This window comes from Venturia canescens, chromosome 1, assembly GCF_019457755.1.
Source record: "Venturia canescens isolate UGA chromosome 1, ASM1945775v1, whole genome shotgun sequence".
In the NCBI taxonomy this organism is placed as follows: domain Eukaryota; kingdom Metazoa; phylum Arthropoda; class Insecta; order Hymenoptera; family Ichneumonidae; genus Venturia; species Venturia canescens.
The window spans coordinates 10,535,206-10,607,294 of NC_057421.1; the positions used below are offsets into that span (position 1 = coordinate 10,535,206).

A 72,089-nucleotide genomic window follows, 5' to 3' on the forward strand; every position below is an offset into this window, starting at 1 on the left:
TCGTGGGCAACGATAGTGCGGTAATGAGCTGCAATTCATGGCATTATGGGAGAAAAATTGAATTTTCCTGTAAATTAAATAATATTTGTTGTTCCAAGTAGGAACTTTTACCGGAGGATTTAGCGGGATTTAGTAAATTTTGACGCCCTATCTGCAATATTTACTGTCATAAAACTGAAAATTCCGCAAAATCTTTGAAATTTTACAGTGCGTTACAAAAATGAATAGCTTTTCGTTAATTTGTCCCCGCAGTCGAATATAACACGGTAAATTTAACAGTGAATTTCACACAAAATGCTGCCGTTTAATTCTCTCCGTGTAAAGGGATTCGGAAAACTTATTGCGGAAATTTCGTTCAATGTTATTGATTTAGTTCAAAGTTGTTCGCGGTGGCTTGGACTTGTTATTTGGGACACTGCTGCGTTCGGGCAGTCTCGAATTTTCTATCAGGGCTCAACAGAACACAAACATTTGTTTGTTCAATAATAGTTTCTTGAGTACTTGACAAAAGTTTCTTGAAAAAAGTTCAGTAAAATGACGACCTCTGGAGGGTGCTCGAAATTTATGAGCAAAAACACTGTTTATTTTTCACAAGTCGATTTTGGTTGTTAGATCACGTTGCTTTCACTTTTATTTTGTCTTGTCCGAAACGTCATCGAATTCGGTTCGACCCCTTTTTTCAACGACCAGCGAATGATTGAAACGCGGCTGAAAGTGCAGGAAAACTTTGTTCATGCCCTTTCAATAGCCTGACTATGGCACTGTGCAGAAGAAATTCAACTATAAACTCTCTCCTTTGATCATATGCACATTTCTTCTGCACTGTATATTTTCACGATGATGCAATTGTCGTTTCATCTCAAGCTCAGATCTCTAGTTCTCTCTCATCCTCCTTTATCAACCCTTTCTCTGATGCTGGTTCTCCGGAGGGAAGGTTGAAACGATGGCGGTTTGATTTGCTGCGTGCCTGTCAGTGCTCTAACTCACTAGACGATCGAATCGATATTTTGATCATTAAAGCAAAAGTAACCTTCGATGGATCAAGAACAAAAAATCTAGACATAGAATTTTTCAAAATGAAATAAAATAATAAAATAAAATAATCATTTTCAAGATGAAATTTTTCATTTCAATATCTTTTTTTATTTTCATTGAAAAACTTTTAAAACAACGGCGTTATGATTTTTCAAAAGCTGCGTTTCGTGGAGATATAAAATACTGCAAACAGCCTCGTATACACAAGTTCTTATGTATCGTTTTTTTTTTTTTTTTTTTTCAAATGCAGATATTGATTTATCTATTGGAATTTTGTGGAGGTGATTGATCGAGCATCCACGTTAAAAATAAAGCGTGATTGGCGAGGGAGAATATCGATGCAGGCACGCAAAAGTTGCGTTTCCCCAACCGCGCGCCTGTCAAATTTCATCCGGGCTGACAGAATGGCACAGACATGAGTTTCGTCGGGTATTATTTGCATCACTCACTACACAACATGTGGGCGCTTTAGATGTACGATTTTTTAAATATTTTTTTTGTTCTTTTTTTTCTTTTATAGAATGTTGGTAGTCGACTGGACTTATAATGGGCTGACTTTTTTTGGACGAATATACGCCTCGGATCAACTCCAAAAAAATGTAAAATTATTCAGACAGAAACACCGTGAGGCGAATTCGCGAGAGCGGGTACCGGCAATAAAAGGTAATTTCATGCTGCACCAATGACTTTCGTTTTATCCAATGGTTTGGCTGCTTGATTTTCATCGGAGTTATTGAAAAGTTTTAAAACTCTTAAGGGGCTGTGGGTGGCCGAGCTCAGGGGGCTTTGATTATAGAAACATCTTTTGATGGGAGTGGTGAATTTTTTTACTTTCATTGATAAGAAAGAGCTAAATGATTTATGAGGGGTGGGGGGACGAACATTTTTGGGCAAAATTGTTAAAAGGAAAAAAGCTGCCCATTTATGGTAAAAATATTTCAAGGAATGTGAGTGAAAATCTCTGACAAAAAAGAACGAAAATTGATAGTGAAATCGATGAATCTGATGAGAAAACAAAGCTCGGTGGAGTGAAATGTTTTATTTCTATTCAATCGGGCATTCTTGAATTAGAAAAATAACGCCAGAAAAAAGACTATTCAATTTTGCCGCATGAGGCTCAAAATGCAAAATATTTGAATTGACTTTGACACAGAAAAGCATGCCTACAACGATTCACGATTCCATATTTATCCTTAGGTGAATTTTCGAGAAGCCTTTTGCTGAAAAACGTCAGACGATTTCTCCGTGTCGCGAAGCTTTTTACAATTCACGTTGAATAAATTTATGTCCATGAAATTCTGTTTGGCGCCCTTAAAATGCAGAATGCAAATGTCACGAGCACGCACATAACACAGTCGAGGTCGATGGGAAGAGCATTCCAAATATTACGGTTGTGCGAAAGCTCCGAATTTTCCAACGTTTGAGCCTTTTTGCTTTTGCGTAGTCACTTGAGAGACAAAAAAATCGGAGCATCGCGTCCAGTTACGGCCGAAAATCTCGGGGCCACGAATGCGATAACTGCGACCCGGAACACGCCGATTCTCTCCGTCACATTTGCTTTTAATGCTCATTTCCAAAGGTCCCCTTCAGCCTTACGGAAATCGTTTCCTGCTATACGTTTCGCTGAGAATCTTCCCTCCCTCTCTCTCTCTCTTTCACATATTCTCTAGCCCCCCCCCCCCCCCATATCGTAAAAATTCGCTGCACGTAACGCCAATTAGGTATAAGCGTGAGAGTCAAATCGGCGAACCTTCTGCCAAAACCTTCTCCGATAATAATCATCATAACAATCGTAATAATATTGCAAGAGAAAATGAAACGATTGAAGATAACTTCGGCCCCAAAGTGCCTTGATAAAAAACGCTCGCCCATTTTCCTCATATTTCCAAAATACTTTTCTAAATTTCTCTAAAGTCTAACGACATATGAAAAAATAATGCTCACAAATATTATTGCAGTACTTTGAACGTACAACGAAAAAAATTTATCCGGATATTGAGATGAACAGCTTCGTAGGTTTGATCGATGAATAAGTCAAATTATGTTATTGCTTGCTCCATAGGCACTGTATCCAATCGCTTGTACTTTACAATCAAATTAATCAATTTTAACATGTTTTTTGAGGGCGTAAATTCAGAATGCTAAGAAAATGATCACTTTTAGAATCTGAAAATTCAATGTTTTCACGGAGAAAACGAATTCGTTTTGTAAAGTGAGGAATATATTATTTTTCAAGAATTTTCAAAGTATTTAACCACCGATTACAAACAGCATAGTATTTTTTGAATTTTCCGATTTTTCGTCTCTTGAATTCTAAACAACTTTATGTAGATAACAAAAAGTAATGCACGTGAGAACTATATTTCGTTTTTTTTCGAGTCTTATTCATCGTGTCAGACTAGCACTTACTGATAAGTGGAAATTTATTGTAAATCACTAATTTTCACTGTCACCATAGTAAATTCTATAATAAATACACGAGTATACACCGAATACGTGCGTGACATTTTACCATACATCGTTTTTATCAGGGTTGCCCGAGCATATTTTACAATATAAACATTTGAAGTGACTGAAAACATTTTTTGCTATATTTATAGAGAAAAGACTCTTTCTTTTGAATAAAAGGTCTTTTTACTATATGGTGAATAGAACAATTCTTATTACTGGTACTTTCCTCTAGAATTTTCGGCTTCGTTTTCTCCGTGTTGTCAACATTGATGAAGATTCAAAAATGAAATTGATAATAAATTGTGTTTTTTTAAAATTGCTGTCTCCATTTTAAAATACTCGAATGAAGCACGTTTTGATGATCTGCATGTCGATGGAAAGTTCATATTCAGCGGAACCAACATCAAGAATCCACGATCTTGATTTCACTATCGTTTTTTTTAAAAAAACATTTTCTGGGGACGCAATTGGGGGGTTGTTGTTGGGGACCAACAACGATAATCCTACTGAAATAAACGTTCGAAAAATCACAGTAGCTCGAAAAGCGAGTAGGAAGATAGAGGGAAGAAGCTCAAAATCAGTAAGTAAAAGGCGAAGTAAGCGAGAAAGATGAGGAGAGAGATTAAAAAGAGGGCGTTCGAAATTCGTCCGTAATCTAACTTCGACGAGACTTTAATTACAAAACACATTTCTCCCCTCACGTTTGGAGGACTAGTTTCTCCAAGTCGTCACTGCGCGAGGATGTCTGTCAAGTAACTTCAAGGTAACACATTGCAAGACGGAGGCCTGGAAGCAAAAAGTGAGAGCAGAGCACTTTGAAGAAAAAAAATCTGAGAAGGTAACTTTGTATCCAAGCAGTAATTAGAGATGCTGGTAATGCGAAGGGTGGAATTAAAAAAAAGGTGAAAAAATGTAGGCTCACTGTCTCTTCTCCGTTGTCGGGCTCATATGGAGCGTTATTTCAACGCAAAACTGGACTAAGCGACTACGAGTGAGTATAACCTGTTGTGCGATCGATCGTACCGTAGTAAACTCACCGAAACCGTACTACTCTGCATTTGGCCATATGTAAATACCTGGCCGTTGCGTATTTACACGAAAAAGCCACATATTCCACTTCTCGTTCATAGAGCAACGTTTCCCATCGATTTATCTTCACGCTCGCACACGCACCAAGCTCCATAAATATCGATCCCTCCCGGTCTTAAGGGCGTATGAGCAACGTTCGAGAGGCGTCGATCGCCTCTTTTGTCCAGAGGCCACCCTCCTGTGCACGTGTTTTTGTCCAACGCGCGCCAGCGACACAAGCTCTATTTCCGTATATCCATACACGCCTGTGCAGATTATGTAGAAAAAAAAGAAAGCGAGAGAGAGAGAGAGCTCAGATCTGGGGTTGCATGGGTTTGTTAGTAGAAACTCCCAGCCTCTGGAAAACCCGTTAGCATGAAAATGTTCGGAGCTATTGTAGCTACTGTTGTGCGCCTATAGGACATCGGTAACTACATCATTCCATAACACATACGTTGCAACTACACGTGTCGTGGCTATATATCCACAAGTGACTGGTAGTATATAGAAGCGCATGGGAGCTGTTAGGCTCTGGCAATGCAGACCGGGATTACCCAGGATCAACCGGTCATTTAGTACGATTTTATCCGCGGTCAAGCGTAACCCTAGCACCATGAGCGTCTATATTCTCACCAGCAGCCTTTCCAGCATTCATTTTTCCCAGTTGACCTTTTCCTCCCTGCGCCCCGACAACTATACGCCTCTATAATGTCGTTTATCCTCTCGACGTGTGTGTTTCTACGCACGTTGCTCCAGGCCGGCACAGGGGGAGGGGGAGAGACAGAGGAAAGCGATAGAACGAACTTTAGGCTGGAGTTTACACATCGAATATCCGTGTATTTATCGACTTTACGACTTTCATGAACACACAGCCCGGATTAACGCTGTCTCCCGGTCAACCCTACCACTATTTCGAGTCCCATGATACCGATATAGTCATATCTTTCGAAGCTTCCACTCTACTCGCCCTATCAATGGAAATATATTAATTCGAAGCACCTCTCGTGCTCCCTGCGCATCTGTGATTTTCGAATAATCGCGGTGCTCTACAATCGCTTCAAAGCCCTCACTTTGTTGTGGTATTTGAGCCTGCTCCGAAATCGAACGTAATGGAGTACGCAATCGCGCTGGAAAAGGAATTTTCTGTACTGAAATATTTATGCGATTGATCTTTCGAAATTTTTATTTATTTTTAGGATGACATTTTTAGGATGAGAGCACTTTGCGTAATTCATTGTCGGAATTTATTCAGCTTATTCGTCGAATCAGTTACGATGGTTGTAAGCAATCTTCTGCATGGTGTTAGGGTTTGTACCCCGAAAACTCTAATTTTCCATTCGATAAACGGTGAAAAATTAGAATTGAATTACTAACTAGAAAGTTGAATGAAAAAAATTGTGTTTAGTCAATTTCAAATTCAATTTTCGAGTTCAAATTTGTTAATCCTCGGAATGGGAGCTCGGATTCGTATTGCGACGAAGATTTTATTTTGCATTCAAACACATTAACGTTGTGAAATGAGCGATACGTGAAAATCCTCCATTTGCGGGCTTTCGAATCCGAAAACAACAGTTCGACTCGAGTATCTAGTCAAAAAGGGAAAATTACGAAATAACTTTAAGGTACAAGTGGAACAACCATTTCGATGGTGAGCCAACACAAATTTTTCAGACTTCCATAGTTTCCCAAATCAGATGAAGTTCAATTATCAAAATTTATCAGATTTTACATGCCTCCGCAAGCAAAATGATTTCAATAGCTCCCATATCCGGAGTATCCGTCGAAGGTATCTGGCCAGGGCAATAAAGTGGTCGTCAATCCGCGCGGAGTTGCCTTCAACTAGTCAGACTCGTGCAGCCCATAAAAATATTCGCGAACGAGTAAATATAGACACATACGTGTTCGTGAGTTGATCGTACCTGAGGAAAAAGAGATTTTCCAGCAGATGGCGTTTATTCCCTTGGAATGGAGGCTATTGCGGTAAGCTGTGGTCATTTTGCTCCTCGACTCCGTAATAAGTTCGCGTGTTTATTCGCTGGCACGCTAAAGGTTGCAGCCGCGTCAAATTGTGTGTGGATATCTATGTGGGTAAATCAGTGACGACGGTGCATACGTGACACTGGCACAGAGCATTATCGAACCTCCTCTCATGCATCGATGCCTTTTCGCTGTGCGCTGCATTTGTACTTACAGCTTTATTTACGTAAGTGAAGGATAGAGATTGGGGATTCGAGTGCGTTTGATGCGAGGGAGTACAAATGGTCGGGGGAGCAGACGATGCACAGGTGAACCGCACCGACTCTGAGACAGTCGAGACCACATTTGCGCAGTAATAGCTGCGAAAGGGTTGATACCACGAGGGAAAGAGGAAAAGAGAGAGAGAGAAATTTGATTTATTCCGAATGAAGAGACACTTTTGGGTAACGCCAGTGGATGGTAAAAGAACAAAATATTTATGGGAGAGAATTATAAAGAAATTCGAAGACTCCGATAACAATTTACGAGCGAAAAAACTGGCATTCTCGCTAACTGCGGTCTTGTCTTCAGCTGTAAGAAGCTCGTAGAGAGTGGAGGAGAGGGCGAAAAAAGTATAGTAGTTTGGTACGTATTATCCGGACACCATTTCCAAGCCTCAGATGCTATAGTTATGAGCTCGGCCTCCGAGGGGTCGTTCGAGCTTCAATTGCTCTTGTGAAATAACAGGAAACTTCATACTCTCATTTCGGAAGCTTTTGTCTCCAATTTGATCGTTTTCTCAAACGCTTTCATTCGCTGGCCTAAGAAAAATGGAAAGATATTTTGGGATTTTCGTTTGTGTATCAGTAGCTTTTGCTTCTCGCATTATACCCAAGTTTGTTGAAAATCGATCTTTTTTCTATGACATTATTGCAAGGGTGAACATTTCCGCACTTGGAAAATCGAGCTCAATTGCCTAGCCCTAATTTTGTATCAGAAAATTTCCAATCTCGCTGAATTTCGCATTTTTCTGTACAGAAAACTTGGACATTTCGTCCAGTTTCGTTTCGCTTTTTCCAGAATATATCAGTAACTTATAAAAAATGTTATAATCGTTAATCCACGTAGGTTGTACCGATTAATTATTCATCCTGAGCAAACAAAACATGCGGTTGCATTATTTTTAAATCTTTTTATTCCACGTTGTTTTTTTTTTTCGATATTCTAAAAGAATTTGAAGCCACCTCGTTGAGGGACAAAGCGTTTTTTTTGCTTTCGTGGCATAGTTGAACGTCCTTTCATTAATCTCGTTGCACGCCGGTCCCCCACATAGACACACAAAAATACGTGCGCGCGTGCACGTACGCGTACACACTCGGATGACACACACAGCGGGATTGCACACACTTTCAAAGGTGTACGTACATGTACCTCGAAGTTGTGCCAGAGGTTGTGATGAAGTGACGAGATTGATAGTCCTGAGGTGGGAAGAGCGGGAGGTGCGAGGTTAGTTGAGGCAGAGCATGGTTTTATTGCTCGATCGTTCCCTCACGTACGTGCTCTCTCTCTCTCTCTCTCTCTCTCTCTCTCTCTCTCTCTCTCTCTCTCTCTCTCTCTCTCTCTATCTTTCTGGCTCGTTCTCTTGTTCGGTGGACCCGAAGAGCCGTCCCACCCTGGACCGAGCGTTCCAAGCGTTCGAATCCCGACGTCCCTTGGAATTCTATCCCTATCAGTTAGCACTCCACTAGCTACTCCTCCCCAAAGCCCCTCTCGCCGCCCCTTCATCATGCACTCTCATTTATTAAATCCCCTTTAGCTACACCGTCAGCTATCTCCTTAACGACGTCTCATTTTCCACACACTTTTCCTCCTTCATACATATCAAAATCGACCAAAGAAACGCTTATCCAATGGAATAAATACGGAATTTCTTTTAGCAATGAAAACACACAATGACGCATCGCGGATCAGATCAAGAGGAAGATTGCTTAATTTCGTTTATCCAGACTCTGCTTCTGCACTGAGCATGAATCGTTGATCGCGAATAGAAACAGATTTTATTCGATGGGCTTTCTCGATCACATATTTTCGGCCGGAACCAGCGATGTGCAGTCGAATTTAAAACCCGTGCACTTCCCCTTAACGGTTCACAACGCCGTGGTCCATGAATTTTATTGGCTACTGCCACATTTCGCTGCTCGAATATGCACTCTTTCTCGCTCGGTCGTAACGAATTGTAGCAATTCGCTCCGACCGTCCGTTCATCTCATTTGCACTCTCGGTTCTAATATTTCCTCGACTAAATTGAATTTATATTGAAACAGTCGACGCACGAAGTTTGTCCTACTGTTGCTACGGAAATGAAGCTAAGTTTTGACACACTCGATTTTGTTGTTTCGTTTTCACACAATAACTTATTCACTGAATCTCGTCTGAATCGAGAACTGATGAATATTATTCGAACTACTTTTCCTCGGAGGTTCCTAATTCGATGATTCGAACACGAATTTTGTGGATATTCTTTCTGCGCGCATTCATCCCTCCGTATCCAGCGATTTTAACGGAATGGCATGAGAGATTTAATCGCAGCTTAACTCTCGGCTTATCATCTCCGAGGCTCATTTTTCTCCGAGATTTTCACTTCGCCTACGATCATGTACAGAGCTACACGCGTGCTCGGCAAGTGTGAGTGCATTCGGCGCGTAGCCGTGAAGGCGCCAAGTTCACACGAGCCGGGCATTCGGCGGGTCTCCTCTCGATTCAGCGAATTCGATTCTCAGCTTACCTTTCAGCACGAATTTAATCCCTTACCCAGACACCCCACCCCGCATTTAAACTGTGGCGCTATACGCGGATGCCACTCGCGAGTGTGAATGCGAATAGGTCACGTCTTTGCAGCATTCAGTTAGCACGCTCTTCTCTCTTTCTCGCGCAATTCTATTTTACGAGAGCCGAGTCAATCCGCGGTTCAAGTGTGTATCGAGGAATAATCATTCATAAAAGTTCGAAATTTCCAGTTTCCTGACACTCGCTCATTGATCGAGAATTGTGAGCGAGAGAAACGAATCTTCGAGTTAAACTCACTTTTTACAAATTGGATAACGCAGCAAACTCGATGGACCTTAATCCGGACAAAAACTGACGTCCGAAGCGCCCAGCCGTAGACATGCTTTCCCAAAAAAACGTGCCCTAATACCGCCGTTGGAACGAAACATCGAAAAATAAAGGAAATCCAAAAAGTAAAGATTTCGAAAAATGAGATTTTCGTTGCTGAAAATCCCGGGTAGAAATCCACCGAAATTTCAACAGCATTTCCAACTGAATTGCATTCTCCGGTTTCGACCGATACTCCGGTTCCCACTAATCTGCTATATACATATGCGTATCAATATACAACTATAGTACGCTCATGTAAATGTGACGATGGCACATGGCTCATGTGCCCCAATAATACGCACTAGGCGCCCACAGTGCAATTTCCCATAGCATGGTACATAGCTAAATACTTGGCTTTGAGCTGCTGCCGCTCGGCTCTTGATAACTGAACCCTTACTTTACCGACAAAATCCAAGACTTATGTATTTACCTGTGCATTATAGCTGTACAGTGGAATATACACGTACGCTTATGTGTGAATAGTTTCGTAGAGTGTAATCTCCATGCTCTCTGTATCCGGCGTTGTGTTTGACGAGTCGTCAAGCATAAAAGTCTTTTGCCGATTAGATTTATTCATTATGTAGAAAAAAACATGGAAGGAAAATACATGAAAATGGAAAAAGAATTTGGAATTTTTGTTGCAGACAATAATAATTATGATCTCCACATTGTACGTAGCTGAGAAACTTCGACAATGAGAGCTTGCGCATAAACTATGCACAAATTAGTATTTCTCACATGAAAAAAGTGTTTTTGTACTTTTAAAATATCCTTAAAACTGTACCGAAAAGGTGTATCTTGAAAACATTCCCGAAAACAATCGATTTTTTTGACTCGCTAAAGCAGGACCCTCCTTTAAGCTTCCAATTCGCGATTTTCGCAGGAGTAAAAAAAATATTGACTCCTTCGAAATGCTCATTCGCATGCGTTCGGAGGGAAGGCAAAAACTTTTTTCCCTTCAGCACTGAATCACTGAATGAAGGCTTTTTTTATTGTGACGGGTACCTGCGATTGGGGCGTAAGAAATTTCGGAGAATTCGCGGGATCGGGAGGCTCGGAGATTTCGAAAGTTTTTCATGTTCAAATAGTCGCATCGTGGATTAAGTATTCAAGGGAGACTGGGAGATTAAAACGTAGTTATTAAAATTTCGTTTTTGTCTCGGATGACGGATATTCGTCGGGTATAAAATGGGAGCGGACACTTTGGAGTACAAGATGAAAGATCCTGGGCCGATGCACGAGAGAGCGATATCCACAGGATCTCCGGGCTCCTGCGTGCGCCAGGGATTTTCGAAAGGGCTCGTATACATGTATATGCATGGAGAAAATAGCGCACGAAACTATTTAAGCGTCGCGATAGACGTCGCTTTCGTGAAGGTTCTTAATCTCGGCTGGCCGAGATTGGCCAGTCTCCCAAGGCGATTCCTTGTACTTTAAGCAGCAATATGTATGGATGCGCGTAGCCTGAGAGCGACTCGAGCGAAAAAGAGCGGCGGGGGGACGAGGAGTTCGATTACCGACGGGTGCGCAATTACGATCGTCGACGCATCGTCGTCGCCGTCGCCCGGATGCAGTTGGCAAATGTGCGAATCCTCTCAGCAGATTTTCCCTCTTTTTTCTTGGCCCTAGAAACGAAGAAGTTTCCACCGTCGACAGTTGAAGCTTTTGATTCGTAATAAATGAAAAAAACGATGCTCTCGGAATCGTGATTCCGAAAAATTTATTTCCACTCCAATAAATATTTCGTTCCCGCCTTTCTAGGATCAGGCTTTCTTTGCGTTTTTAAAACACACTCCGTGTCTTCCGAGACAAATTCTTACAAGCATTATGGCCGACGGGAAACAACTGGATACGTGTTTGGTCGTCGTTAAAAAAGCTCTAAGGAGCTTGGATTCGAAGCGATATAACGAAATCGATTTTCTGGATTGTTTGATGTTGCTACTAGGAGAGAAAATCGTGGCTGAGGAGCGATATACAGAGCCTCGGAAAAGCTGGCGCTGTCGGAACTCTTCCGGAAGACCTTCCACTGAAACGCTATCCAATGCCAATTAAGTCATAATTAAGTTGAGATCGCGTTAATTGAAGATTAAGATACTTTATACGTTGGAAACTCGAGGGTGAAAGGGATGCGGCGAGCTAAAGGTGACTGTTGTCCAATTATATAGATATAGCCACGCCTATATATATTTCAGAAAGATTTAATACAGCGTCCCTCTTTCTTCCTCTCTCGGCATGCAATATCAACGAGGATGGTTTAAAGTCGACGAGGAAAGTGCGGCACGGATGAAGTCTCTATAATGTCGATAACTTTCTCTTGCCCACAGAATTCTTCGCAAAGAGATATGCACACTAAGTATGTACTAAGTGGGCTGGTAATTGTGGTCACCCCAAATGTCTCCAAACCTTCAAATCACAAAAGTACTAAAAATTTCCGAAAAACAGTGCACGGTTTAAAAGTCCTTCCTTCAGTCTGGAAGTGATTGAGAAAAGGGGCTATGAAAAAGTTTTGATCAGGCGTGCGCGTGTTTTTTTAGCAGTTCAATCAAAAGGTGGACTGGATAGAAGAAAAGATTACCCGTATGCGCAAAGAGTTGACAGATTCTGCCAGTTTCGGTTGAGATTTCAGCATCGTGAGTGGGAAAAGACTGAAAATTTCGAGGGTACATTTTTTTGAAATCGTTTGACCGAGAAAGAGGCTCTGTCCGCCCATTTTTGCCCTGTTACTGCGTGGACTGAGGAGCTATTTTGGTATTGGTCGAACCGCGTCGGAATAGTTCAATTTCGAAAATTCTTGGTGAGGCTTCTGCTTAGGTTGATGTTGAGTTTCGGTGTTTACGTAACTCGAATCATTTAATTATACATCGGCTCACAAGGGATTGTCTCGCCACAGCGTCGAGGCTAGCCATCAATCGCAACGTCAACGAACGTCGATTTCGTCCCTTTGCGAAGAACTCTGAAATGATGTTCTACCATAACAGAAAATATCAAAATCTCGTGTGTGGAAAGCCATTTCCACACACGATCGCTCCCAAACAAATCCAAAGAATCTCGTTCTACATTTTTCTCATTATTTCTCGATTTTTTATTTCCCCTGAATATAACCGGAGTGCACGGGGTCGCTATGGGAAAATCTGCTTCGACGAAATTGGTTATTATAATCATATAGATCATTAACTGATGTAAAGATGAACAGCGTAGCAAACATTTGCGTAGTTTCTAGAATGTTAATTCTCGCAGAGATTATCGAATACAAACGCGATTATCGTGAAGTATCGCTAAAGAAAGTTTGTCCATAATGAGGCTGTCTTCTTCCACTCATTCGAGTGCACTTCGATTTTTCGTCTCAAATCCCTTCTCACTTCCCTGCAACTAACGCCAACCTGCCTAAATCGGGTTCGTTCGAAAAGCAAAGATTTTCATCATGATTAATAACGATTGTAAAGCCTAATAAATTCCCATAACCGTTCCCGTATGCAGAATACGTCGGTCTCCCCGCTTTTACTTCATGCAGGATTGTGCCACGAATTTTTAATAATCCCGTTGAAAAGTTTTGCGAGGCTCGAGCGCGAGGGCTCGATATTCTGGCACGGGATGATAGCTGACCTCCGAAGGACGTAATCGCAACGATTCCTGGAAACAAAATCCGGCTACCAACAATAGGTTCGTTAGTGCGCACTTCATTGGCCGAAAGAGAGAAAGTGAATGAGCTAGTGAAACAGAGGAAGAAAGAGAGAGAGAGAGAGAGAGGGAGAAGGAACCCAGCTCACAATTTTCATGTGCATGTGCATATAACTGTACTATTACTATTACTTTGTATCCGAACATATAAGCATATTTCACGTAGAAAGTCCATCGGGAAAATGAATTTTGCCACATGCGAATCGCAATCATCGAATGATTCACTTCTGTTATGAGCTTACCGGTATATTTGCACGAGCTTTTATTATTCCTGTTAGATTCAACGGTCCGTACTGCATTAGCAAAAACACAAATGTGCGAAAAGGATGAGAAGCGGCCAGGGACGTATAACGAATAGTCAATAAATTCATTTTTGAGCTAGTACATTATTTTCAGTAAATGCGCGCTAGCTCGTTCGATCCTCGCGAACGTCATTCGGTCATGAAACAATGACTAATTGAGCAACCGTAACCGGATTATCATCTTGTTCTAAAAGAATGAACAAATTGGGCGCGATGGTTCTCTTGGAATTACGCTGGTGACATTTTCAGTTCGACTTTTTTCTTTTGTTTTCATTGCCCTTTCGAACTCATGCGTTCAGGTGTTGATAAAATGTTTCATTCATCACCGGGGAGAATACTTGAGATGTAAATATTTTATGATATTCGATTAGTTTACAATACATCGGACGAATATTTCATTGGGGCTTTGAGGCTATCGACGAAAATTTTTAACGATTTCGTAAATGATTACCAATATTTTCGACAGCATAACAGTCCGATTCATTGTTTTTATAAATAAATAATCTTTTTCTTAAATAAAAGAATGTTACCGGGAGTATTTTTATTCGAAATACATTTCTGTCCACCGTTGTTGTTTCTCCTCCAAATGTTGGCACAAACAATTCGTTGTTTCAAACTATCAATCGTCCCACGTTGATTCGTTGAAAAATGAAGATACTCCAGCAATATTTCAAAACAGACACGTATTTTATCCTCAGGAGTTATTCGAAAAACTTAATCCACAAAGTTCAGGGAGCTTGGAAATAAAGATCTTTATTGCAGATTCATTCGAGAGTAAAGCAACAATAAATAGTCCTTTTGTTCCGCGGCCCACTTCCCTAGTGGCAGTTGACAGTGGAGCATTAAAAAAAAAAAAACCAACAATCGTGTTTCCATGAACAGAATATCGAATTAAAATAAGAACAATTTCACAGTCGATAATATTTCTGACGACGATGACACATTTATTTGGTGCTCCAGCATTCGGTGATGTTGAAAATTTAATAAAATAATAATGATAATAAAATGATAATGATTTATCTGCCGAGAGTTATTCTGGTTAATTAGAATTTGCGTAATACTCTCTTCAATGATGGCTTTAGCGATGGGAGATTAAATTTTTAACTTTCGTTATCAGAGGGCGTTAGAGAGGAGGGAGCGGTGCGCGGCGGGGAAAAAAATTGGCAGGTCTTAGATCTGAATGCGCGTGCTATAGAGTGATTTTGTTATCTCCCACGTATATATAGATGTATCCGTATATATAAATCGGAAAGATGGAGAGGTCCAGAGAATCTACGGTAGGGTAAATTGAGCTTCCAATCCAATCACGAGACAGGATTCGTCTCTGTCTCGCCCTCGGGCTCCCCACGGAGAAGCTCGAATGTATAAGGGTAGAGTGGCGTTTACAGGAAGGAGCGAGAAAATCGCTCTGGTAACTAACGTAAAACGGAGAAATGTCCGAGAGAGAGAGATAGAGAGAGCGAAAGTAAGTGAGAGAGGAGAGGAAAGTGGAACTGCTAGATATGGGTTTATACCAGCAAGTGCGTTTTTGATGGGATTTTTAAATGAGCGCCAATTGCGTTTAATGCCAAGGGGCTGCGGTGCCCTTTCTGTCCCGTGTCGCACAGAGCCTTATTTTCTCGTTGGGTACAAGAAAAAATGAGTTGCGAAAATGCTGCTTTTCTTACGATTCTAACGCCGGTGACAAATCTGATGATTTTATCATTATTATTTCATCCCCTCCGATCGTACGCAGTAAACAGTGAAAAAGTTTGTCGGTAATTCGGATCGCGCGTACCCCAAGGAGCTGTTATACTCTCGAGGGTTTTGATTTTGACGTTTCAATTGTCCTTGTCACGGTTTATCGTCTGAGGCTCGAGCGTTAATCGCCTCTTATCGAGTTAAAAGTTTCAACGCTCTCGCACACGCCGCGAATACCAAGTTTCCGTACTCTGCTCTTCTTCATAACGCGTCCTTTCGCGACACATTTCCCTGCTCCTTCGCGCGCGTTCTCAAACTCGGCGTGCGGGGGGCTAAGAAATTAATTGGCACTTAATCCTCTTAACGAGACATTAACACGCAGTTAGCGGATATGAGATATTTATCCCCTTGTTACCCCCTTCTCACATGCCTCGTATACATTTAGGAGGGTACATTAAGCATAGAAATATGCTCCTTAACAATGACGCGTACATCGATCTCTGTATCACATAATATGAGAGCGGGAACTTTGCTTTAGTCTTACTCGCTTTTCCCGTTCGAAAACAAGATCGAATTTCATCTCGACACTCTCACTCGAGATTTCGAGGACTCTTCTGCTGAGAATTTTTCTTTGATGCTTTTTTCTCGGCCTTTGCTCGAGTCCGAGACCATTCGATTAATTGGTCGGCATTTTATCGATCATAATTGTGGATGTACGAATTTATTTAACGTTACAAAAGTAAAATTGAGTCAATGATCACGCGGTTGAATTAGGAGCAGCATTTAATGAAGCTGCTTTTTCGAAGAGTGGGTTGATCGATAAAATTGTATGAGAAATTGTATGAGAACATGATTTTGGGAATTCCGTTTAAAATAGACAATTTTCAGAGCGAAATCGGCCTTTTTCGTTGTCAGAATAGGGTGGCGGGAAATTTCTAACGAATCGATTTCGAGGTGTCTGGTTTGAAAAAAAGTCTACGGAACTGTTGAAATTTTGAAATCGCGCGTCACTCGATGGACTGTTTATCGTTATGGAGCGCGAAGAGCAGAGAAGTTTTCAGCGGATTGCGTTCGATCGATGTGTTTACAAACTGCACAAGAGCTTTCGGGAGGATGCACGCGGGTCTAAAATTTTATTAGAGTAGAGCGAGAAAGACTGACCTGTTTGAAGGGGCTGCATTGACCTCTGGATCGGTTTGTCGTGCAATGGTTTCTCCCCCGTCGCTCTTTCCGCGGAGTGCTTGATAACGGAATTCAAAAGTTCGGAGTTGTCCGGCCCCATCGTTGCTATCACACGTGATTTCTTTGCGTATGTTTACAAGTCGTGAAAAAGTTCGGTTGGTGGAAATTGCGGCGTACGGTGATGAACGAACGAGTGCGAAAAGTGAAAAAGAGAGAGAGAGAGAGAGAGCGAGAGAGGGAGAGAAAAAGAAAGATAAAAAACGTACGAGATGACTCAGTAGAGTGGAAGGTTGTGAAAAAGTGTACGGACGAGCTCTCGCTCTCTCTACTAGTGACCTCGCCCGGAAAGGACGATGCGTCTCTCGGTGAGTTCGGCGCGTGACTGTGTGACTCGACCCAGCCTGGGCCATCGTCAACCAGCGGCAAACCCTCTTCTGCCCCTGTGTCCCTTCGTAGAAACCGTAACTGCGATTCTTCTTCTCCCTCTTTGGCTCTAGCATCCCCGTTCATGCTACCCCAGTGTACTCAGCCTCTTGACGTCGTCACCAATCCTCTCCCTCACTCCCTCTCTTTCTCTCGCCCTTCTGTCGATCTTCTTCTGGTCCATAGAGTCTGCGCTCTTCAGTCTCGATATCCCCTTCTCTGCCGCCTCTTTCTTCATCCTCCCCGTGGCGTTCGCTTTGCCTCTTCCTCTCTTTTCAACCCTCGCACTTTCCTCGTGTTCATCTCTCTATGTATACACGCAACTAGCCTTGAGTCGACGCATATATAGAGTAAAGGTTGCTTTTATATCGAAAGCTTTCGCGTATCGCGCACGCACTTTTTCTTTTTTCCTTTTTTCGGAAGCAGTGATTTTTATTTCAGACCGCAACTGCGTGTGCCAATGCCTTCACTGGTTGTCTGCGCTTTTTCATTTCGTAACTGTAATTAAGGTAGTTTAAGAATTTTATCGTCTTTGTTCTCAAATTCTAGTATTTCTGTGTCAATTTAATCTTCCCAAGTTTTCCGTTTCTACTTCAAATCTTGAAAGAGTTTTTGGATCATTGCGATTTCTTTGCCACTGATTCGTTAATCGATTAAAACTTTCGTCGAGAGCGAACGTCCGGACGGCGAGGAGCGTTCTTCCAAGACATTTGATCTGTAAATATCGCCAAATGAAGTTTCATTCCTACGAAGAGGCACATGTACGAGACTGATTGAATGTCGGGGTCGAACGAACGTGTCGCCCTCACCTAATATAAATAAGGATCGGCTAAGCCCGCTCTACCGTCACGTAATTACGACGGTATTAAGCTGGGTATCGTTACAATGGGGGCTAGGAAAATCGTGATCCTTCGTACTGTTTGGACGTAACTTTAGAAGCGCTAAGGATATGCTTGACTCGTGCTTTTCACTCGGTCGCGTATACAGTATGTCTGTATCGTAGAGAAGCAAGAGCAAGGAAAGGCGAGTCCCAGACGACTACGCCATCAAAAGCAATTTGGAATTAGGTAGCGGCATGTGAGCCTGGGACCAGGGCCTTTTGTCGAGCTCGCGAGACTATCTCTGTCGCAGTTTTCTCACGTTACCATCCCAAAAAACATGAACAACCGGAGCGAGTTGAATGATTAAAATGGTCAGCTGTCCAAAGAATTTCAGGACGATCCTGGCGGATCCGGGGCCCGTGAGCGACCGAATTTCTCGTTGCACTCTCGAAAATCCACCACCGAGTTCGTGGTTTCTCGTTCAGTATGAAGCTTTTCTTAAAACTGAGGATTCGTCTCAGCCAGAATTTGATGAATCGCTCAATTCGTTGGTCCCATCTCTGGATATCTGATCACGAAATAAATTGAATAATAATAATAATGGCAAAAGGCAATATTGGCCTTTTCAGAAGTATTTGTCCGGAAAGCAAAAGTTTAGCGATCGTTGTTGTGGCCATCGAAGCTGGGTACGGGTCGTTTTGGTCGATCGCTCTTTGAACGAAAATAAAGATGGCTATAGCCACTGGTAAAAAAGGCTGAAAATAGTTGTACAGGAATCTAGCACACATAGACGCACACATTCGTAGAAAAGCCGGGAGGATAGGCGAGGGCGTGGAGCCCCCGTGGCAACGTGTCTTTCTATATTTATATCTGACTAAATATGCACAGCGAGAGGGATGTATCGACGAAAAAATCGGAGTAACCGCTCCATCAGGTGTCTATTCGTTCGTCGGATATCTCCAAAACCCTTTTCGCATGTGGAGAATATAGGAAGAGGAGAAAGAGACAGAATTCTCTTCTGTCATAGAGTTTTCCCTGTTTCGCTTCGTTGGACATTGGCAAAGATACAAAGATAATTGGTCATTGGGCTATGTCGTTAAGCTTGCTCGTACAGCCGATCTACTTGGGTACTCTCTCTCTTGTGCTGGAAAGCTGCTACACCGATTATTATACCAGTGACGAGGTGGCGATGCCTCGTGTACACAACTTTTATATTCCTATATATGCATACGTACGTACATATAATAATACATACAAACGTGTCTCACCAACCTTTGGCCATGCTCTTTCTCCCACTCTTTCTCTTTATCTTTTTCTCACCGTTCATTTTACTTTGAAAATATGTCCGGGCAAAAGCACTTTGTGGCGATATTCCTTTGGGTGATGCCGTTGTTGTTTCGGCTTCAGTATTTCAGTTTACATCAAAAGACTTGCACGACCACATTCCTCCACCTGACCCCTCACGCTCTCTTATTACCCTTTCTTTAACCTAACCATGTGTTTAATATTTTTTATCCTCCGATAGCTTGACGAGGTGTTACCACCGAACATTCCATTTTTGTGTATCAAACTCTCGCACGATATATTACGCGCGCAGTCTTCAACCAAAATGATGCTCAATCGTCAGGGAATTGTTTGACTTTTTTCGTCCTTATTTTCGATAAGTTTTGTTTCTTCTCTTACGAGAGGGCGTTTATTTTAGTTTAGTATGTTTGCTTGCTGCATTGATATTCGAATATATACGTTTTCAGATGGAAAACGTGGCTTTTACAATGGACAATTTTCATGTCACGATCCGTTTGATTTTTCCTTGAAGGCCTTATGTACACTTGTGATGGGCGAAAGAATCGAACATTTTTTTATTCCATATTCTTCAAGTGCGCGCGGCCGTCTAATCCTTGAATCTTTGAACGCGATTTTGAAAAATACCTTTGTGGTGAACACGATTACTAAAAAACTATTAATCCGATCCATACCAAATTTATACTACTTATTTATTGTAATAATAACTAAGGCCTGGACGAAGGATTTCGTATTTTGTTGAAAAAAATTGTAACAAAAAACCGAAAATTTAGCACCTCGAAAAATGAATTTTTTGTTAAAACTGTCGCCATTTTTTTTAATCAAAATTTTTACAAATCCTTCGTCCAGGCCCAAGCTATTATTTTAATAAATAAGTGGTATAAATTTCGTATGGATCGGATTGATAGTTTTTTTAGTTATCATGTCCATACCGCAACTGACGCTTAAAAAAGGTGCTACTGGAATACAGCCGGAGTTCCGCCACTGCGAGAAATTTATTGATGCAAAAAAATTGTACGAGTACATGGCCATATGTATACTAACGAATATGTCGCTCACATTTTTCCAATAAACATTTATTTTCACGAAGAAAAAAAATCAAGAAAATCACGTTTTTTCGCCCGCTGCCTTAATAGCATTGCAATAACATTGTCGTCAGAAGATGACTCCAACAGTGACATTGACCATATTTTATTTCCAAAGAAAATAGTCTTTTAGAGAGTCAATTGAGAAACTGCAAACACAGTCACCCAATGATTCACGGTCGTTACAGATACACTGACGAGAAACGCAGCGAGATTGCGGCTTGAGCTGTTGAACGTTGGAGGTGACTCGAGCTTGTGCTTGAAGGGTTGCTTGTTGGAAGTCAGTGGAATCGTGCATACATAAATATCTACATCTGTATGAGGCATTCCATGCTGTATCACGAGGCTCCGAGCATTTATCATTTTCTTGAATTATTTTTCGCACAATATTGGTCCATGGGAATGCAGGATTCTCATCGATATCAAAATTTTTATATCATAATCATTCGGGATATATAAAATTCGATTAAGAATTTGGTTTTTTAAAGTTCGGAAAGTCAATGGCTAAATGTAAAAATCAAAATTTTTGTACGAATTTTCATGGATTTACTCATGATAAGAAATCGAACCGTTACTGTTGCCGGTTTTTTTTTGCGTTTGAAGCACATTTTTTTCCTTTGACGATTGCGATGTTCATTTTTTTTCAAATGAAATTGTCCCGATTTTCCTATCGGGTCCCTGACGGGAAACCCATCGAGAAATCATACTCGAAACACCGATTTTAACTGCAGAAAAATGATCGCAAAGTAAACAATAAAAATGAGAAAATTGATTTTTCTCAATATACTCGGACTATCCCAAAAGCTATCCCCAAAGCATCAAAAATTTGAGTATTACGAAAATTGTAGTTCCCAACAGGTGGGAGATATAAATCTGTAAATTGATGTAGATATTCTCCCGGCGGTGTACTATTTGGGAGAAAATTTGGAGTAAAATATAAAATGGTTGGGGTCACGATCTCGTGAAATGGGGTGGAATGCCTCATATCTATGTATGTGTTTACGTAGGCGAAAGCAGTTCCACCTGAGACCTCGTAGACCCGTTCCACCTTGTCGTACCACAAATTTGCATGTCAATGGCGAGTAATATAAATTACACGTAATTACGTCGTTCACCGGTGTTCTCTGGCGAAGACCAAGGAATTTAATTTTTCCATTTGCCAGAACGTTTCCCACCCGATGTGTCGTATTCTCTGACGTTCTGTTTGGCTCCTTCCGTCGGCCTCACGTACCTCGAATACGTATCTCATAGGCGGATGAAAATGTGAAAACTTGAATATTCTTAAGCCTGCTCGAAGCTTGTAACAGAATGGGAAATCAGGATTTCCGTATTCTTAAATTCACGAAAGTTTTAAGCGTGCACGAGAACGAAGAAAATGGTGAACTTTCGGTCGAGCGGATATCGCAACTTCTTCCTTCCGTCTTTTTCTCTATCGCACCTTTTCTTTCCCATAAAATAATTCACCTTCTTTCATTCTTTTTATTTTAGTGGCCTCTACTTTTCGTATAATCGTAGGCTCGTATAATAAAACGAGTAGTTGCGCGGCGTGTATCCCTGCTTTCTCTTGGTGCGTTCCTCTCGTTCCCTGCGCTCGGGAGTGCGATGTTTATGCTCATAATAAGCGACGAGCGTAATTTGGGGGAACGAGGAGGCGGGCACGGGAAGCGTCGGCTCGAGATAATTAGAGAAATATCGTTCGATAGAGTTCGCTCGACTCGTCCTCGTTCTAGTGTTTCTTCTTCTATGTCTGGATACGCGTTCGTCCGTTTGTGTATAGAGTTGCTAGTAACGGGGTCGTTAAACGGGGAGGCCCGCGAGACGAGAATCGTTCGCTTGGGTTTGTGCGACTCTCTCTCTCTTCTTTCTCTTCCCTCGCCTCTCCCTCTGACTCTACGAGCCAGGAAATCACAGTTGTACAATCGAAACTTTGGAAAACAACGCGCAATTGGAGTGCACAGATATGTATCAACGTGCACTCGTACAATCCAGTTCTAAGGGCGTGTACAGCGCTAGATCGCAAAACGTATAAACGGACAACGTTTTCTCCTCCCACCTGGCCGTACCTTTCCAATCCCTCGACTCTCTCCGTCCGACCAACTATCAGCACCATAACGTTATGATCCTAACCATATCGCTCCCTTAACTGTCCGTATCTCTTTCGAACGCTCCGAGCGTTCCTTTCGCCCCCGATGCTTCTCTCTCCCGCACTAAAACCATCTTTTTGTCGCGTGAGAATTTCTTCCGTTTCGGACATGACCGGCGGGCGAACCGCGCGAGCGAAGTGAAGAATCGATTTTTCGGGCACGGATTCTCGAGAAAATTGTTCGGCATTTCGACAAACCTCTCACTTCCTTCCTTCTTCCCACGTCTTTTCGTCGCCATTCCATTATTGGTGAATGGACGACACGAGCGTGCAGTCCAGTTAACCCGATTTCAAAGGACCTTTCAATGCGAATGGCGATACGCTTCCACTTAATTATTCGGCAAACATTTTGCTCGCCGCATTTGTTCTCATAAAGTTCCCTCGATCCTCGATAGCGAACTAGTTTTCCGAACTTCGCGAGTATGTCAATGCAGTTGTCTGAATTATATTTTATTACACACTTCATAAAAATTGTAAGTTCAGGGCTCGGAGTGTGTTTCCAATACTTGGTATAATTTTGATGCTTCTTTGAGAAAAACATGCTCGTACTTCCTGTAAAAATACGGTTGCCCTCGAAACTTTACTCCTTATTAACAACTTCAACAGGATTCCGGATCCTTGAATGAGGGTACCAATTAAATTATGGGCTTACACGATGTAACTCAAGTACGGTATTTCGGCTCAATGAGATCTGCGTACCCGTGCATATATCTCGAGCCAATTATCGGGTTGGCTTGCCTAATTGGCATTAAAGAATTTCAAACGATTGTTCCTGAAATTCGCAACTTGGTTTATCTCAGAAAGGATTCAACCCACAAAGGATAATCTCGATTGGAGTTTGCCGCGTTTCAACAAAGTGCTAGATGAATTAAATAAATAATGAAAATTTCTTTAGACCTCTCGGAATCAAAGTTCCTGCTATGCGAGGATGTCGAGGACTCTTTCTATCCTGTTCATCCTTTTTCACTTTGGTCTTCACTAGAGAGAAGAATCTCTTCCAATTCTTCGCGCCGAGAGGGGTCTCACGGATGACACTGATTTAGTGGCTATAAGTCAGATCCGACGTGCAATTAACCCCCACTCCTCAAATTTTTCACACAGCCAATGCGCGATTGCGGTACGCGAGCAACGCGGCCCGTACCATGAGCTGTTTCCTTCGTTTTTTCTTCTGTGCTGCAGGCAAACTGTAATCTATGAAATCTTAGACAAGTATTTGTATCGTTCGAGCCGTGAGACTCGGTTAAAACGGGCAAAAAATGGTCTGAATTTATCGAACGTTTTGGGAGTGAGTGACAAAAAAGCTCAGCATTGTTTGTCGTCAATCATTTATCTTCGGTTATCGAGCGCGCGTGAATCTACGAAGCACGGAAATGGCCTGCTCAAGAGAACCTGTACTTGGTATAAAAAGGCACGTAAAACGTCGACCTACATAAAGTGTTTAATTGTAAAGTTTAAGGAGTAGACGATAAGGTTCAGACGTAAACAGAAAAGCTTATACGCGAGCGAGCATAGTTTCATTTAATCTTTCTCTCTCCGTCACTCTTGCCCTCTCTCTATTGCTTTCTCCGGGTGATTTTCGCCGTAGCGATGCTCGAAAAGGCCCTAAGGCTCGATGTTTCCGAATGAAGGGAAGAGGAAGATGAAAGAATTGGACCGAGTTCGAATGACACGAGTCGGAGGAGGATAAAAAGCAAGGGCGAAACGGTTGCGAGAGAGATGCAAGTACAAGGATGATGAGGAATGACAGGGGGTGGAATTGAATTTCCATCCTAACCAGAGAACAGCCTCCCGAACGCCGAGTTTTGCTCCGATGTCGCGAGCTACCGGTGCAAGTCGAGCACCAATTTATCCTATATTTTTATACATCTGTATTCGAGGATGTAGACAACTCTCGATATCAACTGGTAAGAGGTACGAGCATCCATTTTCTTTGGAAGCGACAACCCGTAATGATACTCAGGTGCATCGATTCTTACTGTGCCATCCTACTGATTCGTGTTTCTTACAGTAGAACAATGAATACAATTATTTCCTGATGGATATTCTTTCAATCTCTTTCTCTTTGTATAGAAAGGTGCAAAGCGAGATTGTGGGATGATCAATATTTACGAATTGGTTTGCTCGTTTGAGAGCCTTCTTCTGTCTGATCGTTGGTCACACGAATGAAGATGTTCATGCACAAACTAATAATACGAACACGAACTTGACGAAAAGTATTAGGAAACCTGTAAGTTTTCGCTGTGGACGAAAAATGAAATATCTTAAAAGGAGAAACCATTGGGAAACAATTTAAAAAAGAGTTTTAAAATCCAGCTTTTTTCGCTTCTTTCGTTTTCATTCCTTCAATTTCTTTTTAGTAGCAAGTAATTTCGAAAATATCAAATTTTCCATGAACTTCTCACTTTACTACTCGCTTTCTAGACTTTGGAAATACGATGTGAGAATTTAGTGATGGAATCTTGAAACTGAATACTGCGAACATTCGACACATTTTAGAACGATTTTTCTCCAATTGTTTTCGCATAGTTATTCAATTTTTCCTCCGAAAATGGCAGGCTTCGAAACGGTGGCACACTGTACGCCGGAACTTTAAAGTAGTGAGACTTAAAATTGGTAGTCCAAAGAATAAAAATTTGTTATCTGTTCTGGAGTAAATCAATTTTTTCAGATTTTTTTCCAAAATTTTTTGTATCGCCATTTTTGGTTGATCGATAATTTTCCTCATCGATTAATTTCCGTTGATTCACAACGAAAAAGTCTCAATGGAATACGGTTAATAAACGTAAAAATAAAAATGATAGAAATATTGAGATAAGAACTGGCGATAAATGTGAAATGGTTTTCCAAACATTGGTTCGCAGAAAAGCTTTGACTTCGAAATAACAATAAATCCAAGGCTAAAAAGGCTCTCTAGTTGTGTGAAATATTCATATAAATAGAGGCAGTAGTTGAAATAGAGAAAATTGGATTTATGTGTCATATTTTTCTCCACAGATAACCCTCCCGTCTCATCTCAGCGTAGTCTTTAAACGTACGACACTTCCTTGCGAATATTTCATATCGCGGGGATGAAGGTTTACGACCCTACAACCTCCTCGTCTACAGATATACAGCAACCGGGGCGCGAGGATCTTCCAGCAGCTTTGCCAAAACTGGTAGCTTCTGCAGGTAGGGGTCATTCGGCGCTATGAAAGCTTCGAGAAATCCTAATGTAAATTCGGCTTTGACCGCGTCTATGCAAATGACAAATGTCGTTACGATCCCGTAATGCTTTCGAATGTACGTGACACGTACGACACGAGCCACAGGCTTGAAGAGATCAGCTAGCCAATCCTTCGTCGTTCTGTGAGATGCATGCGCCCTTCAAAAAGCTTCTGACCCTTGCAATTTATAGGAATAATCTCGCGCCCCTCACTCTCTGCTCCGACATCTTTCTCTGATGACGTGCTTTACCTCGATTGAAGTTACTAATTAATTTCTAGTTTTTCAACAACTGATCTCGTGTGCTCTCAATATCATGAGGGTATTGTGATCTTGTGATGTAACTTGACATTCCACGCTCACGGTCAGCTTAGTTCGTGAATATATTTTAGAGGCTTGTATTACATTGAATTTCGACAAAGAATGAGTGTTTGCTGGAAAAATTTACGTAGATGTTCGTAAAGGGGATAGAAATGAGAGTTTTATTTTATGGTTATATTCAAGAGGGAGCGACAGGGATGAATGACAAGGACGAGATGTGCTAGAAGCTCCGAGGTCTCGCTTATCGAAAAAAAAAGTTTTTTAGTTTTTTTTTTATCCCCGGATGATTCGAATTTTATTAAAAATTGCGTTTTCTTTTAGATAATTATAGCATAAGTACGGTAACTAATTGAAAAATGGGTTGAAATCGCATACCAGTTGCTGCTTTAGTCGAGAGTCCCATGCGTCTCACCATACGTGCGAACACTTCGGTGACTTTTTTAACGCTTTTTTTCTGTTAAACGGAGCGAAAACGCAACGACGTCGTCCACTTGTCTCGTTCCTTCATTTGTCTAATTGCTCATACGTATTTGCAAAAGTGTGACGAGAGAGTGCGGCAAACCTGAAAGTCGAGACGCGTGTCCGCTTTGTGCAACTGTTTCGCTCTTTCTCTTTCGTATTTTTCCCTCGGCCAAATCTTTTTCATTTCACCCTTTCATCCTACTGCATCATAACACTCCGGGAGACCGTTTTAAAAGGACTTATAATCACCCGAATATTAAATCTGCTTCATTATGCATGGGAGAAAAAGAAACGGAAATACGACGAATAGTTGCGGCAGCTCGCGCTATTCGACTCCGCATGTAGTCTTGCAGACACTTTTACTATTGTGTAGCCACAGCTTTCGAATGTGCTACGTCGATTTTTATTCTCAGCTTCAAACCACAATGACGATGTCAACATTTTATCAAAATTCTTCTAACTTCTCGACGATTTACGAAAGCAAAAAGGCTTTTAAGGAAAAAAAGCATAAGAAAGTTTCTTCTGATGAACACACGAATGTTGTAAAAATTGAACGAATCGACCGACCGTGATTCCAAGTACACGGAGCGAAAAAAAATTGTAAAAATTACTAAGACACCATAGTGTATTAGGCTTCTATATCACCCATTTTGAAGTTTTTACCAAAAACATTGTAATTTCCAAGTAAATTTGGAATAAAAACTTTTAAATCGCGTATTTTGCTCTGAAAAAGGTTTAAACTGTTTCCCCTCCGTACTTCACCGAGGAAACATTATAAAATTTATGTTGACTCGATGATGAACTTTCGAGGAGCTCGAACACCGATGATCCGCCAAGGTGTTTACAAATTTACTATCGTACATAGCAGAATTTCATTAATTCGCGTCTATTCACGTTCGAGGTCTAAGATAGATCCGATAAAAGAGAGGAACGTCACAATTGATTGTTTAATACGAGTATGTCTACCGACCAAAGCACCGGGGATACTGGCTACTGATATCGTGGTGGATTCGAGTCAGCCTCACCTCTTGGCTCGCGTGGCCCCTCACGACCTTTATTTTAGCCGCTCCTCTACCGGTATATATCATTGTATAGCGCACGCAGACACATACATTTTGATAGATCGAGCAAACCGAGGATGCACGCATAAAAAGAGCGGGAACGAGAGGGAACGCGAGGAGCTCAACGAATCCGACGAAACTGAAGGCGGACACGGGAGCGTCCTTCCGGTTCTGTAGTTCCAGCACCGGATACCACTATCCGTGTATTCTGCACAGCTGATTACAGCGATTAATCAACCTGATTAAGTTTAGGAAAAACAAAATACACTCTCACCAAAAACCAACAATTTTTTCGTCCATTTTTTGCAGACTCGTAGAACAAAAGAACGAATTCAACAACATGTAAAAATCATCAACTTTTTTTTATCGGAACGATAAAATAAAAGGAACACTCCCCAAGAAAGTAATCGGCTCGAATCAATGTTAGTAATCAATATAAATAATACAGAGAAAATTACCTGAAATGTAATTGTGGAACGAGTCATGTACCGATAATGTTTGTAATTAAACATAAAATCTGGTTGAAAAGGCATCTCAGATTGGAGTTGGATTTTTCCTCGAGCGCTGCTACACCACCTTTTGTAACGAACTTAATTTGTGTCTCATCCACCATCCGTAGAGTTATTAATTCCATACACATATTCCCCGTATATCTATATAATGTATAGGTATATGGGGGAGAGTATGTACTGGAAAAAAGTGAGGCAAAGCCCGGACGGTAGTGCTTCGTATCGAACGAAAATCTAGTAGACCACTTTTTGGTTTTTTAACCGGAGGCTTGCAAAAACATCACCTCTTCGTAAATGTTCAGTTTATGGACAGGGAGAAGGAAGAGAAAGAGGGAGAAATAGGGAGGAAGATATGTATATGAATCCATGCAGACTGTTGGCTGGTTGAGGGAGATAGATGGTTGAGGGGATGGAAGAGAAAGAGGCGAAAAAGGTGAAACTGGTGAAGCCATGGCCTCGCGAGCAGGGAGCAGATTAAAACAGGATGAAGAAGAAGAAGAAGAAGATGACGCCAACGACGACGACGACGACGACGAGGGGAAACTCGCCGAGGGCGAAAATTTATGGTAAAACGGAGAGAAGCGACGACGCGACACTGGCCTCGGTTGGCAGACGACGTGACACCTCGTCGCATCGCTGCACAACACACACCCCCCGCGGCACTCGCTCGAAAACTTCAAAACAGGCTACCCCTCGTCCCTCTATCCCTTCATCACTTTTCGCCACTATCGCAAACAGCCTCTATTACTATCGACTTGGCTATTCCTGTAAGAAAGCATCCTCTCGATTATCTCCGTACATTGGGACTCCGATGCGAGGCACGACCACGGGACCGGAGATTCCATCGGCTTCACAAAAATCGAAATCACGCTTCCTCCTTCCGACTTTATCTTGCAAAGCGTAAACTGAACGAAATTTGACGGCTAATTTTAAAAACTCATTTTTTATTTTCTTCGAAATAAGGAATTTTTGTGATTTTCTCGCTCAGCAGTGTGCTAATTTATTCGTTTTTTATTCAAACACTTTCGTTGAGAATTGAACGAAAAATTTTATGGAATTTTTCATGAAAAAAAGGAATGAAATTGTGGTTGAGAAATGACAATAATATTCAGGAAGCTTCGTCCATTCAATCGAATAAGTTTTTCAAAAGATTTCGTGTTTTCGTTCATTTTTTCCATATTATTATTTTCTTAAGGTAGTTTATGTACGAAACGATTTTCTTAAGTCTCGAAATTTACACAGAGTTTAAATGGACAGTCGACTGACACGCATATCCAATTTTAAAGGGTTCGTCTTATTAGTTATTGAGATAAATGTGTCTAAATATGAAGAAAAATACACAAAAAATCTATGCGTGAAAAATCGTTTATCTTTCCATATAACGAATGAACGCTTCTTGCGAAGTTTATGAAAAAGTACACAATAACAATGAAGTATACAATGAAGGTCTGGGAAAAAATTCGCGACGATTTATTTCGGCATTTTGTTTCTTCATGGCTTCGGCCATTCCTGTCATGGCCTTCTGTGTTTTTATTAATACTTTTATCTTGATCCATTTCTCGTTGTAGTTTCCCTTGGACTCTCTAACATGATTTTTTACATAAAAAATTATAGTATTTTCGCCAGGGACGAATGAAATTTGGGGTTCAGTGAGTGATGGATTCCCGATAAATTAATGGCTTGTAATTCCATTCACCAAAAGACAAGTTGAAAAATTAATTTACAATTTTTTATTAATAACTAATTAATCTAATAACATTAATTTAAAGTGATTACATCTTTAATTGAGAAGTAAAACCGGTCTAATTCAGACTCCCATGAAATACGATCTTTCGAGCATGATCTACCTTAAACAATTAAAAATTATTTTTCGCATATCAAACGAAAAACTGTTGAAGTATAAAGAGGTTTCGAACGAAATGCTTGATGCTTTTTCTCATCGGTTTTAACTTCCTGTCGTTTTGTTATTGAAGTTGAGCAAATGATCTCTGGCAGTAGCTCATTTACGAGATTCATACAGTCGAATTGACGGTGATTTCAGTGAAACATAACCTGACGCAAACATGGGGTTATAGATATAGGTAAACAACGCTCCTACCAGCAGTCACAATACAATAGCAATTGACCGTTTGTTAATGGGCAAACGGAAGTCCTTCCCAACTGATTTCGAATGGACACTTGCAGAGTGAAATACATTGGTGTGTATATCGAAGTATGCGTGGCTGTGCCTGTAAACGATGCGTAACGAGCCATATCGCATCGGGATCTTTTTCGCTTTTCGAAAGCAAAGAATGAAACGAATACGCTGTCAGTCGAAATTAAAAAAATTATGAAAAAACAATGTTTCCATCACTTTTTCCTGTTGCTAATGACCTCTGACGCTAAGTTATGAAAACATAAAATTTTTTAGTTGCCGCAGATTATCAAGAGTCATCGCGAACATGAAATTTTACGTTCGAACCGCAGTGTGAATAGAAATTTTAAAAATTCCATTTTTAACGAAATGCACATAATTTTTCCTAATTTCCTTATAATTTTTTTGCCCTACAAGTCATTTATCGTATGGTGGAAAAATACTTCGATCACAGTGACTAGCTACACTCGCGTAAACCATTCACTCAATCGCTCGACTTATCTAAGAATCCGGTTCACTGTGATTGGAATTCTAGCAAAAATGAGTCACTCGATTTTCATGTTTTTTCTGTCAATTATCTCATCGAAAACTCAATAATTCTGCACGAAGTCCCGTCATTGAAAAAGCTTATTAAAACGTATGCATTATTTGCTCTTAATATGAAAGCCCGAAAGTTTCTGTTACGATAATAATTAAGCTGACGAGAACAAAGGAACAAAAAGGATTTTTGAGATTCCACTTTTTACCATATTCTGTGCTGGTCTCTGGACGTTAATTCAATTCTTATGTACATTCGTCAATGTTAAGAGGATGGATCAGTCGGTATATCGCAACCGTGAGTGCGAGAGAGATAGTTGCAAATTTCGAAATCGAAATTCTTTGACAATGTTTGACCGATTAAAAAAAGGCTCTGTCAGTCGATTTTTGCCATCGTTCTGCGTAGGCTGACAGAGCCTTTTTTTAATCGATCAAACTGTGTCAAAGAATTTCGATTTCGAAAATTCCAAGTGAGGTTAGTCGACTGATCCATGCTCTTAAACGTTGAACATATTTATGCACAAATATATGGCATTTTGGAAGTGTGGGAGCGAGCTCAACTGTTTCATTGGGCACACAGGCTCGTTGAATCCGTATATTACATCGTCGAACAGACAGCAAACTATAGAATACCCACGATAGATAGTACACTGTATACATGTACGTATTATCTATTCTGTTAGTTGTTTGCGAAGCGAACGATTGTCCGTAGCACCATTCAACTATCAACTCGAGTGTTCGAGAGACCTCTTCGATCAATAGACGAAAGACAAACGCATCCCGAAGAAAGTTTGTTGAATATTCGATGGTTCGTGTATTGTCAGTTTTCGTGTCACTTATAAGCATGTGAATGGAATAATATTGTGCCATCTACTCCCAAGCAATAAATGATGGTTAAATCTTGTCACGTGGAACTTACGAATGCAACAATACAATATCCAACCAATTTACCAGCTCTATTCACCTTCGAAGTTCTTCTTTCCATTGTGTATGAAAGCTCGCCTGTCATGCACACGTATATTTATCAAAAGTATTGCAAGTTTTTGAATCGTGAGACAAGTGAAAATTAAATGTCATAAGTACGAAAAAATACGTGCGCAGGCACCTTTTTTTTGATTTTGTACCATGTCAGTGGGCTGGCACATCAGGTGCGTATGGTGTCGCGATCGGAGTGTCTACAGCCACTATTCAGTGGGATTTTACATACAACTTTTGTCACATTCAACGTGATGCACAGCTGATGGTGTAGTTGACTGATGAAAACGGTGTTCGGGACACCGCCTCTGGTCACCGTGTACGTTTCTCGATGGCGAAAAATAGAGACAGAAAAGAGAGTGGAATGGAAAAAAAACGAGGTGGAAAAAAAGATGAGGGTCGCCCTGCAGCTTTTCACAAATTGGGACTATTCCGGGGTATTCGAATTGTGTCCTACAGGCGGGAAAATTTCGTGTTGAAATGTCTATCCGTGACGGAGTCATTTTATACAATTTGAAATTTAGTATAAAATGTGAAAGAGGAAGAAACGCTGTGTCTCTGGACGCGACAGAAGCTCGAAGATATCTCCGTCACATCCAGAGATCCGTGATACCCTTGTTGACGGGTTTATTCACGGTTTCTCTCTCATTTGTGCAATACGGGATGATTCATCACGCCATTTATCTCTTTTCTTCATCAGGGATTATTCATTTTATATTTTTTTTTTTGCACGGGAAACGTACCAAACGGATATAACGAGGATCGTCGGTTATCGATGAAATAATAATGCAGAGAGGGCGATGAGAAGCACGGCGATCACACATCTTCAGCGTTGTCAGCAACCTTCAAACTCTGTATCTGATGAAGCTCGAGTTCCTGATCTTTGAAATCGTGGATCATTGATTTTTTCGTCCCAGAAGCTTCCTTCGAAGATAACAGTTTTTCCAAACCTTTCGGGCGTTTGACCTGTTGGAATGAGGCATAATGAACTTTTCAGTTGTTGCAGTTTCGAAAATACTATCGCCAGAAGATTTTTGTATACGTAATCTATGAGCGAGATGTTGCAGAATGCCTCCAAGAGAAAGAGGTTTTAAAATAACTTTTGGTACTCGATCATACTCACCTACTATTTTCCAACTCACCTCCGGATGATCTTTCAACCACTGAGCAAAAACTTTGACACTTTCCAGATGTGTTATACCCTTCCAAACTGCGTCCATAGTTTCAAGGTCTTCGGGAACATTTTCACACCGAAGCCACTTGTCTCTGACTTGATTTTGTGGCGTTTTAAAACGTTCTTCCATCGGCAGTGGGCCACCGAAACCCCCTAATTTCTTTGGTCTCATCTCAGCTTCTGCATCTTTTGCTAAATGTTTTCTAGTCAGCGCGAGTTCGGTGGCGCCGGGGCAATTCCTCGCTGCAGCCACCGCGGCCGGTATCATCGGCATCTCCTTGATGCACATCTGCACAAAGTTTTCAGATTTTAGTTTCTTTGCATATATCGATGATAAAGTTAAGTCTTGGCAACTGTTTCCAACGACTGACGTTAAGGTAGAGAGCTTTACGAATCGATTTCCTGGGCCATCGATTGCTCGAGTCCTTACCATCAGTCGGTTATCCTCCGAATATCTTTGACATCGCTTACCTGCATAGTACAGCAGACCTCTGCCGTGAGATCCGTTTCGAACATGTCCTTCAGGACTTCGACGTCGATTTCGCTCGTTTGATTAGTACCTGCAGCCAAACTTTCCAACCACTGGCAAAAGTCCTCGCATATTTTGTCGGTGATCTTGGCCACCCGTTTCTTCAGGGTTGCCTCAGGATCGTAACCCTCGAGATCCCGTTCCGTTAGAGGTCGCCACGTTACCACCTGAAACGCAATTCTCAAACTCTCTAAACAAATATTACTTTTCGTGCTCAGGTGACAATCATGGTTCACATTGACTGAATCGTTCGAGGAATCGCTGTTCAAAATACTGTTGGGTCATTCTGATGGATATTTTCCCCTGGACTCGACTTCTACGTACTTTGCGTCTTGGTTTCATTAGAAAAAGCGAGTAAGGATTTAGTTTAGGGCGGTCATCCTTTTGGGCTTTTTCGAACGAGACATTTTGATCCAACCTGGATGGTGGGTGAACCTGCAATGTTGATTGATTTTTATAGAATCAGTACTCAAGCTAATTCACATAGTTTAGGGGAAAGTGGGGTAATTCTAGACCGAGTGTAAATTTGATCTCGTGCGATAGCCCTATCGACATTTGGTGTACTCACGTCGTTCGAGGCGTGAAGCGATTTGTTTTCTTTGAGTCAAGACCGATCATAAAACTTCGTACATTTTGATCTAATTTTTGTCTATGCATTAAATTGATGAAACTACGGGATAAACGATTTCTGTGTTATTAAAAAAATTAATTTAATATCCTTATTCCATATAAGAATCATTAACGCAGTTCAAACTTGGGTTTGCCCTACTGTTTTTTTAATTATTAATCAATTTGTGAAATTTCGAACGGTTTGTTTAGGGGAATTCCGGACGTTCTGCTCTTATCCCATATCGATCGATTTTCTTCAAATTTCAGTATCATATTGAGTGCATAAATGTAGCAGAGTCGAGTGTGAAATGTGGGCTCATAAAGTTCCACAAGCGAAAGTACGAGTCGAAAATATGTTTGCGATATGCGTAGCAATTTCTAACGCAATCTCGATTCGCCCCAAGGGCCGTCCGGAATTACCCCGGAGGTTCGGGGTAAATCTGAATTTAACGGAGTGTCGTTTATTGCTAAATATCTAGCTTTTTTTCATCTACTTGTTAAAATTTACATCGGAAATCATAAAGAAGATATCAAGCAATAAAATAGATCGAAAATTTATTTTATAATTTCATCATGTGATTCTTTATTAATAAATTTCCCTTAGGCGGTCGGAATTACCCCAATTTCCTAGAGCTGACTCTTACTATCAAATCGAATTCGTCTTCTTCCGATGCTTCCGTCCGAAGCTCAATGCGCGCCGCCGCCTTTTTGGCTGCTTCCCGCAGAGTGTTAACATTCCGTGGTGGATACCATTTCGCCATGCCCAGTATCGGTGCGACGAGATTGTAGGATTTGAGGGGTAGGATACGCCTGAGTTGTCGGGCGTTGCACAAACTCGGCTGTTTGGATGAGAATGGAAGGTCAGGTGGGTTGGTCGCGCGTTTATTTCCACGATTCAAGTAACCCTTCGATTCAGCGAGCAGTGTCATTAAATTTATAGCTTTTTTTTCGTTGGCTCGAGCGTTCGATGACTGAGGCGAGCACTTTTCGTGGGAATGTCGGCTAGTCAATCGTCTGGAGTATTCATTTGCGAGTATTTGAAGTATCCCGGCAGTCGTTATGCCGTTGGCCAAACATTTTTTCGCTATTTCGACGACTTCGTGGTCGGAAATAATCGGCAAATTATCAGATGAATCTCTTTTGGTGTTTTCATTCCGATTGCCATCGGTTTCCACTCTTTCGGGATCAGGGCTCGACTTGACGTGGTGGGTTTGCGCTTCTTCGCGGTCAGCAGCCTCGCCATCTGGTCCTCCAGCGACATTCTGCGATATCTCGCTCCTCGGACTGCTCATAGCTTCCAATTTTTTTTGCACGACGTTCAACGATTGTCGTCCGATATTGTCCCCGAAATCGCTACTGTTTTCCTCGTCATCGGCAGAGTCGCCGGACTTTTCCGCCGAAGCAACTCTAGATCTGATGGAACGTGATTTTTTATTTTTCAATGCTTTCAGTGGTTCGAGGCTCGGTTTTAAATTGATGGGCATGTGGCACGGTGCGAGATTTTTCATGCCCGAACTTCCTCCAGCACCGTCCCCGTTCTCTGGAGACTCCACGAGTCCTTGATCCGAATCATCCTGGTCGGAAATCGATCGAGTTCGATCCGAGACCAGAGGAGTTATCAGTGTACGAGCAGTGACGAGCAGCTTTGATGGTGACTTTGCGAGGGCACGGGATCGAAGGGGGTCGTCGATCTGCGCGGGGTTTTTCGTTCGGTCCATATCCGACTGCTGAGCCTTGGAACTCGATAAATTTTCGGAAATTTCATCACCGGATATCGTGGATACCGCCACTTTCGCCGCATCATTTTCCGCTGCTCTTGCTTTGTCGGTCCTCGCAGAAGCCTGACGTCGACGCTTATAAAACTGTTCGAGGAATCCTGAAATGAATAAATCTTCATCGAAAATCTCAGGTACTAGCTTTGGATCCAACAGCACGAAATCATCATTGATATCATCGTTGCACAATGTACGAGCTTTTTTCCGGGGCTGCGCTCGTTGTGTGTCTCCCAGAGATCGACACATACATGCAAAGCACTTGTCGGCCTTGACTCTCGGGAACACCCGATTCAGTCGGGGTATCCCAATAAAATGTTTTCCCGAGCGTTTCTTATTTGGACGTTTTTCAATGACCTCATTTTTGCTGGTGGCCCAGCTGCTGTAGAAGCTCGAAGGATCTGCTTGTTCGAATGTCACCTCGGGCGCGTTACTTACGTCGATGCTGCGTGTACCTGCTGCATCGTGTTGCGAATCCTTCGATAAATGGGCGCCGGCGTTTCGCATCAATCTTTCCCGAACACTCGTGTACGAAGAGGCGTTGGACTCTTTGTCGACTTTTTCTCTCCATTCATTTCCATCCCCCATGATCTCATCGTCATCTGGATCCGACGTGGATGCTTGCACATTAGATTCTGTAAAGTCGGTTTGATTGTCACTGGAAATTGACGACCTTCCACTCGGCGAATGGACTTCTAGCGGCGCCGCAAAAAATCGGTTTGTTTCCGCCTCCATTCGTGCTTTCCGTCTCAAGCCTGTTCTCATTGTTTTCACTGCTCGAAAAACGTTGACTATCGAACGCTTCGGCCAAAATTTATACTTCTTACGAAACGCTCGAGTCTCCCTCAGAAGCTGAGACTCATAAGCTTCGTCTGTCAATCGCATTTCGGTCGAACTTTTCGAGCCCTCGCGCTTCGAATCGTCGTCAATCGGATAAGAAGCATGTCCGACTGATCGGACTTGGGGTACCTGTAAAAAATCCTGGGTCGTTTGTTCATTGCGATTATCACGAGGGACTGTTTCGTTTTCCACAAAATCTAAAAACATCGCATTATCCGGCAAGTTTGACGTTTCTTCGTTCTTTTCTGTGTTCACTATCGAGTCCGTATCCTCGATGGATATAACGACCTTCCCAAAGCTTGGAACCGCACTGGCGATGCTCAAACTCGGAGCTCTGCCTCTCCTGGGTTTCGTCGCAGGAGTCATTTCCTCTTCTCGATGGAAAACTTTTTCAGGTTTTTCTCCAAGAGTATCGTGAAAAACTACATTCTTTTTGGTTGAAATCGCACTACCAGAGATCACAGATTGAGCTGTTGATTCCTGTGTTTGTGCCATGAACTTGCCCGGCGAAGGTACATCGGTCGATCTCTTGTCGGAGGGCTTCACAGTCATCGGCGAGGATTCGATGTTTTTATCGTTCTCCTCTACCTTAGTGGGGGGTGAGATTTTTTTTGGTTTAACCGAACCACTCTGGGCGACACGCGGTCGGATGTTGGAGAGAAAGTTGTTGACGAGTCTAGTCATTTTTGATAGTTTCGTCAGCCCCAAGCTACTGCTGGGAATCTGATTCGGCTGATCTCCAGTAAACTCTTCTAAAGTTGCTTGGATTGTTGCGTTGGTGGATGGTGATTCGGAAGCTGCCATCGAATCGGTGCAGGTCGATGCGATTTTTATTGCTTTTGCAAGCGGTTGAGTAATTACACTATTTCTTATATCTACGCTCAGATCGCTGTGATCAACACTGCTCGCTGTCGAAGAAGGAATCGAGGAAAGGGGTACAGTTGGATATAGGAATGGATGTGAAAAAGGATTTTTTACCGTCATTGATACTCTTGATTCGAGGTCTTTGCATACCGCGTCCCAATAAAGTTTAGAGTCGCCCAATGGCAAATCCCATCTATCGATCAATCGAGTATCGTTATTTTCTTGATCGAACGCTATCAACAAGGCATCAACTTGTGCGCAGACGGGGAAGTAAGCCATTTGCATGGAATTCTTTCAGCCAGACTATTAATTTTTGTGGTATTTGGGTGCGAAGTTATTATGAAAATAACATCTTTTTGAGTACAAATTTCGAAGTTCCGATCTAGAGGAAATGGACTAAAATTTTTGTGTCGTTTATTTGGAATGCGAAGTTTCAAATGTGAAATAAAGAAACTACGTTCGTCGATTGAACGTACAAAGGCCTCAGAGCTTCCTGTATGTACACAGACTCGAGTCCTTGCTGCAACGTGCTCCAAAACAAACATGCAAAATAGGGGTTTGTGCAATTAAAATTCGATTATAACATGGAACAGGCTCACCTCGTTTTAGTCACAAATCGCCTCTTGCCTCGCACACCGACGTTCCCTTTGAGCCTCATTGGATTTGACATTCCACCGGGTTGGCTTGAAACGCAAAAGCACGACTTTGAATCTGTCACGGCCTAGCTGGTTCATACTTTACATTATTTTTCAGATTATTAAAATGCAGGAAGGAATTGTAGCTCGTACGAATATCAGTCTGTACAAAAAAGACGACTAATCGGCTCACTCGTGCTGAGAAATAACCTCGAAGGAGAGAAGTCAGCTTAGTATCGATCAAACGAAATTCTCGTGGTCGTCTCCGCAGGAGACCCAGCCCCCTTCTCGATGTGCCATCGTACACTCTTGAAAACAAGACACAGCAATATGTCTATGTGCCTGCAAGGATCGAAGTATACGAAAAAATGTCATTAGCGATTATGACACCAATGTGGGAAATCAAAAAGCGTACTTGTTTGCCTGATACTGTGGATTTAGAGCCACCGCTTGCTATAAATCTCTCGTAGATAGATCTCTCACAGTTTAAAAAAAACATTGAACCAATGTGTCATGTCGGTGTGTTGTTTATTGTGTAACAGGTAAAAAAAATGCATGGAATATTTTTAGTACGGAAACAAGTTATTACTGGAAAAACGAAGCTGCAGGCATAGCACATACGAAGAACGAACGCGTGGTGGAGCTTCACCATCGAATAGAATAAAACGTCACAAACGAATAGACGTGGATAGCTCAGTCATGAGGCTGTTTTCATTTTGAACAGTGTTGCAAATTCTTCAATTTTTTTTTACAATGTGCAGGGGGTTGTGTGGAACGAAAAAAAATTCAACTGACCATTGCCTTGTAATCTGAAACAATAATAGAAATAATAGATGGAAAAAAATTCTATTTTGCTCATCAAATTTTGATGACCGACAACTTCAATTGGGTCCGAATGATTCGATAGCAGATTCTCTATTCCGGCCGACCACCGATCGGTCATTTGGGTTTCGGTTTTTGTCTCATGCGTAATGACTCGGTGGTAGCATCTGAGCGTCTCTCGGTTACGAGAGCAGCAGCAGATTTGACCTACGTCAAAATGACTCGATAGCAGTAACCGAGTATTACCCGGTTATTGGGAGTCCTAGTACTTGTGGCCTTGGTCAAACTGGCTCAATTTTCAGGTTAGTTGCAGCGGTAGTGGTTTTGGTTTTGGTCGAAATGTCCCAAAGCACTGACTGTGTATTGCTGCACTAATTATGGAAGCGGTTTTGAAAAAAAATTAAAAGCACATGGGTCGGTCGGTATATCGCCACTACGAGTGCGAGAGACATGGCTGCCAATTTTGAAATCGAAATTCTTTGACACTGTTTGACCGATCAAACAAAGGCTCCGTCAGCCCATTTTTACCATCGCCCTGCGTAGGCTGACAGAGCTTTCTTCAATCGGTCAAACTGTGTCAAGGAATTTAAAATTCCAAGTGAGGTTAATCGACTGACCTATACTCTTACGAATGGAAAATGTGACCTAATAATTGACTGCATGCTCACCAAAAGAAATCACAATTAAGTGTGACAAACTTCATATCGTTTTTACGATTTATAACTGCAAAAAGTTTACTCAGTAATATGCTAAATTCAGGCTAATAAAAGTTTTTAAAACTAGAACGAAACCTTTTTTTTAAATAGTTTACAATAAAATTATCTCAATAAAAATCATAAATTAAAAAAAAAATGTATCCACCGGAGGATTGATTTGACCTGCCTGCCAATCTACGACCCAACACGCATGGTCGCTGCCCAACAAATTACTGTTGACTTGAAAATTTGCCCTTTAAATCGGATACAAACATTTTCAATTCAGGGTATAACTCAATTTTATTATTTGTCTCAGATTTTCATGTCTCAGACGGGGTCACAGGAGAACGTCTGGGAAAGTTGAATTTTTTATTGTTCTCTGTGCGATTTGGTGGTCAATGATTTTTGTGTGTATGATTTATGCATGATGTGTGGCGAAAACTCATTCAGGATATTATCAGAATTCGATCGAGTTTATTAAATCTACAGATTACATTTTCGCAAGAAATGAATAAATCATTGTTTTTTATTGTCGATTAAGGAGCGATGAATCAGGAGTTTTATCTCTGGCGAGCTTATTCTCCGTATAATTTAAGAATAGTAAATGAAAATTTTTCATTTCTCCACCTCAGGCTCAAACATTAGCTTATTCCGTTATTGTGAAAACGATGAAATATTAATGAGGCATTCAGTGTAACGTTAAAAGCCCGACGATTGAAAAAATGTAAAGAATAAATAAACCGTGTCTAGTTACAGGGTGAAAAGCTTCGGGGGGAAGAAATGATGAATGGAAGCTTGTTGAAAATTCGATGGTTTAGAGCGAACTGGTTGAACCGAGAAAAATAGAGATTACGGGAATTCACCAGTAGTTAAAGGGACTCGCTCTTTCTCTTTTTTTTCCCCCAGTCGTTGTACCCGCCATCTTGCTTCCGGAATCTCAGCTGCCACCACTTCCGGTCGGCAGAGGCTCGACCTCTGCTTCGCTCTTTCCGTCCATCTTTCTTTCTACCTTTCTCTCCCCCGCTCTCTTTTTCACTTTCGCACATGCATTAGGAATGATGAACGTGGGTAGATGCACATTGTGAGACTGGGTCGTTAATCTGCTAGACAATGGGAAATCTCGAAGGAAAATAATTACGTGACTGTTAGTCTTGGCCAGAGCTCGAATAAAAATTATAAAGCTACCATATCCCCATGCTGAGATGAGGTATTGTTTCACAGGGTGGCCGGTGGGCCTTGTGCATCCGGCTTTTTCGACAATACTATCTCAATCCCGTAGACTTTTAGAATAAAAGATAGAATATCTTTTTATGTTCTCAAGAGATTTTTCAAACTTCTGTACCCTCAAGAAATGAGTTCATCTTTGCGACGATATATTCTCAGATGAATCTTTGTGAGCAATTCGTATTGCTTTTCTGTCGTGACGTACCCAAAAGTGGTGCAAAAACTTTTCCATACTTTTTCATCAAGCGTTCTTACATCCGAAAACTCACCATCAATGCAAGGGACCCAAAATAACCATTTTGGAATCGGGTCAAGGTCAAGTGTATTCGAGCTTCATTAATCACAGTAATGGACGAGAACAGGGAAATAAATAAAAAAACCGAGTGAATTTGAAACGAGTAGTTTACACAGTAAATATGTGAAAGCACAAAGCCTGTGGAGCGAGCTCCTCTCGTCTTTGCTATGACGTACAGGCTCGCCTATGAAAGGTAGAATTGTCGATCGGTAGCTGGTCACTGGTCAAACGCGATCAAAGATTCGTTGCACTGGATGTTACGTCCATCTCAAGTCCTCGCGGGTCTTTGGAGTTAGTCGTGAGAGGGCGCTGGTGTGAGACAAGGATCGAGGGAGCGAGAGAAAGAGACAGAAAGCTGGTGAGTGACTGACTGTTGGTCTTGGTTATCCCTGGGGTTGACAGGATATCGGCGAAGCTCGGGAAACGCTCGTGTACAGCAGCGACGATGTGCTTACACACGTTGTGCTTTCGTTAGTCCACAACCAGAACCAACTGAACTCTCACCGAAGCGTGGACAGTAACCACGTTTATTCGAATAGCCAGAATTCAAGAGAAAGACAAAGAGTGCTTTGCACAGAAAGAGGAAGATAAAGACAGTAAGCTTTCTGTATTTCCTGTGTAACCTCAAGTGCACTCTCTTCATCGAGGTCACAGCAATGAATAAACTGGATCAATCCTTCTTCTATATCGCTCTACATACAAACACTCTATACTAACAAACATGGAATCAGCCTTGTCATTCAAGTGTCCGTTATGCCTGATTTCAAAAATCTCTTTGTCTTTCTGTTAGAAAACACGTGATATTGAATCTGAAACTCTCGTGTACTCAGAATTCCATTTGGTACATTCGCTATCGATCGTCCTTTCAAATTACTGCAGATTCCAACTCCCTCGGTTTTTTTATACACGATGCAATCGTACATGAAGATTTTTCAACGAGTGACTCACGTGATTTGTTATCCTCGGTCGGGTTCTTGGATGGAACTCGGGCAATTATTTAAAATAACGAAAATTGTCACATTTTGAAGGATTTTGAAGGGCATCTAACGAGGAAGTTGATCTCTACCAACGTCCATAACGTGCACTTTACGTCGTTGTATCCATCATAGGAATGGTCGAAATACTTTGAATTTTTTAACGGAATTCCGTTATGTTCTTCCTTGAAATCGAGGAAAAAAGTCAACACTTCAGCCTTAATACGTCAATGAAAAAAAAATCGAACTCACCTTACTACAAGAGAGTTATAATAATTCCTTCAAAATGTCTTTTGATACGGCAGCGTACAGAAATTTCTATTTGAGGAGGGTGGATCACGAAATCAAAATAATCAGAATTTGATAAAATTCGGTGATAACATTCTTTGGCATCAAGCGTACAAATACAATTTTTTTCAAATTTTTTTACCACATGGTTATCGAATAATCGAGCGTTAAATCGAAGTTCTTATCCACGAGATGTATAACAACTCTATGCGTATACACGTTTTCAATTACTTGAGAGCTATGTGGTAGAAAAATCTAAAAAAATTTATATTGTTTTATATATTTTTGAAGAATACATTTACCAAATTTTATTAAATTTTAATTATTTTGAAATCCTTAATATTTTTAACACGGTTTAGCATGCCAACATTGCATTATCGCTATCCACCCTCCTTAATCGTGGAAAGTTTAAATTGAAGGTCCATCAGGTCGAAATTTCACATCAACCTACGTTTGATTTATCTGGCATTAAAAGTATGGTGGGCTAAAAATCTCATCAGAACCGTGATTTTTTTTCGAAGGTGTAATTCTTAATGAGTGTTCACATAACGTTATCAGCGATGTTATATATCTACGTAATTTGACCGACCACACATATCACATGAGAGCTCTCCAGTTGATGTTCATTCGGACGAGCGAGTTGTAACGGATGTGGATCGATCGGTGTGAATTTTTTGTACCCACTGCGGCCGGTTTTGTCATCAGCATCGATCAATTTTAATGCTTCTATTTGCATTTGAAATACCATGGACAGGTGCCTTGCTGATGGTGTGTGGTTGCTCATGTGTCTGTAAATTTGTGATGGCTATATATTACATGCATGTAGGTATCACATTCGACAAGCACTGAAAAAGTTTCAGTGACTCGCGATGTTTTTTTTTCTGGTCGTTTTTCACTTGGTGCAGTTTTTCTACTGTTTTCACCCTCAGTACAGTCATATTGGCAACGTCAATTGCCTAAAAGTTTGACGTGTTCGCACAATTCTGAAAATTTTTGTGTGAAAATTCGGCTTCATATTAAACTACTTGCAAAGAGAGTGCAGCGTTCATGTTTTACAAAACATTCGCTAATTGAATCAATCAATTTTCGTGTTACGATGAAAATCCTAACAACAGTTCATGGTGTAATTGCGGCAGAAAATTACGTCGTACTACTCCGATTTTTTGACTTTGTTTTGAAAAGTGTGACGTGTCGTTAAACCACTTGAGTGCAGAGTAAATTTGAAGCCTAGACAAAAGCAAAGTAATGATTATTCAGAGCACATCGAACAATTACAACTTTTCTACGACACGCCTGCTGATGTTAAACCGATTGTAAAATGGGTTGGGCCTTTCCTGCTGAGAAACGAGAAAAGTAGAGAGCGGAAAGGGGCGGAGAGAGACTCCACAAGATACACACACTTGCGGAGCTACGTTCTTCCATCGCGTACCGAATTTAGGAACGAGTTCGTAAAATAACAAGATTAGGAAGCCAACTTTGCTCGAAACTTGACGCGCCTAATCAGCCAGAATTGGCTACTACCGCGTCTTCGTGCTTTCTGTACGCTTTGTTACCGACTGTTTTGTACATGCTTACAAAATCCACGTTCGGAGCCATACCACAAGCTTTCTCATGAGATTTTCTCTAGTTCCGCAATCCCAGTGGAATTCGTAAATCTAACTTGCCACTACTCTTACCATCCCCCTATATCCATGAGACATTAACTCAATAGTCAGCCTAGGAATATTTCGATATTTGATAGCTGCTATACATTCATTCAATGAAGCTTTGCATATTTAATTATTAAACTGCCATTTTAAGGACTGGTACCGAGTCTTCAAGGCCTATTCAATCCCTGAAAAGTTTATGAACCCACAAGATGTGAAGAGTCAGAATTTGTTAATTAAAAAAATACCACGTAAAGATAAATGTTTGAATTTTTTAATTTTTCAAGGAAAAATGTATGGCTCAACGAGTCGAGGGTTCTGTTACTACAAACTCAGAGTATCGCTGGTATCGAGAAGTAAAAATTGAGTAGTACGGCATGGCTAAAGATTTCAACAAACGGCTACTCATCGGAGACAAATTTTGTCGTTCCATGAGACGTCTTTCACATAGAGGGATGTAAAAAAACATTTTTTCATTGTATCTACTGTATTTTGTTGGGCAGAATAACAACCATTCTCTTTACTCGATAACAACTCTGCTTTTTAAACATGTATTTAGTGAAGAACTGTTGAATACATTTACTGAGAGTAGAATTGCTGCAACATGACTCGACTCTTATAAATCTACTCGATAACATTTCCACTCTAAAGATTTTTATTTTATGCATGAATAACGTCTCTACTCTTTGAAATGTCTAGGCGAATAGCACAGATTATTAATGACAAAAGAGGAGACATATAGCATTTTATTGATTTTATAAATTTGATAGGACACGGAAAAAACGACGCCGAAAATTCAAGAGCAGTAATAAGAATTCTATCCACCATAGTAAACCCATGCCTTTTATTTAAAAAAATCAAGACTATAAGCATAGTAAAAAATGTTTTCAGTCACTTCAAATGTTTATATTGTTAAGTATGCTCCGGCAACCCTGAAAAAAAACTATATGTATGGTAAAATGTCACACGTATTCGGTGTATACTCGTGTATTTCTCATAGAATTTACTATGCTGACAGTGAAAATTTGTGATTCACAATACATTTCTACTTATCAGTAAGTGTTAGTCTGACACGATGAGTAACACTCAAAAACAAAACGAAATATAGTTCTCATGTGCATCACTTTTTGCTATCTCCATAAAACTGTTTAGAACTCAAAGGACGAAAAATTGTAAAAATACTAAGCTGTTTGTAACCGGTGCCTAAAAACTTTGAAAATTCTTGAAAAATAATATATTCCTTACTACACAAACCGAATCCGTTTTCTCCGTGTGTGGCTGTTCGGAGCAGCATTGTTTTTGAGTAGTTTTTTTGTCATTATACAAATAGATTATATTCCTCTATAAAAGTGGCTAGTCCGATGGAAACAAAACAGATTTTTAAGCAGAGAGGATAGACGAAAGAGGGAAGTGGAGGCGTGAGAAAGTCATGGAATAGGGGAGAAAAGGAAATGTGGTGATACATGTATAGCGGGTGAAGTGGACGTCTTACAACGATGGAGAATCGCGATAGGAGCGAGACTGGAGAGGGTAAGTTCTCCGAAGTGGGGGTCGTAAGTGGTACAGGATGGTTGTCGTGGGAGGACTCTCGAATCGTAGGAGAATGGACCACCTCCCGTTATCAGTCTGGAGCCAGCCGTCTCCCAAAGCCGACAAATTACTACATCCCCACCTAGACGTTCACTATACGCGAGTTGAAAGAAGAGAGAGAGAGAGAGAGAGAACGATACTCCAGAAATCAAGTGCTCCAGCATGCGCGTCGTTCACTCCTCGAGAGGGCCGATTTGGCCTTTGCGAATAAGCGGTTGGGCAAGCAGCCCCGAAGAATACACGATGTACAGTTCTTTAGTCGTCTTCTCATCCGAAGGTCGCAGATATCTTGCGTGTTTTCTTCCGATACGAAATTTACGTGCAAAGAAGAAGGCGAACTTTTTACAGAAACATTTCAGTATTTATGTAGCCGTCGTTATTCCTAACGATCTGAAATAACAAAAAGCCTATTGTTTTTTGGGTTTGTTTTAGGTAATCTGAAATCAAATAAAAGGCGTCGATGTTGTCGGTGACACTCGAGATTCACGGGAAATAAAAGGGAATAGGTAAGAAACAGCCAGGTAGATATTACTTTATCCGTCGTCGGTGGTAGACATGGCCGAAAGGTCGTATGGGGAAGAACGAAAATAAGACTGTGCTACATACACGCCTTCCCTCGCCCTCTCACTCTCTCTCCTTCTCCCTTTATCTTTTCACGCTACCCTGAAACGTATGGCTGCTGATTTATAAAGGAAATAATTTCGTCGAGCAATTCCTTACAAGGAGGAGCATGCGAGGTCTCGCCTTAACCGGGGCTAAACTTATATATAGCGGCGAAACCACCCTCCGATCTTCTCGAGCCCTTCTCCCTCTTGAAATTCATTACGTCAGACTAAAAACCCTCTTTAATATCTCTCCCGGGCCTCCGAATTTTTAAGTGAACGACCTCTTCCACCTTCTCAATATCCCTTTCCACTACAAAACGAAAACTCTCCTTCATATAAGCTGTATGTAGAGCGTACTATTCGCCCCCCTCCCCCCCCCCCCCCTCCCTCTCATACTATAACCTTTTATGTTCGTTCCACTGAATCTACATTTGGGAGGGAATGGAAAAAGAGGAGCATAAGAGTCTCATGTTTTTCATGAGAGATAAAGTGGGAGAGAAAATAATATCACGTGTAAGGAGGGGATGGACATGAAATGTGCGAGAGGGATTGTGCGGTGGAGGCAAAGAAAAAACAAACAAAAAACAAAAAAAAACGAAGTAAAAAATAACAGAAAAACGAGTATAAGGAAAGCAAAGACGACGCTAAAGTGCAAAGATAGGACGAGAAAGACTGTGGACAACGTAATACCTGCTATTGCTGTCTCGGGGAATGGGAAAAGCGAGAGAATGAAGACAATATAAGAGGGTCTAAGGGGGCGTAAGAAACGTAGAGACGAAAGTGAAAGGGAGAGAGGGAGAGAGAGCAAGAGAGGAGAGTAGTGAAGCGAGTCACAGGGTGGGAAGATCGAGAGGAGAGAAACTGCCACATCGCTCTGCCTCTTTTCGTGGGTTTCGTTGTACTTGTCGTCATAGTCGGTTGGAATCGTCAGGAATTGTTCACGAGGAAAATAGCCGAGAGACAGAATTTCCCTCACGGTTCCGCGAATCTCTTCTGAGATACTTGGACATACTTTGCGCGTTCCCGTTTCCTTGTCAATAGGTATGAGGGAGAGACGAATCCACGTCTGCGAGAAAGATACTGTTGCAAAAGAAGGAAGCGAAAGCAAGACGGAGAGGGAGAGTAAGAGCGGCAAGGCGGAGAGGGCTGTCGAGCGAGTGTCCCGATCGAGGTATCGGTCTGCACGCGGGAGTATTCCTACGCCAGAGGGATCTTTCTACCACTTTTCGAAGGAGTAGTAGAAGGAGGGAAAAACGGACAACCGGTAGAAGGTCCTGGGCAACGGAGCTTTGCAAAAAAGAAAACAACGCGAGAGGCAGGGAGCGGGGGGGGGGGGGGGGGGAGGGTGGAGGATGAAAGAAAAATGGGCTAGCTGAGTGGTATCGCTGTGAGGACAAGCGAAGAGCATTCGCATAGCATAAAGGAGAGAAAAACATCTCGGTCGGTCCAGACCGAGAGGGACGGAGAGAGCGAGAGAATGAGGCAGGGAGAGAACGAGCGGGGCAGGGAGAAGAAGAGAAGGAATAAGTAGAAAAGGAAGGAATAAGAAAGTTGATGAAATATTGGAGAGCGGCTTAGACGGGACAATATTCCGTTGTAAACTGTTCTTCTCCCGCGCCACTAGATATGCTTCTATACATGTATACTGCATGAACGAGAAAGCGTCGCTTATACACCACACCGTATAAAGTTTTTTTTTATACGTTAGCGCGTCATCGAGTATATCTGGCCACAGATATACAGCAGCGTGTATTAAGGTCTTCCTTCTTCCTTATAACGCCTCATCTTCGATACACATTCGTGATGGAACCGGCGTGGTTTGATGTATCGAAGATTGTCTTTAAAGATATTGTCGGTTCACTAGATTTTCGCAAACTATGCGACGGCGGATGAGGAATACTGGGCTGTTGGGGAGAGCGGGGCTGGTTGGCCAACTTTTCAAACTATTGCTTGTAAACAAGAAACTAAAGACGATTTAAAAAGCTAAATGTTTGGTTCGAATGGAAGCAAGCTTCCTCTGTCTGGGATGAAAGTTTGAATTTATCAGTTTTAAACGAAATGAGTGGGGTCAACCGACCCCACGGTCGGGGCAAGTTGACTATGGTACTATTTTAACCTGATAATCAACTAGGTATTAGTGAAATTAATAAAAACGGATAGTTGCCAATGTTGCTTATTTGATGACTCGAACAATGAATAGAAAATGTTGACATAAGTCAATGTGAAGATAATTTTTGTCCATAAGTGGAAGAAAAAGGAACGTTTGATCCTCATCTTCGTCATCAAAATCAGAATTGCAGCTTTTACACACATAGGATATTGTATTTTTACTGGCACACGGCACACCGTGAGTGAGCCCATTTAGAACACTCATGTACGTCGACACATGTGCTAGCCAAACCGATACCGCTGTTGACCTACTTACCCCACACTGCTTTGTTTGAGCAGCAAAACGTGTTCCACCACAGTAAATTATAGCGATAATTGAGAAAAAATACCGTGCACAATTATAGTTCAATTTATGAACATTCATGTAGAGGATTATTTTAATAATGGGAAAAAATTGAGGCAGCAGGAGATTGATAAGATTGACGTAAAAATTTGATTTTGTACTTGTATTTATGAAAATTCTTCACTGTTCCTAAACAACGTGAATGAACAATTATATCAACCAGGCGTATGTTTACATCCCGTAGTTTGGATAGCCCTAATGTTGGAACCCAATTCTGAAGTTCAACTTTTGTTCTTCATTGGAAGTTGTTTCCACAATTTTAGGCAATTTAATTAGTTGATAGGACTTCAAGAATTCAGGGTCCAACGATGCATTTTTTTTCGTTGGATGATTGCCATAAATCGCGAATCTGAAAACGGAGCGATGGAAAACGATTGTAAGGATTTTGAGACCTTACTCGTTGCACTACTTTTGACCTCGAAGGCGGATGAGACGCTTGCCCGTTAGCTGGCTAATTGGCTTCTCCAACCTCCCCGAAACCTTCCAGCTCCTTTTATTCTCAATGGTACATAACGTTTGAAGAAAGACTTGACCATGAATCGTTAATGCTTCATTGATTTCTCTTTACTCTCCTCATTCATCTCTATTTATCTTTTGCCATTTCCTGCTATATTCATTTCTTTGGTTAACTGATGAAAGAAATGGTTTTACTACTGCGATTGGAACGCTCTTTCAGCTCCTTTAGATTCTCGTTCGTGTATTCTACCGAACAAATTTTAAACTCCGCGTAAAGGCACCCGCAAGATATCAGGTTTGATTCTAATGTTTTAATAAGCACTCTCTCTTCCTCATTTTCTAACTTACAAGTCCATCTCATGCTCGCGTTTCTCGTACTCTCAGAATAGCTCGAAAAAATTTTATTATTCGTTGGTATATATTTCTATTGGAAACTTCATTATAAAATCTCACTCAACGTTCCGACGAACGTTGCCTTTCCATTCGCACCGAGATCATTGTTGATACTGGTAGAATAATTATCATTTTTGACTCGCTCTACCTCCATTTTGAGATCGGCTTGACTTTCTTCTCTTTTTACAGTAAAATTTTCTACGGTAAAGCCATCACCTGGCGCGGCCTGGGCCGGAGGCTGCCAGGGCTCATAGATGTTTATAGTTATTTCTGAATAAATTTGGGCGCCAACTCGTTTCAGAGAACGAGTGCTCTACGATTTCGAAAAGCTAGCCCTGGCAGAGGAGAGGTTCGATTGAACGACCCCATTAAATTGGAAATTATTAAGTGGAGGTGGATTATCCGAAGGAAACAAAAATGAACCATTCCGGAGGGAAGGTTAATACTTGCTGACAGACTCACTTCTTTCCTTAATCCATTTATTGTTGCGGAGTGCACAATTTCTTTAAGGGTGAATGATACAAAAGTCGAAATAATTAGAAATTGATCAAATTTGGTGATAATGTTCTTCAACATCAAGTGCGAAAACACAAATTTTTTCAAAATTTTCTTCTGTTTAGTTATCGAGTAATTACGCATTAAAGCAGATTTCTTATGCCTGGAATATATACCTATATATATGGAAACGCTATGCTTATACACGTGAACTTTAGTGATCAATTACTCGATAACTGTACAGAAGAAAAATCTTAAAAAATTTGTATTGTCAAATTTGGCACTAAAGAATATGTTCACCAAATTTTATAAAATTCTGATCATTTTGAATTTTTTTATGTTTTTAGCATGGTTTAGCATGGCAACATTGTATCGCCTGTGCAATATATCCTTAACCACAATATCTTTTTACCAAAAAAAAAAAACGTTTCAGAAATACAATAGTTAGTTATACTTCTACGGAAACACCCCGACAGCGGACCCTGCCCTCGGTCTTTACAATTTAGACAATTCGGCTCGAGATCCGGGGGCAAAAGTGTCCCCTCGCACCGATTCTCTCAATGATCGAGCCACAGCGACAAAGGATCATCCCTTTCTGCTTAGAAATTCTCACTACGGTATTTCTAGTTTTTATTGCGCCTGAGGAGTTTGTATTGGTGTTCACGTCGAGGGGCTCATCTCACAAATAATTTCTCTGTCACAATTAATGTAGTTCAATCCATGATCGTCGATAGCTCACCTGCAAAGTCTAGTCACACAAAAGCCAGCAAACTTGCACATCAACAAAATAAGTTAGGACAAGATTGCTTGAACGTGTGTGCATTGTAATGAAAATTTTAATAACCGTAGACATTCGACTGAGTATCTCCAATGTTTAATTATGTTTACACATCCCGAGTCTCAAGAAATAATGTGCGAGGATATTCGATATCGTAGTGCATTTTAGACAGCACTCTGCCTTTGCACGCTGCATGGAAACGGCGAGGTGAGGAAAGGGCCCAGGACGGTGGGAAGAAGGGAAGCGGAGGTTTCTATAGCCAAGCTATCGCGGAAGCAGTAACGAGCTGTCTTATGATGGTATACTGGGTAGGTTAAGCGGTACTCGCAACCCGCTTTACGGTAGACCCTCGTTATCTTCGCCGAGTATCACGCGGGAGCTCTAGGGAGAGGCGAGAAGACGAGGAGATAGACAGACGGGGCGGGAGGAACGTACGGATAGACGTAAAAAGATGGAGGCAGCCGGATAAAAACGGGAGAGAAAGAGAGAGAGAAATATTGGCAGGGGGTGAGATGGCAAATGAGCAAAAGTGGGGGGAAAGTAATAGCATAAGCAAAATCCTCCTACGTGTGTATGTTACGCTGCTGGAGCCGGACTGGGACAGGCGCTGTTAAAAAAGAATGAAGGTCGCAACAACACACAAAGTTTACGAAAGCGGTATCTACCGCGCTTATATGTGCTATGCAGTGGCTTGTAGAACTCGGCACTGAGGACGGGGCTGACCGGCGACGTTTATTAGACATTAAGTAGTAATACCCGCGGATGGGACGGACGCGAGAGCGCGTGAACGCTAACGGAGGACTGCACGAGTAATAAGGGCTCCTCGCCACCGGTTTTAGTTCCTCTCTTCTCTTTCTTCCTCTCCTCTAGTCCTTTCTCTCTTTCTCACTCTCTCTGTTTAACCCTCGGGCGGAGCAAAGTCGTCATACCAATTTCCGCAATTTCGTCGGACACTTTGGATATTTAATTAAGTTTCATGTCAACGTACATTCACTTCTTGGGACTGCACTATCCTGATGGCTCACGGTAAAGAGAACTCGTACTTTACGTACGACTCACCACCTCCCCAAACATCATCTTACCCTTCTACACCCTTCCTTTCTCTCTTTACTTTATTACGAATCACCTTGACAAACGTCGTCTTGGATAACGAAAACGTTTGGAACAGCTCGTGAATTTTTTCTCGCGGAATTGAAAAACTCGTGGAATTACGTGAAAATATGAACTTTCGGGCTGGTTTTCGTTACAACTTTTACAATTTAAATATAACGTTGAACCGTTCAATTTGCTTTTTCTAATTCATTGAATAATTGCCACTTTTTCATAAATTACTCCACTTCCCTGAAATTAATTAGGGAGCAATAACCACACGTTTTGAATGTAACGTTAATATTTTTGTTCGCTTACTCCCACCTCATGTTCCATGAAAAATAGCCATTTCGGATTTTCCCATTAATATCTTTCAAGCATTATCGTGATCGCAGAGAAAGGTCTTCTTGGATATTCCACGCTCGAGAGGATCATATGAATGGAATGTAGTTTGAATATTATTCTGATACAGACGTATATACTCGAACTGGTATTCTTGGAATTTCGATTCTGTGTGAGGTATGAAGCTATCAGAGTCAATGATCCGAAAACTTATTGCAACAATTACCTATACATAATCTGTCGGAGTTTAAATATCGGATATTCCTTCCATCGATGGCAGACAGTCTTTTCCTTTGTATGTATAACTCATTCGGTAGACATTTCACGAATGAGATTGCTGAAAATTTCGTAATGTTAACTACAATTCAATTATTTTATAATGCAAGACGCAATTACACTTTGTATGTAGAAATTCAATAGCAGGGTGCTGATCGAATGGGAATAATCGTTTTTTCATTCGACAACAACTGCCCTGTCCATCGCAGGCTCTTCAAGGTTTTATAATCCGATATTTCATTAAATGTAAACGCGTTAATCTCTCTATTGTTCTCTCCCACTCTCTTTTTCGTGGATAAAATAACATGAGGACAATAACCGAGATTCCATCGGAAACTGTTTTTCCTTCATCCTTCTTTGCTACGATGAGTTTCGCCAAAACACGTAATCCACATAAGCTCTTTTGTGCTGCAAGAAAAAGACTGGACTTCGGGTTGATTGTCCGAGGGAGTAGGACAGTTGAGATTATTTTTCAAATTTCTAACTTTCCATCCATTCTTTTTCCATGAGATTGAGAACGTGAAAAAATCAAATCATGTACGAAAATGGTTTTCAATTCGACTACAGTACGATTGAAATTTGAGTGGAACGACTTTTTTTTTTTTACTGTCACGTGAGTTTCATGAACTGTTCGATTTTGTGGTTATCTCCCAGCGTACATAGCTTTTCGATTTCACCGGATATATGAGCCTGTAAACCATAACCACTGCTCACCGAGTCAGGTGACTCCTAAAAGATATTTCAATTGTATATATTCCCACATTATACGATCCTGTGCGCTGTCACACCAACTCACTCGGCTCCGGTGGGGTGAGCAAGACCATCATTACCTCGCGGTTAAGTGCGTATGTCTGTGCGCCGTTGCACATACTTTTACACTCTCACGCGTCTATGGGATATTCCGTTTCGACTTTATTCCATTTGATTTCATCAGTTTTTGTTAAAACGAAGCGAAATTGCAGTTCCTCGTGATGAAATAAATGCAATGGAAAAAAGAGTTGGAATTTGATGCGAGGAGATGAATTTTTAATGCTTTACACTCATTTATTTTTATTTACACTTACACTTTTCACACTTTTCAAAAGGCTGAGGTTCTTTTGCCTCATTCCCCCCGATCCTTGACAGTTGCATTGCTGGGAACAGATAAACAAGAAAACCAACTGTTTAATCAACGAATTTTGAAGAAATTATCAATAGTCGGTATTCTGATGATGTATTTTTTAAAATTCATTTAAAGATTGCATCTCCAAGTATAGAATGTGAAAATAAGAATCATGCAAATCTGGGAACGCGAAAGTACTTTTATAATTCAAGATGCAGCCTGCGTAAAACGCACTGTCCACTTATTTCGTTGAGGGCTGTGACCCAGATGTGACATTCTACGAAAAAATACTCGATTTATGGGTTATATTTGAGAAGAAAAAGTAAAAGAGCAGTTTTGCAGGTGTCGCATAGCTATTCGTATATCCGCAGAGAGTCGGCAGCTTCTTTATTTCCTTATAAATTTATTTTTAGCGACGGAAATTCGATGCCCGCTCTCTCCCGATAATAAGACCGAGGCGAGTCACTACCGCAATAAAAAACGAATGTGATTTTCTTTCATTGACGCCGGGAAAGATTCTCCGTGAACTTACATTTCTACGGTTAACGGGAATCACGAGTCATACAAATATCTTTAAGGGAATATTTTCATGGTGAGTTTTACAGCCTCGACGTAAGTCTCCTCTCCTAGACAACTGTGCTGAACTCCCGGAGCCCCGTTATTTCCATGCTTCGTCGATTAAGAGTCGAACGTCATCGAGGAAATTTCCAAAAGATGTGCCATTTCCTTCCGGTATGATTAACTGAAAAATAAAACGAAAAAAGTACTTTCAGCTGCGCAGTAAGATTGAAAGATTCTCGATGCGCTTACACCCACAATATATCCGTTTAGTTAATCAGAACAAAACATTTTTTCGAATCGCACCTGTCGTGGCCGCTTTTTTACTTAAGGGGGAATACCAGTGTGAAAAAAGAGTTCGGGCGCAAAAGAGCTTCTGTATGGTCCAGGGATAGCAGACTAATCGGTAAGAATTTGTTTTATATTAATATTTAAGTTACATCATTCAATTTGATTCGCTCAAAACTTTAAACGCGTTTTTCTCGAAACCTTTTGACCTGGTTGACAGCATAACTCTGTCAAATTTTGTCCAGTCGACTTCATTCAAAAAGGATTCTCTTCAGAAAACTTATCACTATCGTCGCATCGTAGAGTTTTTTTTTTAAATTGTTTACTTTTTAGCTACTGCGATCGCTATACTATTATAATTTAATAATCTTTTTGAATTTTTTATTTCAGATGCTTGCTGTGGCGCTTATGCTGTCCACCGTCACGGGAGTCTTTTTTTGAGACGCCATTTTGCGACCACTCCTCTGCTTAATAAAATGTAGTAATCATTTTAAAAAAATTACCTTCTCTCCTCCATTATTTCAATAATTAATACACAAAATTTCAAATAATTTGATCGAGCCGTTCTTTTTTTAAAAAAAAAAAACATCTCATTTTTCAGCCTGTGACACTGATATTCCTCCTCAAGGAATTTATTGAATTATACAGTGTGGTGGATAACGTTCTTTTTAATCAAAAATACTGTCAGCCTTGTGGGATTTATTTGAAAAATATCAAAGGTTTTTGTGGAATTTAAAAAGCACTTTTGATTATCTCGCTACTCTTAGAGAGGTAATGTTGTCTAGAGCCCTTATAAGGGCTCTTATCCTAGTGCCCTCGAGCGCAAAAGCGACCTGACATATATATCATGTTTATGCAGTTTATGTCGCGGCCTAACTTCTCTTTCCTCCTTCTATAGACATGCTAAACACTCGCGAATGTGGGTCAAGAAGTATGACAGCGTTGGGCTTCGTTGTTTCATCCCAACAACGGACGCGTATGAATAATTAATTAGTTAGTTTTGCGGCCTGCTCTACACGGAATTTCATACCTTCTATGCTCCGAATGCTCTCATGCTTCGGATATCAGTCGCAACCTTTTACTGCTGTTCCAGTATGAAGGCGACGGAAAAACATTGAGGAATGCTTAACGTGGATGGAGTTTTGAACGGTAGACCGCATTCGCAGTTATTCCGAGATTTATAATATCAGAAACAATCTTGTTTCTCTAATCAGCACGAGAAATATTTTCAGTAAATATTTATGTTTCATTAGCGGTAGGCGAATGCCATTTTTATAGCCAGTAGTTCGAGCGCACTGTTGTGCACACTTTCAACAGTTTCTCCAGTTATGGGAAACAGCCAACACCATAATTAAGCTTTACAATCAATTACTAGACGAGTAAAATGACGAGGATCAAAATTTCGAAGCTCGAAAGTGCGCACACCATTTTATTTAGTTTGGAATCTTCCAACCCTTTCTGCTCAGACGTCCCATGCATTCTTATGCCGCATCATTTCCATACGTCTGTGAAGTTCGCATCTCGGATCTCAGCATCTCATAGCTCGACGCGTTCAACGCTAGTTCTTATAGCATTCAAGCCTTCTCCTGCATTTTCAATTTCGTAACCTTTTTTCAAACGCTTGTTAACCCCGTAGGTGGCAAGACATTTTCCACGCCAAGTGCCCAAAATGCCGGAACAAAAAGTTTTGAGATTTCTACGAAAATTGGTAACCGAGGGTTTTTGTAAAATTGGTTACCGAGATTGAGCCAATCTCGAAATAATCGATGACGCCATCGGTGGCGTCATCGACACTTTGGGCCAGGAAAAATTATGGCGCCAAATGGCGTCAATGCCACCTCTCGTGTCATCAAATATTTGTTTACCATTAGAGAACGAATCTGAAATTGAATTGTTCGTCAAGTCTAGAAGAATGCACGATTTGTGATACAGTTTCGCATTACCACAGCATGAGGCTGAATATTAAAATTACTATTTCCGGTTGCGTCTGGTCCATTTCGTTTAATGAAATCTTTCATGAATCTTCGAATTGTACTGTTAACTCGACCTATATTTTAGCAAGACTATTGTCTCATCACCCCGGAAATATCTCAGCTCTTGACTGTTTTTGATGGGCAAAAAGCCGATAATCATGCGTTCGAGCGCGCTCGGTTACTTTTGAAGATTTTTCAGAGCCTTTTGTTTGTGAAAACGATAAAAATTCTCGTGGCAAAATTCTGAAAAGAGGTTTTTCCACCAAAAAGCTCAGCTTCAGGCTACAATTTCATTCAATCGGTTGTGTACTCATGTAAATATTAACGTAGGAAAAAAACTGTATTCTGTCGATTGAATCAACAGAACAACAAGCAATGCGACCATATTGGGTTCCGCGGTGCACTTCATGCGGTTTCCGCCTGCCCAAAACTCTGAACCATGCTCGTGTTTATATTCCCTTTCTTTTATTCACACAGTGAGTGCGTTTTCCATATGAATTTTTTCTTACCAAAAAGCTAGATAACAGAAAAAACTGTAAATTCAAAATCGTTCTAATTATTCGTTGATTTTATGGTTTCTGCTGGTTCTCCTCATCACATGAGTTTGGGTTGGAAATTACGCGTAATCTTCCCCGAGTCAAGAAACTCCAGACCACAAAATAGCGTTGCTGGAAGAATAAAAATTTGAAAAAAAACTCCACGATTGAAAAGCAACCAATCAGGGTCCGCATGTGCATTCGAAAAATTCATAAAGGTTTTGCACGGAGGTCATTCCTTCCAATGTTTTAATTCTAATCCATCAGGTATATGTTTCGCCTTGATTCTGGTGTTATTTTAAGATTTACCTCATCCTCAGTTCTCCCATGGTTCTCTTTTCTTGTCTTTCCCTCTTCGCCCCTCACGCTTATGCACTCTGCACAGCCCGCTCCCACAACCCGCTTCTTTTCGCACTCTCTCCACTTGCCTCAATCTTCCTTATCGTCGTCTCGCTCGTCCTCTTCCTCCGTCGTCCTTATTCATCCTTCCGCTTCTTGAGCGTTAAGTACCTTGGGAGAGATAGCAGACGGAAGAGACTAAACAGGACGGATTACGGATTAGGATCAATTTCGAGTAGTTCATGGATATGCAATGGCTTACCATAGAAGCGCGAAGCTCGAGCATGGTAGAAAGTAACCGTTGATACGCCCTCCTTCTTCTCGAATTCATCTTACATCACTATTTGCATATATAACGATTTATAAATATGTATATGCTGGCTTATACGACGAAAATAGAAATGTCTATAGAGTACAAAACCATGGAAAATTAATTTTTTCAAAAAAAAAAAATTCAACGAAATTCGAGGCCAATTAATGTCAGTTCGATTAAAACAAATTTAGACATCAACGTGAAAATCTTGTAGTACCTAAAGGCAATAACCAAAAAATTAATTTTCAGAAAACAGTTTTCAAGTTTTCCAAAATTGTTTCCCCAATGCTCGATTAATTTCAGAATCTGGAGAATGTTGCTGATTTACATATTGTTTCTAGTTGGGACTAGTTGGGAGGCTGTAGCTCGTCGAATATTCAAAATACTAATTTTTTTTCCTCATTGCATCTCAAACGATTTGATTTACAATTCCATCTCTCCTGTCCACTTATCCTTTTTTTACAGCATCTTCAATTCATCAATTTCGGTCCACTTGTCCTTTCCTGCCTGTTTCTTTCCTCGTGCTGTTACTGCAGCTCATTCGTCCCTAGAGTAGGACATGGCTGCAGTCGAAGATAACTCGCAGTTGCTACCTTTGTGGGGGATTTCCTCAAGCATTGCACCAGGGGCGCTTGGACGAGTCGGCTGTGGTGCCACAGACCAATCAGTGCGTAAGTAGCATCATACTTATGATAAAAAATGAGCAGAATTCTGTGCAGCTGCACCACAGCAAGGTGCAACTGAAAGCACGTTTCCATTGCTCTTGAATATTATTTAGTACCAAGTGTGACTACATTCGAATTACATCATGAAATTAACCTGATGGAGCTCCACTTTAGGAGGAGTTTCCGCGTAATCGTTTTTCAGATTGAATTGAAAATAATTATGAATTTTCTCACTTATTTATGAACTCTTGACGATGACATAATGGACACAACGCTCGATTGTCGTCATCATTGCGAGTTCCTTGGTTATTCGCTTTGTTTGCAAGTGGCGAGTAGCAAGATATCGAAATCTTGTCAATTGATAGTCAAGATGCGACTATCGAATTGACGAATATTGAATTGACCTGAATGCGCGAGACTGAAAATCTAGCGCTTTTGATATTGAACGAAGTGAAATTTGTATTGATAAGGAGCGGGGCGAGTGTTACGAGTGTCAGAATCCCTTAAATATTGGAATTAGTGCACCGTCACACTTGGACCATCGCGGGTAGAGATAGTACGTGTAAATATATAAGGGAGAGGCTGGAACGTTAACTAAAATGGGAGTGATTTCGCGGAGGTCACCGGCATGGGGTGGGGGGGGGGGGGCAAAATTGTTGAGAGAAATGGGAAGAGGAAGGTTCATCGGTCCAGACGAATAAACTATCGGAATATCGAAGCGTCGGTGAAGTAACGTACGAATACGCGAGTTGGAAATGATGTTGGATAATCGCTGGCAGAGGTCGTTCGCGCAGCGGCCTCTCTCCCTCCTTCTCTTTCAGCTCAGACTCTTTCTCGTTTTCCGTATATACACATTGAGAATCGAGAGAACGAGGACACAGGTTGTATTGGTAATCTCTGTGGCCGCGGTGGAGCGACGAGCATTGCCGCTAAGCGACCCCTTACACCGTTCTCGTCCGGGCGGCCTCCCATCTCCGGCTGCAGCGTCCTCGTTCTTTCTCTCTCGTTTTCCATCGTGTACACGTACTACGTTCGTACGTACGCGTGTAATCCGGGGTGCGAGTGGACGAGGCTCGGGTACGAGAGAGCTCTGCGGCGGGCCGTGCGCGAGAGAGCACAGCCACGCGGAAAGCAATCATCTCGACCGGACGCAATCAACCCTCCGACACGCGTACCGGGCTTCGCCGCGCGGGCGCCAACTCGCGCATACTTTTGCACCGTTTACTCGGACTAATACACATCTGCGGAGTTACATGCACCGGGCGACATTTCCCTGTGCTCTGGTATACGCGGACCTCAGGGTGTTTGTGCAGAGCTCCCAACCGGAGGGTCGCATGTCCCCGGAACTCGTGGCTCAGCCTGAAGCTTTTTCACCCTGAGAGCACCGGGGTGTGTGTATACAAAAAAAATATCACGTACACCGCGCCTCCGACTTGGAATCAAAGCGACCCGATCCGAGACAAGCGCAGCGCAAAGTATCGCGCGTTGCGGCCTTTTGCGTCTCAGCATTTCCTGTCAGTGTGGTGCAGCTAGGCACTGATGGAAAATAGCGAGAGCCAGAGACAGAGGGCACGAGCGAACGAGAGAGAGAGAAAGCGAGAGAGATTATGGAGCAAGTACGTTCGTTACTCGGGATGCGAGAGAGCGTGTGCACACACCGTTAACGTCGATGTGTACCATGCGACAAACCGCTGAACGCTTGTACGAAAACACCGGACCGAACATCCTCCAGCGCTCTCTTCTCGCACCCTGTAAGCCTTCGGTATGTACGTAGATACATATAAGCACGAACGTTACATGCTGCGAAGCAAAACGGCTGGATGTGCAATTCTCCGTGCTTCATTTTATATTGAGCAGCGACCTTCCGTGTGCCAACGGCGCGTATGCGTGTAACCGTGTACAGACGCGCGGGGTTTATCCATCTGTTGCAACGTACCGTAACATCTCCAATCCGCCATCCCTCCTTTGTTGTCTGCGTATACAAAAAAAGCACAGACACACGACGACCCGCAATGAAGTTCGCGTTGCAGCACGTGCAGCGTCAGAGAGAAGCACGCGATTCGTCTTCTGACCCCGCGGTCGCGAGCTTTTTATTTCTCAAATGTCAACTGCTGCAGGTTGCGAAGAGATTTCACCGATGACGCGAGTCCCGTGGCGAACGCGGAGATCTGACCTTTCCAGTGATTCCCCATTAAACTGAGAGAATTCCTCATATTTTTTTTCCTCTCGCTAATCTCCGTGCGAATTGAAATGCCGCCTGCGCTCCTCCCTCCGGTCATTGGGGGATAGTTTTTTACTGGCGTGTCGAGAACGATGTCGGATAAATTCGAGCGGCTAGGTTAGGCTGTCGCTCGAGGTTTATATCGCCCTCGGTGTGTGGTCGCTACGATGCTCTACTCTCTCGCTCGCTCCCTCTCTTGACGCACACACATGTATATATTATAGTACTCACGATCCAGATAGTTCCGCGAGCCACGCACGCTTGTTAACTTCATACGACGTCAGTTAACCGAAATCACGCGAAATCGATTATAACGGGTGGATCGTTACTTCCCGGTAACGAGAAATGGCGTGGATTTCACAGTGAATTCGCGAGGGCTTCAACACGTTTGTCTGAGTAGACATGTGCCTGTGTATGTGAACACGCACGTTTATATATGCTCGCACGTATGCGTCTGAGTGTAGACAAACTTATTGCCACGTGTAGCCTTCCTGGTGCACGTACTACACATCGAGATGCTTCCCGCTGCGACACTATTTTGTGTTAGACTCGAGTCGTCGAATCTTCATAAATTCCATTATTATGCGATGAATTTAGTTCGATTATTCATCGCCGCGAAATTCCTCGGAGCTCTGTTTTACTTCTTTTCAAATAAAATCGTCGGATTCGTTCGAAACTTTATTCTCGTATTTTATTTATCGTTCGAGAGACGTCACTGAGTTGAACAACTGTGAAGGTTTTTTCCCTTTTTGCTGGTATTTCTGAGAAAGTTTGACATTTCATTTTATCGTGAGTATGTTCACATCTTCCCAAAGGAAGAGGGTTTTTTTCCTGTTCTCTTCTCCCAACCATCGATGTCTTCAGGGGCGAAAGTTTGCGATGAAATATTGCAAGTATTTTTTTTTTTTTTTTTTTGCAATAGCGATAATGGGTCGTGTCAATTGAGAAAAGTGCTAATGTATATTCCGATCCTGAATTGATGCTTATTTGTTATATAGCTCCATCGGGGGAGAGGAAAAAGTCACACCGTTTCGGAGCGGAAGGCACGTAGCTGACTTTCAATTTCCGTTTGAACGAAAGGGATACCTCGAACGATTTTTTCGTATTAATTTATGGAAATATGTACATATAAGGAGAAAAATATGCATTCTCTCACATTCCCATTGGCATGCGTTCATAAATCATCACCATTTTTTTTTGAGGGCTTTGAGTGATGCTGTTCGAAATTGGTGTTTCGCGTACAGAAAATACTATGCGCTTGCAACTGGTTCTTCGTAGTATCAGCAAAGGTACTAAGCAATTAAGAGTGCAACGGTCAACACTTTTATGGCGTCCATAATGGGAGGTGGATCGGTTGTCTACAGTGAAAACAGTTTAATAAAATGTAATGTCTATTAAAAGTGGGCACAAGCGAAATGATCAATGAATATTTACAGTTCGAATGATTCGGAAGTGCATTGGAATGCTTTTTGGAGCATCTTATTGTTCCTCATACAAATGACTGGAATGTGGGAATATTTTCGAGTTTTTTCACGCAGTTGACATCGTCAACAACGACTGAGTTTCAATTTTTGCTGTTTATCAAAAAATTGAAGGATTTTCCACTCAGTTTATTTTTGAAAGTAAATGAACAGCAAAAATTCAAACTTTTGGTATCGATAGGCAGATTAATAGATTTCCAATAGAGGCAAAGTATTATTGATTATTCTATCGAGGGATTCACGTACGCCGAACGAAGAGAAATTCACGAGTTGCCATCTTTGCCAATTGGCATGCCGGAAATAACACTTCTGGTTTGATCCCTGCCTTCGATATCCTGCGGAAAGAGGCAATCTCTTGATGCAGATTACAAATAAATATCGAGGACCCTTTACAGGCACATGTCTGCGGGTGTGTTGGTGTTATTGCTGTAATTGGCCAATTTTCATGGTCGTTGTTTCGTTTTGAATTCTTCAAATTTTCATCAACACGAGAAAATTGGATTTTTGTTGTATTCGCAGGGAGAAGTAGCCCTGGGTCTATTGAAGGTCGTCACGTTTCGGATCCATCTTCCCAATAACATCAGAGCAGAGGACTACCGACTGAACTAATTACTTTTGACGTAATCAAGTTGAACAAAAAAATTAAAAAAAATTATCAGCAAAAAAACAACTAAAAGAGGCAGATTTCCTAATTTCAAGAGTCACAAAATTCAAATCACACACAAACTTTGAAAGAAACGTTGAATCGCACGAAAACGACGGGACGCAAAGAAAACTGAGACGACCTTGAACTCTAGAGTTCACATCCCGCTGCTAAAAATGTGCTGTTTTCCCCAGAGAAGATGTAAGAAAGAGGAAAAAATATTGTCAAATGCCGACACAGATTTTTACATCTCCCTAATACTTCGTTTTTCACACTCGAGTTATAATTCGTTCGCTGGATAGTTTCGGGCCCCTTCCACGCATGCTCGTTCATGCTGTCCAGTTCTTGCATTCTCGCACACCGATTCCTTACTCGGTATTTGTGGTTCAACGGTCAAAACCACGAGTGGATTTATTTGCTCCAAGAAGAGTCCGATCATCGGCGCAACGTTGAAGAGGATTCGGCGGATGGAACTCAAAACGAGATGGGTCTTTCGAAGGGGAATGTGACAGTCACTGGAGTCGTGAGACCCGCGTGAGGGAGGAAAAAGGATGAAGTGCTGTAAAAAAAAAAAGGAAAAGGTGGATATTTGTGTACATGTACGAAGGGAGCGAAATCTATGGCGAACAATGAACAATCGAGTTGGTCGAAAGCTTGTCTATCTACAAATATCCAACAAGAGGGATTATATACCTTAAGGTACTATCTTGAATTGAATTCGGACTGGAATCCAAAGTCCCCGAGTCCGCAAGAGCTTTTATCCAAACGAGATCTATGTAGGGACGTGGATCGAGCAACACACTCGGGCGTGCGCGGAGAGTTGAGACGAGGCAAGAGGAAAGGGGCTACGAGAGAAAGAAAGGGGCAGGAAGGGAACGAGAAAAAGAGAGATCAGCGAGATATAGAGAAAGAGAAAGCTCGTGGTGAATGCTCGCCGATATTGCGATCGAGAAATTTCCTCATTGTCCTCACGATCGTTTCTCAACGGTGGATTCGATATAGAATTTTTCTCGTGGATAATGCCCCCTTCCCACGTCTCAGACTGCAAGCTCCTTACAAGAAATGATACCTCCCCCTACTGGCTTCCTTCAGCCCTCTGTTGCCCTTGCGCCCTCTCAGGCATCCTCATTTATATATACATACGTCTTTCGTATCGATTCCTCTTTCAAATCCTTCGACAACCGCGATTTCTATTGCGATCTCTCGTTTTATATCGCACGGTGAAATATGCGCGAGTAATTGTTTTTCTCAATTGTTCAGTTTCTTTACGTCCTCTGATAGTTCTTTATTAACATTGACGAATCGACGTATTTCAATGTTTCGCGTGCCTAACTCGGATTCGAACTTTGATTTGGCAGGAAATATCAATAAATTTGCGCTATTTTTACGTGGGGACTCTGCCGCAGTGACGTGTACATCGAAGAATCAATGCAGCAGTGAAAAAATTGATGGAATCCACACAATCAACACGTATGAGCAATTCCAGTTCACGTTCATGAATAAATCCAAACTCTACTTTGATTCTTCAGCTACGAGGCAATGTCATTTTTCATAAGCAAAAAACTGCTCATTCTCTTGCACGGGGCAACTCTGTTTGCAATTCTATGATTTCAAGCATGTTGGCCAAAGCATTTGCAGTGCGGTGGTCAGCATGCTCAGCTCGTTTCATTCGAGCATTGTTATGATGACGAATCTCGATACGATGCTATGCATATTATTATGTTTGCAACTACAGAAATCCACAGAGTACTGCTAGATACTGTAAATATTGACAACGCGGACTACTGCTGATGCTGGTCGGTGTGAACTGTGGCACACGAGATGTAAGAAGGGAAGACGAATTTTTCTTGCATGGAAACATGGAACATATCGCAATCGTCAAGTTAAATCGTTATTTATACGAAAATATCAAAATAGCTCCCGATATTGTGGCAAGACTCGTTCAATATTCAGATCGGAAGTCATTACTCTTCGGATACTTTTCTTTTTTCAAAGCAAGATGATTGTTTGGGTTCATAATCCATGTATGAAATGGCTGCGCGAATGAGGGAGTGGGAATCAATTTTCCACTGCTAAAGCTGGGGCAAAATTTTTCCTTCTATAGTCAAGTCGCTGCAGCGTCTCACGATGGAACGCCATGCTCTGAGCACAAGCGATGCTTTGTGGCTAGTGTAAAGTTTGATTTCCCAGCGTTGAAGATTTCGCGGTTGGATGTCCGTTTATCTATGAGTAGCAGCTCCCGAGAATTGGCTAAAAATCCTCATGGAAATTTTCAGAAGTGATAGCGTACGTGCGAGATTTATGGGAAAGTACTGATCCGTATCACCGATATTCAGGCTTTCCGGACATCAACAACTCGATCTGACTCCCAGAAACTCCTGATGTCATGCGAACACACGGAGAGAAAAAAATAGTAAGAATTACCACGCCGCCCATTTTGCAGGTTTTTACAAAAATGTTGGAATTTTCGTGTCGTTTCCGAATTCAAATTTCTGAATGCTTATTTTACACACGGAGAGATTTTATACGAAAAATTACTATGTAATCATTGCAGCGTGGAACCAAGTCGTCATTATCAGCAGAAATGATGTTGAAAATATTAAAATATACTGAAACCTTCTCAATTTTTGCAGCAATACATCGTAATTTTATCACTGCACTATATTAGAAGTTATCAATACGCGAAATTTGCGATTGAAGGTTTCCAAATGAAGAGTTTTTAAACAGAAATTTTTACTCCCAACCATGGTAAAATCTATGCCTAGCTCGAACATAAAGTTGTTTAACTGCGGAACGAGTCACATTTTACAATGTATTGTTTGACGCTTTAGCGACAGGATCGAATATTGGTGACGAACCATAGTAAAATTTGGTACTGGTGAATAGCCAGATTTTATTAATATAAAAACATAGTAAAATTTCCACACGGTGATACGTCAAGTATTTTACTGTGTTCGAATAACGATGTTTCGTGAACGATAGATTACTTTTCTCTAAAACTGAGGCTTTTCTATAAATTACTATGTGAAATTACAAAAATTAGCGTAATGTCTACATGGTACCGCGTTACCACAAACTATAGTAAAAATTACGAGAAAACGAATTCAAAAATTCGTATAATAATCTCTCCGCAGTGAAGCATACAATAAAATTACAAGAGCTCGAACACAAGCATCGATGATCCGCCCAAGTGTTTAGAAATTCACTATCGCACATAGCAGAATTTCATTCGCGTTTGTACACACGTATACCGATATATTTATTTTGGCATCACACATGAATTTTCATCGAGTTCTCGCTTCACAAAAAATTACTATGTACCTTCATAAGAATTGATAAATATTACGAAATAGAACCCTACTCCCATGGTACCACAGCAGTTTCTACTGGAATTTTATCTCCGTGAACATACAAAACCTGAACGAAAATTGAAATCTCACAATACTTTGTCCCAAAAGAATTCCGTTTGAATTTTCTTGTTCTACAATTCCACAATAAAAGATCAAGCCGAACGTGAATTTATCATTGCTTGTTACAATCTATGACGAAAAATTTCGATAATGAGCTGAAGCATTGGAAATTACGTTCGAAAATTCCGAACAAATTTGAGTGTATGTAAGCATGTAGTTATTGTCTATTATGGGCCAGGGCACAGCAGCACCAGGAGATAGATTATTGAGAGCAGTGCAGCATGGTATGTATAGGTAGGTATGAGTAGTGACGGTAAACGGAGCTGACATTATCGCATGGTCGTTTCGCGGTGAGCCGAAACTCCTCCTTTCTCTCCTGAACGGGAGGAAAGCACAGGGAAGGTAGAACGAGGAAAGGGGAGCGAGAGACGGGGAGGGGAGACTATCGGTACGAATCAATTTAATAGACAGTAGATAATCGTTGTACGATCATCATTCAGGACGTTCATTAGGTTATCGTGTTCGTAACGCGGCACGATTCAATCATGCGGTATCTCATACACCATCTACATACGGATAGAGAGATCGGTATAATAAAGGGAACGGATGAGGCGAGAAGATACAAACTAGAGAGCTGCAGGATGCAAAGCTTGCGATCGTCCGAACTAGTTATATGGTCAGTGTTATAACATTCTATTTGAACATGCGCGCATATATACGTAAGTGTATACAAATATGTTTGAAATCCACTGGTCACAGATAGTAGTCTGGCTCTTTCTCTGTCTCTCTCTCGTGTTTTCAAATGTACTGTACGCGATTACACGTTGTTTAACAGCAATTCGGCTTGTGTCGATTTATAATGAGTCGTGCTGCTCAGTTCAATATTTTCTGCCACTTGCTAATATTTCAGGCAATAATATTTTCCCTCGGAAGTCACCACTAACAAAAGCTAGCTTCCTGAATATGCAAATTATCCGGAACCTGGATTTCTTCGTATAGAGTTGCCATTTTTTAATTCGCTGGCACGCCTATTCATGCTTGTTAATTTTTTAATTCTTTGTTATAGTTTTTGTATTTTTTACCCAGAAAGTACGTATAGAACGGTTTTTGCGTAGAATCGTTTGGAAAATGCGTCACGAATCGACATATTCGCGTATATAAGAGTGAATAAAGGATTTTTTCGCCTCAAGGGTTTCCAGAATTTGAAAACTCTGTAATGTCATGAAACCGGAATATTCGGGTATTATAAGAGCGCAGCACGGCTCGCGCTGGCTTCTCTTTTACACGCTAGTTTTTCTTTTAATACTTGGCGGCGAGCCGCTACCGCGTCTCTTGATATAGAAAGAGTAGTCTTTGTCGTACTGCCGGCAACAATAAGAAGAGAGAGAGAGAGAGAGAATACGAGCAAAGAGTGTTTGTTTTCTGTGTGCTGTGGCCGGCCAACCCTCTTTCAACTGCATCCCTCTTTTGGCTGCTTTAATCACGGCGCCACAAAGTATAGCATTGTCCTCCTGACTATCGGTCTGAGCAAGTATCTGCGGTAAGAATACACGCCGCAGTACACCGTACACTTTTTTCGCTCTTCTCTCATTGTCTTTCTTTGGTGTTTCACTGGTCGTTGTTTCCTTGTAGTTTCTCTGCTGAGTAACTAAAAATCCGAACGAGGAGCCTCCGCATCTTTGCTCTTTTATCTTTCACAATATTCGTTTTATCCCCAGCATCTCGCTTTTCTCGTGTATCCCGCGTGGGGAAGTCGAGGCCGTTTCGCATAGCTCCGGATCAAGACGAGTTTCTTCTATTGATTCGACAGATTTCAATCGGACTTCATTCTTGAAAAATCTTCCTATTATTATGGATTTCTTTCAGAAGGTAGAAGCTTGCGAAATGAACCGTTCGGATTAAGTGTCCCCGAGGGAAAAGCCTGACGGAGAATAATCGACTGAGAAAGATACACGCGCGTTTATACCCAACCGTACCGAAATCTACCAACCGAATTGCTTTTGTAATTCCATTTCATGACCGGACTCTGCGGTCAGCTTGCATCTTGACCAGTGTCGAAACTCCGATAACAATTGATTTGAATACATCGCCTAATCGAATACGGCCGAGAACGCATGGCACATCTTCGGCTCTCTCTCTCTCTCTCTCTGTCTCTCTCTCTCTTCCAGTTGTTCACTCTCTTCTCCTTACCCTCGCCCCCAATGCACACTGCAATACGTATATACACTAAGCACTGGCCATGCACTGTAACCAGCCAGACGCTCTGCACTGTCGACTGTACATTGTCCTGTATACGTTGTTGGTCCGAGAAACCGAAAAGCCCCATGGGGATTTGACCTTTATCGGATGGGTCACCGCTACAATTCCGCTAAATACAGTGACCCAGCATCATCGCCCAATTCAAACCACATTCAACATTTTGAATCCACGACCCACTCATCCCGTCTATCCGCTTGTCCTTTCGATTTTCGTCATTACAAAAATAGTGACCCAGTAACACCGAACGAAATGCCTCGAGCGTCATGCAAATTTTATTTTACTAAAGTCACTTTATTTTTACTCCTATTCGGTGCTTTTTTGAAGAAAAATTAATCAAACGACGAGCAAAATTATTCTTTTCTAAATACATTTTCATATGAAATTTACTGAATTGTGAATGATGTTTCTATTGATTTTTTTTTTTCATTTGACGACATCTTTTTTTTCATTTTGTTTTCGTTTTTCTTATTGATATCAAGTAGCCGTATTTTCAATATTTAATTATGAGAAAAGTCGCAATTTTTGCTAGCCCTGTTGACTTTCGGTTTTAATTTTTTTGTTTTTTGCTGCTCATACTCATTCACTTTATCAAGATAAAATAAACTCGTGAAGATAGCAGCTTCGCCCCATGCACGATTCGTTTGCGTAACAGTTTCTCCTAATTATGGAAGCATTTAAAGGCAAGTATAAGGAAAATTTTCAAATGTCTAAGGCAAGACGTGCGGTCTATGCATTTTCAAAATTGGGCGATCAAATTTTGCTGTTATGCACATTCATGAGTTCAACGGAACCCAGGTTTGGTTCTGAACATTAAAAAATTAAAATAGTAGAAAAAACGCACTCATTTTACAGAGCTAAATTTTCTTCAACGAATTTTTTCCCCTCCAACAAGGCAGGTCCTCCTCAAGACTCGAGTCCACTCTGTCACGGTTGATCTTGCAAGATTAGCGCAAGGTTTGAATGATGACGCGGCTATAAAAGGTGAAAAATCAAATCGCCCGTTAATTCCATTAAAAAAGTGGTTGAGCGTGTTTTGTAATAAATTTTGACAATATTTGGCGCAAGTTTTCATATCGAATAAAACTTTTCATCAGATTTCCATGAATCTGTCGTTGCCTGCAAACAATGAAAAGTTGCAGCTTGCTTATCCTCCGCAGTCACAGTTGTCATGATAATCCGACCTGGATAGAGCCGTGATCAACTTCGTGTTTCTTCTTCGTAAGATGCTGAGATTGGTTTCATGGCACCAACGTCTAGCAACCGATGGGTGGAAGCGGGTCGTAGACAATTAAATGTCACCCGAACACGGCATACCGCTTTGCTATTGATTATCTTTTCAAAAGTGTAGTTAAATAAAAAACGTACTAACATTTTAAAAAGGATTTTTTATTGTGTTTTGACATAATTAGAATTCATCGAATTTGTATTCAACTATCATTGAACTCAGTTTTAACTAATAACTGTGAATAAAAATAAGATTTTTTGTAAGGGTGGAATGATTTTCGAGTATTGATCTACAATTCTGCAAGTATCTAAAAAAATGGATTGACTGAATTTTTTTTCACTTCAATTCGTTCAATTGTTGGTGCAATTTTTTGTCAGTTATTACTGATATTATCACGACTTTCGTATTGTTTTCGAAATTGAAATAAAAAATTGTACTGAGTTTTATAATTTCAAGACTCGAGTGTGAATTCTAGTGAATCGAGTTATAGAGCGATTGGTCTTGAATGATTGTCGAAAAACGTTTTCTCCTTAGAACTTGAACGTTTCGGCAAAAAATTGTCACACAGGATATAACGGGGGTGAATTTTTTACAGCGAATCGGTCATCCGCGTCCGAGATCGAGGAAAAATCGATCGTTCCGTTTCGAATATGAGCACGACTGTATGCAAATATGTGAGCGACAACAGATTGCTTCCTATACATTTTTTACGTGTTGCTTTTTTCCTTCGAAGCAATAAGTTTTTTTGTGCTTTCGTCGTCGCACCGTCGTCTCCTCTGGCATTAACGGAAACTCCGATGATAGAAACTCCGACTCCGTGAAAGGTTTACTCAACTCCCTTCCATAGGGCATTCTGTGCTGGACGAAACATTCGATTGAACAGTGATTCACGAATTATAAACTTGCATGAGAACATCAGTAGGATAATTGCTCGAAGTTTTACTGAACGGTACGATTTTCGAAAAATCGAACCCCAAATGCAGAGTTTAATAAAAAAAGCATGGCCACTCCTTCGCCCAGTTCATAAACAATAAAAACCAACGAAAATTCGCAGAATTAGAATTCTCCATCGCGAGTGCTTAATCGAGCAACCAAAGTGAGAAATATCTCGGATATCCGGTGTCGAAAGATCCCCCGTGCCTTGAAAATCCCGCAAGGTCGAGAAGAGCGTTTAATATTTGGGGGAAAATAAATAGTACGAAAAAAAGTGTCCACGAGCTTGTGCGTGCGTACGCGATAAAAGAGATTTAAAATTCAGAAGCACTTAAAGTTAAGGCTGCAAGGAACCTGCAGGAAAGTGTCGTCGAAGGAATGAAAGGAAGCATCAACAGAGCGAGAGTACGAGGAGCATAAAAAAATTGGAGAAAATATTTTAACGAGGATGCTTTCTAACGTCGGTAATGGCGGAGAGGCGAAAAGAGCACTAAGAGAAAAGTACATCAAGAATGAAATGACAAACGGGTGGCAGCTTTCTCCCTCCACACTTTGCTGTTCTTTCGTACGTGCGTGAACACTGTCCGCACTTTTTCGTCTCTGTTGCGATGCTAGTTTGGTAGATATCTAGATATATTCATATATATATATATATATATATACAGATAGTGGAACAGCAACGGAGGAGCGGCTGATTCGACGAGGATCGAGGAGGCACGGTGGAGAAAGAGGACAAGTAATTTCCTCGGTGGAAGCGTGCGGAGCGTACGGAAGCGAAGAAGCAGAGAGCCCAGCAGGGACGTTGCGAAGAAGAAGAAGAAGAAGAGCGCAGAGAGAGGACAGCGTCGCGAGGCTAGACGGGGGGAGGGCCCGTGAAAGCGGAAGTGCGCGCAAAGGTCTTGAGTTGCGAGATGTTATAGTGCGGAGGTTGAGGAGAGCAGGGGCTGGGGGGAGGAGCATCTCTGCGTTGGTACCCGTATATTCACCACAAGCCGGAGGAGAACATACGGAAAGGGGAAGCTCGGATGCCGCTTTTCCAAACTAAACTAAATAATATTGATGGCAAACGGAAATTGAAAGCCGTTAAGGCGTTCAGGAGATGCTGTGCGAAACGGTGTCCTCTCCCTGGCTCCGTGTGCTCCGTGAATAAGACGGAGAGAACGCGAGCTCGGGTGTGCATTAGAATTAGGACAGTATCTCAGAACATCCCGCGACTCGGCTCGAGAATGCCGTACCCCGCTCACATATTCATACGAGTTCATATGTTCAGTTGAAATATTTCTCTTCTTCCTATCCCCCCTGCCCTTCTCTCTCGCTCTCCCACTCTCCCTTTCTTTCTTCATCTCGTGAATTTTCGTTACGTATATATGACCGTGTTTATTCGTTTGACATCTCATCTGCTTGCATTTCAGTTACATTGAAATATTTGATGGAAAATGCCAGAGGGAATAGCAAACAGTCCTCACTCCCGTAGCCTTCGTCGAAGTCACTTTGAATTTATGATTACCGTAGATTGACAGTTAAAACACTATAAGGATGCATCGAAATATCCGAAACCGGCTGACCCCGGATAATGAATGACTGCCGAAGAGCTTCCACATCCGTGGATATTTTATGACCCCTTTTCCCAATCAACGTGATCATCGATTTAAATTGCTTTGAAGGATTTTGTATTCTGCTGGGGATGGAGTTGACACTAAAACTTGGATTTTGTGCACTTTATTCAAATTTATTTATTTATGAACTTAGTTCATCGTG

General features: G+C 41.4%; 1 long non-coding RNA gene across 1 annotated transcript; it reads left to right on the top strand.

Annotated features, from left to right (window-relative positions):
• Window positions 1–1,416: 1,416 nt before the first annotated feature.
• LOC122408659 (uncharacterized) lies at window positions 1,417–27,793 on the top strand. The gene is made up of 3 exons (XR_006260512.1): window positions 1,417–1,464; window positions 1,556–1,698; window positions 25,277–27,793. It is a non-coding gene; the product is annotated as an uncharacterized lncRNA (long non-coding RNA).
• Window positions 27,794–72,089: the final 44,296 nt, after the last annotated feature.